We start from the raw sequence: 70294 nt of genomic DNA on the forward strand, positions 1-70294 counted from the left end.
GTTAAATTTAAATTTTTCACGAACTTCAGGACGATCAACGTTGAAACAACAAATACATTTAACAAGTTTAGTTTAGTAATAACACCGTTTAAAGATTTACTTACCAACTAATTTAAATCGTGTTGATCGCAGATCAAATAATGATCCAAGTTTGAGGATCGCGACAGAAAACTCTCATCATTATTCAATAAATCCAGCACCACGCAGTATCTGTCTGTACTAATGTGATTATTGAGCCTTTCTTGTATTAAATTAGTTTAAAACCATGATCATGAACATACAGACCTCTTGCTCTAAGGTCCTTCTATGAATGCGCACCTTTTGTGAATCAGATTCAGACTAGTTTATTGGATTTCTTAACATAATTTGTGTTGTTCTAAGATTGTACCGAGTTCTTTAATTTAGATTCATTCTCAAAACCTTATCAATTTTCAAGCAGGGAAGACTCTAAGAATACTTTTATTTGACTTCTTTATTCTCATTGTTATTACAAATGTGGTATTATTATTTAGTTCTGGACTTTTTATGATCACCAAATAATCTTGCTAAGTTTTATGACATTCTGCAATATTGCAGAACAATGAAACAGTATTTCTACCATTGACAATGTAATTGTATTTGAGCGGTCTGCTTTGACAGTCCTACATAGGAAATTTAAATATCTGGACATGGTGCAAGTCCTCTCATTACTATCAATTAATTATTTTCATGTAGGGGGTTTATTTTGTAAAAATATTAACTTGTTAACTACTTGGGAGAGAGCTCAGTTATATTGGTAATCAGGTTACCATAAGGTTTAAATGAGAAAAACAGACCAAGTTCTCAAATTCAAAACCAATTTAGAAGGCTTTTCAGTCTTAGTAAGCATATGCCAAATGAATGCATTTAAAGCGGACAATGATTGTCATGAAAAATATATAGCTTCATAAAGTTAATTTTTAAATTAGGTAATCACCATTTTATTACATGTGTCTGCTAACCGAGTATACTAGATGTGGAAATGTCAGCTACCTAACCACAGAAACCAAAAGCAGTGGTCATCCCAAAACAAATGGTATACTTTAAATTTAAGCCTATGTCACTTTTTCCTAAAGCAGCGTCTGATAGTGTTATTAGGGAAGAAGGGAGGCTAGAGAGTTAAAGCAGGGGAGGAGGAGTAACATAATATAAAGTCACTAAAGAGCTCAGGAGCCCAAAGCAATTAGTTATGACATGATTTTCAAACAAATACTGCAATGTTGGTGCTGCTAGGAATTAAAGGAGGAGAGGAAAGAGGATGACTGTGCACCCATGCAACATGCATCTGTGACGCATTTACTTTCGTTCATAAGCCGACACTCACTGGATCACGGCTAGATGTAATGATTGTGTCCCATTAAAAGTGTTTAGGGAAAGCACAGAGGAAGCTCGTAAATTCTGAGGGACTGTTTGTGAAAAAAAAAATACATGAGAGGCTACGTCAGGAAAGCAGTGAGAGCCAGAGAGAGAGGAACCTCAGTGGTGCAGTCCAAAAACAGCAAAATGGTTCTCTTGCGCTCCATGTTGTCAACAACTTCAGAGTACTTTAGCCCTACATAGCCCAGCCTTTCATGAGCCCAGTGTCACATTGTTCTACCGCAAATACAGCTCATGACAACTCAACTGTTCTTCAGGCAAACAGTCGTCTTGTTTTCAGCACACAAAAGGAAAAAGAAAGGAATGTCTGAAGAAATCTGTTAAACGGACATCCCAGTAGGACTGGATATCGATTACATTCTCATCACCGGGACTTATACCTTCATTTCGATATCGGTTCCTGAACAATACTTTTATTTTTTATACCAATTTTATGAGATCAGTTCTGACAAATCTTGAGTTGTGTCATTTTTTTTATCTTCGGTAAATTTCCACTGTTTTCTTACAGAAAAAATAAATAAGAAATAAAACGACACTTTCCAAAAAGTGACAATCCATTACATTTTCAATGCCAGCTTTTCTTCAGAAACAAAGTTGTGACTAAGTTAAAGAAATACCCCTTTATTGGTTTTGCTGCTTCACAAAATTAACTACCTTTATAAATGTTATTGTGGTTTCACAGTGAGAAGTAAGAAAGACATACCTCAGGGCTTAACCACAAGTCAAGGATCAAATGATGCTCTTTCAGATAGGTTTCTTTGTCTTCATGTTTACTTCTAGTCTTCATTGACGTTCAAATACATGATGTATAAATACGTTAATGTTTCTCCTATTTAGCCTAGCATCCAGGTTAGCTAGTTTACTGGACAACATTGCGGAAAATACAAGACATGGACTCCAACGTTGTCATATGTACTTCGAGAAATAAACATATTTAACACAAATCAATGTGTCAGATCATTGAATTCCTGTGTCTTTAACCATTTCACAAACTAACATTATAGCATCTAGTAGAACAGTCTTTGGAAACGGTTGTTGCAGCAGCCTGTGTATCACGACGGGCCACTCGGAGGTGGAAGACATGGAAAAGTTCGCTTCGTTCGTCAATATTCCAGGCTTTGGCTCGATATGCGTGACGTTATCGACCGCGAACAAGTCTTAAGTTCATCACTCACCCCCTGTGCGGCTCGTTCCGCTGCTGGCTGCTCTCTCCTCGGTGCTTCTCGTCCCTCTGTCCGTCTCTCGTCTTGTCCTCCCTCCCAGATGCTGACAAGAGACCGGGGGACGCTGCCCCGGAAGCGAACGCTCCTATCCGCTCTGGCGCTGCTGCTCGACCCCCGAGCTTTACGAGCGGCCATAAAGTCTGAGAAGAAACTGTAACACAACCGTGGCCTAATAAAAACACAAAATAATGCTCTTCTCGATTGTGATCACATGTGTCGCTGTGTATTTGAACAGCATTAATGCTGTGTTGTTATTGTTGCTGTAACTCATTTTATAGAACTATTCACTCGTGAAATTGTTGACCATCACAGATGTAATTTATTACAAAATGTATGTGAAATATTGCACAATAATGGTGATTTTGAAAATGTAAAGATGAAATTTGAAAAACTAATGAGTGTAGTAACTTGATATGAAGGTACTCCATAAGTGACATGGATTTGGTGACCATCAGAGTAGTAATTACAAAGTTATTACAAAATGTATGTGAAATATTGCACAATAATGGTGATTTTGAAAATGTAAAGATGAAATTTGAAAAACTAATGAGTGTAGTAACTTGATATGGAGCTACTCCATAAGTTACATGAATTTGGTGACCATCAGAGTTGTAATTACAAAGCTATTACAAATGTATGTAATATATTGAGCGAAAATTGTGATTTTGAAAATGTAAAGATGAAATTAAAAAAACTAATGAGTGTAGTAACTTGATATGAAGGTACTCCATAAGTGACATGAATTTGGTGACCATCAGAATTGTAATTACGAAGCTATTACAAATGTATGTAATATATTGCGCGAAAATTGTGATTTTTAACATTTAAAGATGAAATTTAAAAAAAACTAATGAGTGTAGTGACTTTATATAAGGTACTCCATAAGTGACATGAATTTGATGACCTTCAGAGTTGTAATTACAAAGTTATTACAAAATGTATGTAATATATTGCGCAAAAATGGGATTTTGAAAATGTAAAGATGAAATAAAACAAAACAACTAATGAGTGTAGTGACTTTATATAAGGTACCCCATAAGTGACATCAATTTGGTGACCATCAGAGTTGTAATTACAACGCTATTACAAAATGTATGTGAAATATTGCACAAAAATGGTGATTTTGAAAATTTAAAGATGAAATTTTAAAATCTAATGAGTGTAGTAACTTGATATGGAGGTACTCCATAAGTGACATGAATTTGGTGACCATCAGAGTTGTAATTACAAGGCCATTACAAATGTATGTAATATATTGCGCGAAAATTGTGATTTTGAAAATGTAAAGATGAAATTTGAAAAATCTTATGAGTGTAGTAACTTGATATGAAGGTACTCCATAAGTGACATTAATTTGGTGACCATCAGAGTTGTTATTTCAAAGTTGTTACACAATGTATCTGAAATATTGGACAAAAATTGTGATTTTGAAAATTCAAAGATGATATTTTAAAAACCAATGAGTGTAGTAACTTGATATGAAGGTACTCCATAAGTGACATGAACTTGGTGACCATCAGCGCTTTCAATACGTTTATATTACAACATGTTTATGAAAGATTCCATGTAAATATAGATATAAAAGAAGTTAGAGGGAAATTTTAAAACCTAAATCGTAAGAGCAACATGATAAGAATGTCTTGTGACACAAATGTGCTTCCCATAACACTTGTAACTCAGGGGTTATTATAAAATGGGTAATAAATAGTGCATGTAATAACTATAAAACTAATAACTAAAATAATACACTAAAATGTCGCTACTATTTTTGCTGTTTACGTGCGATCAACACATTTTTTCTTCAAAAATGAAGGTGTAATACATAGCTAGTGTAACAATGATCAAAAAACATTGGGATTTGTTATTTTTAAAAACTAGTATAACAAGGTATTAGAGTGCAAAGATCGAATCTGTCAATATCGAGCCAACTTTAATTAAGAGAAATACTATTATGGCAATTATAGATCAATACTATTTGTATTCTGTCTTCAAGAAACATATTTGATAAGCAATTCCCTTTATTTAAGACACACTTCACCTAGAAAATATTGTATATATCTTAAACCCGTCAGGAATAAATGTAATTAATTTAAAATTAAATTAATAAACTCTTCCCAAATAATATTGTGACCAGGAATCATATTAAATTGAGCAGATGAATTTATTGTTATCACCTCGCAATGTACAAAATCACAAGATGCACTTTATTTAATACATAAATGCATACATGTACAGGGAGTGCGGAAATATTAGGCAAGTTGTATTTTTGAGGATTAATTTTATTATTTAACAACAACCATGCTCTTAATTAACCCAAAACACTCATTAATATCAAAGGTGAATATTTTTGGAAGTTGGAGCAGGGCTTTTTTAGTTTTAGCTATTTTAGGAAGATATCTGTGTGTGCAGGTGACTTTTACTGTGCATAATTATTAGGCAACTTAACAAAAAACAAATATATACCCATTATAATTATTTATTTTCACCAGGGAAACCAATATAACAGTTCAACAATCACAAATATACATTTCTGACATTCAAAAACAAAACAAAAACAAATCAGTGACCAATATAGCCACCTTTCTTTGCAAGGACACTCAAAAGCCTGCCATCCATGGATTCTGTCAGTGTTTTGATCTGTTCACGATCAACATTGCGTGCAGCAGCAACCACAGCCTCCCAGACACGGTTCAGAGAGGTGTACTGTTTTCCCTTCTTGTAAATCTGACATTTGATGAGGGACCACAGGTTCTCTATGGGGTTCAGATCAGGTGAACAAGGAGGCCATGTCATTAGTTTTTCTTCTTTTAGACCCTTTCTTGCCAGCAATGATGGAGCATTGTCCTGCATGAAAATCATGTTTTTCTTGAAGGATGCCGACTTCTTCCTGTACCACTGCTTGAAGAAGGTGTCTTCCAGAAACTGGCAGTAGGACTGGGAGTTGAGCTTGACTCCATCCTCAACCCGAAAAGGCCCCACAAGCTCATCTTTGATGATACCAGCCCATACCAGTACCCCACCTCCACCTTGCTGGCGTCTGAGTCGGACTGGAGCTCTCTGCCCTTTACCGATCCAGCCACGGGCCCATCCATCTGGCCCATCAAGACTCACTCTCATTTCATCAGTCCATAAAACCTTAGAAAAATCAGTCTTGAGATATTTCTTGGCCCAGTCTACAAGTAGACGTTTCAGCTTGTGTGTCTTGTTCAGTGGTGGTCGTTTTTCAGCCTTTCTTACCTTGGCCATGTCTCTGAGTATTGCACACCTTGTGCTTTTTGGCACTCCAGTGATGTTGCAGCTCTGAAATATGGCAAAACTGGTGGCAAGTGGCATCTTGGCAGCTGCATGCTTGACTTTTCTCAGTTCATGGGCAGTTATTTTGCGCCTTGGTTTTTCCACACGCTTTTTGCGACCCTGTTGACTATTTTGAATGAAACGCTTGATTGTTCGATGATCACGCTTCAGAAGCGTGGCAATTTTAAGAGTGCTGCATCCCTCTGCAAGATATCTCACTATTTTTGACTTTTCGGAGCCTGTCAAGTCCCTCTTCTGACCCATTTTGCCAAAGGAAAGGAAGTTGCCTAATAATTATGCACACCTGATATAGGGTGTTGATGTCATTAGACCACACCCCTTCTCATTACAGAGATGCACATCACCTGATATGCGTAATTGGGAGTAGGCTTTCGAGCCTATACAACTTGGAGTAAGACAACATGCATAAAGAGCATGATGTGGTCAAAATACTAATTTGCCTAATAATTCTGCACTCCCTGTATTAAGTAAGTAATTTTTATTTGTATGGCGCTTTTCCAGACCAGGGTCACAAAGCGCCACCAAAACAATATTCAATTAAGTATATACTTTGAAGGATCAAAAGAAAACTGAGAACAACACAGGAGTTCCAGAAAATCAAGGAAAAGCCTGAACAAATAAAAACGTCTTAAGATGTTTCTTAAAGGAGTCAGTAGACTCCATCAAGCGCAAAGAGAGAGGAAGATCGTTCCAAAGCTTAGGAGCAACAGCCTGGAAGGATTTCTCTCCTCTGGTCCTGAATCGTGTGCGAGGAACCATCAGTAGATTCTGATCCACAGACCTCAGAGCCCGAGCTGAGGTGTAAGGCTGGATCAGATCACTGATGTAAGGAGGATCCTGACCATGAATAGATCTTAAAGTAAGAACCAGAATTTTAAAGTTGATCCTGAAAGAAACTGGAAGCCAGTGAAGAGTTTTAAAGATCGGAGAAATGTGAGTTCTTCTACTTGAGCGGTCATTGTCTGTGACGCCACATAAAGAAACAATTCCTGTGTAATTGCCTGAGCTTATAAAGAATATAGTATCAAGAGTATGGTTTAAATTCAATCCATTTTTGTGTGGGACTTACAGGAATTGAAGATTTTTTGTATTGCCGTGACTGGTGAGTTTACCGTATATTAACATTTAAACCTTAAGTATACAATGCAAAAACATTCAAATTAAAGGTTAGAATATTTAAAACTCATTTTTACATTTAATAAAATAAACATGAAGAAGCACTGGTTTGATGGAATGACCAACTATTGGTTTGATTTCCTCTCTGAATAATGTGGAGCAAAGAAGTAGATTTGTACAGTGTTTCTCTCATCTTCTGATGCTTATCTGTGATCGGGTTGTGGGGGCAGCAGCTTCAGCAGGGAGGCCCCAGACTTTCCTCTCCCAAGACATGATCAATCTTATCCCGGGGGACCCCTAGGCATTCCCCAGCCAGCTGAGATTCTAGTCTCTCAAGCCTATCCACTTACTCCTTCCTGGTCTCCTACCGATGGGACATTGCCCTGAAAACCTCACCAGCGAGGCTGAAAAGCTGCTCTGTGATGTCCGTTGACTGTTTATAAAATGTGTTTATAAATGTTTACTAGGGTTTTTCACATTGTTCCTTACATGAGGTGTGCACCTTGGTATAGAAGGGAGTAGCTCTATATACCTGGTGTCGGTTACTGGCATCCAAAGTAATTCATTCAACAGACCTATTGGCAGACTACAGACCAGTAGCGCTCATTCCAATCATCATGAAGTGTTTCGAGAGAGTGGTGCTGGCTCACATTCAGAGCAGCATCCCAGACTCACTGGACCCCCTGCAGTATGCTTATCGACCCAACAGGTCCACCACCGATGCCATCTCAGCTGTCCTCCACCATTCCCTTTCCCACCTGGAAAACAAAGAGTCCTACATCAGGATACTCTTTGTGGACTACAGCTCCGCCTTCAACACGGTGATCCCCTACAAACTGACCCACAAGCTGTCCACACTTGGCATCCACCCTACCCTCTGCGACTGGCTCCTTGACTTCCTGACTGGCAGACCCCAGACTGTAAGGATTGGCAAGAGAACATCAGCCAGCATCATCACAAACGTTGGCACTCCACAAGGATGTGTCCTCAGCCCCATCCTCTACACCCTGTTCACACATGACTGTGTCGCCTCCCACAAAGACAACACCGTCCTTAAGTTTGCTGACGACACCGCGGTGATAGGATGCATCACCGCGGCGAACGAAGCGGCCTACAGGACAGAGGTGGACAGTCTGGTTTCCTGGTGTGAGGACAACAACCTCACCCTCAACACAGACAAGACAAAGGAGATGATAGTGGACATGAGGAAGGAGAGGAGATCTCACCAACCACTGTTTATCCGGGATCTTGAAGTGGAGCGGGTGCGCAGCTTTAAGTACCTCGGGGTCCACATCACTGAGGACTTAACGTGGGCCACCAACACAACACAGCTGGTCAAGAAGGCACAGCAACGGCTTTACTTTCTGAGGAGGCTGAGGAAGTTTGGCATGTCGACAAAGATCCTCAGAAACTTCTACAGCTGTGTCGTGGAGAGCAGTCTGACCAACTGCATCACTGCGTGGTACGGCAGCTCTACGGCCATGGACCGCAAACGTCTGCCGAGAGTGGTTAAGACAGCGGAGAGGATCACCAGGTCTCCACTGCCCTCTCTGCACAGCATCTACCACCACAGAGTCCACAGGAGAGCTGCCACCATAATCAAGGACAGTTCCCACCCACAACATGGACTGTTTACACTCCTGCCCTCGGGACGCAGGTACAGGAGTGCAAAATGCAGGACCACACGCCTGAGAAACTCTTTCTACCCCACTGCAATAAGAATCATGAACAGCTGAACACTGCACTGTTGTCACATGTCACTTTAAATCCATCACATGTACAGTTCCCCTCCCTTTCTTATATTATTATTTTTTATTGTTATTTTATCTTGACTTTTTTTTGTTATGTATATTTATTTTTATTTTTTTGTTATGCCGATATTTGTGGAGGGACGGCAAAGAAAGAATTTCATTGCATAGGGAAACGTGTTTCTCGATGTATATGACAATAAACACTTTGAATTTGAATTGAATTGAATTGAATATACAAAACGTGCCACAAATGTGTAATTACAGAACATTTAGAACTGGACACAGGTCATCTTCCATGGACATCTTTATGCACTCTTCAGGTTATAATTAAAGGCATTTTAAAGATTATACAAATGTATATTTTTCAAAAGCCCAACAACTGTAATTGAATTAAAAAGAAAAGAAAAAAAGTAGAAATAGCATACTAAGCTCATCTTTGATTTCCAACCGTGTGAACAAGAGTTTTTCCCTGCTTATTAAAAAATAATTCAGGAATTTGACCATTGATGTTAAAACTATCAATTACAGCTCTTGTGTTTTAAATAGTTCAAAATTCAATGCTATATAAATTATGAAAGAGTTTGTTACGTTAAGGTTGGTTTTTTTATCATACAAATCCAATCCTATTTTCCATGTGATATGAAAACTGCATCCTCTGAACATGTCTGATATTGAAGGATCTGTGATGAATTACAAATACAGTATATAATAAGTGACGTATTCGTTGATCACAGTCTCTCTCTGGGTGTCGAGAGCTTAGGAAGTCAGGTGTCGGAATAATGTTTTACTCCCTGTCCCAAATGGGTTCCCTAAGTGTTGTAGGCATCTGTCTAAAGTCATCGTGGAAAGACATGCAACTACAGCCCTGCCTGCATAGACCTGAGACCTTCTAAATGGCGCCATCTTGTGGCGAAATTCTGCAGCGCGTATCCAAGACACAACAAGTATTGGATTTTGCTGTGCAGTAAAACCTCAGCAAGTAAGTAAGTATTTTTTATTTATATAGCGCTTTCCAAATGTCAGGATTTTAATGAAACAATAATACAACCATTTGCTGTTGGTAATAGAACAATAAAGTCTATCTGATCTTATCCACATCCACACCATTAATCTCACACGAACCAGAGGACATGAGCCAATATTTCTGAATATATTTTTACTCATTTAATCAAGTGCATCACTGCACTTGTAAATAAACTGGTCATTATTAAAAGGGAAATCCCATTTACATTATGTATATAGAAAGGAAGGGGTTTATATAAAGTATATATTTTCATGGCTAAAACTAAAAAAACAACAAGTTAACAAGTTTACAGTGTTATTAAAAACAGTTACATAGATTAATTGTAATTAAAAGGTGGGATGCCATTTACTATCATGCATATTACAAGTTAATATAATAAAGACGGATTAAATATGCAAAGTTAACACTACGGGCAAACAATGTGTAAACTCTTGAACACACAATTAAATTAAATGTTTTCTCTTGTAGAAAGAGAAAAGGTTATTTGATGTATGATTATGTTTCTTTGAATACCATACAAAACCATAGCAGAACTATTAATAAAACACCTAAACGCAATACACGTTGGGCACTAAGTGCTGTGAAAGGGTGAATAAAATAAACAATATTCACAGAGAGCAGAGGAATAACAAAACCATAATAATAAATATCAAACCATTAGATAAAACTCTAAAATGAATTATATAAAATAGCAGGAAGAAAACTGTGTGCTTGGATAGACGCGAAATACTGTATTATGTTTTTAACATTAATTTTATAAAATGTGATTAAATGATCATGTGATTTCGATGATCAACACAATTTGTGGAATCATTTTTGAAAAAAAAGTGGAAGATGTTTGATTCACAATTGTTATCTTTGGGAGAATAATTTGTATTTATTTTATGTTCACGATTTATCAATAACTTATTGACCAAAGGTTTCTGAAGCTTCATTTGTGATCTGAAGTCTCGACTTCGAACGACTATGAACTCCACACCACCAGGGGCGCTGCTCAGAAACACTGACTGTTTTTATTGACCAATAGATTCGGCGGGCGAGTCATTTGAAAGGCAGCGGTTTTTATACGACGGTGCCTATGGCGTGATCACCATTATTAGAATTCTTTAATCGTATTTATTTTTTATCATTCTTCTTGTTCGTGATTATTGTTTCCGAACGATTAGTTTGAATGTCCAGTTTCGTTTTGTTTTTTGAATCATGGAGCCCGGCAAGCCAGTGTTTTTAAAAACCTATGGCAAACAAAAACACAGAAAGATCTCAGCTTGGCTCTCCCCTGAATCCCACAAAAAGGCTTTCGACAGTTCAGACTCGGAAGACTCTTTATTCGACGATAAACCCATCGATATCAGGTATGTGATCGGAACAAGCTAGTGCTAAAAAAAGGGTTTATAAGATAAGGTGTTTTTTCAGATTTTTAATACATACTTATTTTAAACCTCCTGCCATAGCCACAATATGTATGTAAACATCTCGGGGATCTTAAAAAAAATAAAATAAAAGTAATGTACAGTTCGTAAACATCCGGTTTTTAGTTTAGTACTTTCCTCCTTTATTTGGTTATCCTTTGTGAAATACTTTATTAAAATGAAGTCTTGTGGAACAGCATCCAAGCTAAAATGTGTTTATGTTAAAATGTTTATTTCAATTAATATTAATAGTCCCTTTAAGAAATAAAATCAAAATATAATATGTGCCAACTTTACACAACTATGAGACAGTGAGTGAGACATCAACAAAACGGTGGCAACTAATAATCCATGCTTTTATTTTGAACAGAAGAAAGAAGATAAGTGTTGCAAGGCCTCCTGTTAAACCTCCCAAAAGGAAAAGGGCTCCTTTAAGAAAACTGGACATAAGCACAGATGAAGAAGGTCTTCCTCCCTCATCTGAACATGTGAAGAAAACCAGGTCAGTTTTGTTCGTGGCAAATGGCATTCTTCTACCATAGAACCAAGTCTTTCAATGATTTTATCTTACAATTGTTTTTTGTTTGTATACGGAATCAATGAGTTAATTTGTAAGTTGTAAGTTGTCCAAGTATAGCAAAAGAGTTCTAACTTTAACGCTAAATTTCAATTTGTTATGCGTTCCTCTATTTTACTCTGTAGATTTCCTCCTGTATCTTTGGACTGTTTTGTTACCCGAAGAAGACAACTCATCTTAGCCAAGCGTCCTGTTCTTGACTGTTTTGATGAATTTGTCTTTCGCAAAGAATCTTTGGAGAACAATAATGTTCACCGTCCAGCCAAGAAAAAAAGGAAAGCCTCATTGTTGACAGATTCTAGTGTTGAGATTGTGTCAACCAATGCCATAGGAGTTTTCAAAAGGCCCTTCCAAGAAATTTCCTTAAACCTGACAAATAATCAAAGCCCTGGATCATGCACCAAGAAACCCATCTTTTGCTCCACCCCGTCAGCAAGTGTATTCAGCACCTTGTCTCGCCCTGAACCATTTTCTACGCTTGAAAATCACAGCATGAATCTTCAGCGCCCGTTTGATGGAAACCTTGGGTCGCCTCCTCTGACACTGTCCCTTCCAACAGAGCAGAATCTTGAACAGGACAATCATCACCAGACCTCAAATCATAATGATGACAACACTTCTGACCGGTTTGAAGCTCCGAGCGTGGCCAAGATATCAAGTTCAGAATTGGAAAAACGTCAAATAGAGGATGCAAAGAAATCTGGACAAAGTCTCGATCTATGTACGGCTGACAGCGACAACAGTCGATTTTTGTCGGCAGAGGATGGGCTGGATTGGCTCACATATCATTTAAAGGAGCAGTGTTTGACAAAAACATGTAGCGTACAGCTTGAGAGAATTGAACTGGGTCTAGTTTCTACCTACTCATCATGTTTGGAGTATTCAAGCCCAATAATAATAAATCATAGTTCGCAACCCTCGTATGACACGAAGCTTCTGTTCGATAGTACCATGTCCACGACTGAAGATGAAGCAAGTCACTATGTCAAATCAGTGGTTTATGCAGAGACATGTGAAGACGGAGGGTCATGGATAAGATGTGAGACTGGAAACACGGTGATAACTGTTAACTCCTCAATAGATGAAGTGAAGGAGTCATTGCTTGCCAAGAGCCCCAACTGCAGTGGTAACATCAGTGCACAGTCACAAGTGAACATGGACATCACACCTCCAGTTGAAGACGTCTACATCAAAAGCTGCACCGTGAAACTACAGCAACTTGATTTGTCACTACTCAAGACTCCGTCAGAATTGTCTCATGTTCATAATTATAGTTGCGAGGAAAAGCAGGACACTGTGGATTTGACCGAGGCAGGGAACAGCACTACAGAAGAGGATGAGGCTGATCAGGCTAATGTGGTGGCAGTAAAGCGAAAAGACTGTAATGAATCACGGATTGAAAGTCTTGTGGATGACTTGAAGAAAAGATGTTTATCAGATAATGCTGCCGTCAAACTCAAAAGAGCATCATTGTCGCACCTTCAAGAGATGTTGAGGCGGAGAGTGTCGTCAACTGAGGACTCTGAGGACGTTGAGGAAGAAACTAGCTCCGGGAAAGTCAGTCTCGGGAAGAGAAGCTCGGCTATTTCTTTCAGCGACCATCACTTTGCTGCTAAAAGGAAAAAGGCCCCGATACATCCTAAAAAACTGAACAGAGGGAACACGTCCGTAAACCGATCAGGGGTGTCCAGGAAGGCGGGCATCAGTGGGATGAGTGTGAGTCGTTGGAAAAATACTGGCAAAAGAACATTGCAGAAGGATGGTGCGAAGGCACTTGACAACAGCGTCGTTGAGCTCATCTCTAAGCAGCGCAAGCAAACTCTGGTGAGAAAACCTTCATCTATTACACTTCATCTGCAGTACTAAGATGTAAAGCTGTTTGTACAAATCATGGCTTGTTGAGGTGGTGGTCATCTGTTTAATGTGTCTTTGGTGACCAGGATCTGTTCAAACCAGAAGTGGGTTTCTCGACCCCAGTGAAAGCCGGTTGCCTCATCCTGTCGCCGGGGTCTCACCCGCCATACGACACACAGACCTGGAGCCAGCTCAAAGCAGCCCTCTCTGTGCACCGCAAAGGCAAAGGTAACACAAATAGCCAAACTTTTGCCCTTTTTACAGAATATTTGACATGTGGTCCTTTTTCTACATTTCTTCCTTTAGTGCTGCGCACCCCAGGGGGGCTAAACAATCATATCTTATGTTCCCCTGATCAAAGAAGGCTGTTGGATTTCAGCAGAGATCTCTTCACCACACCCTTCCGTACTCCGCTTCCCAAACATCTTCGTTCACAACTGCAGAGTAACGAGTCTTTGGTAAATTAAACATATGAAATGCACAAGTCATTTCCTTTTTAACTTCATCTGCCAATTCCTGTGAACCCTTCACAGATAAAACCAGTTCTAATGGGTCCTCCCATCTTTCTTCACAGACGGAGGATGATCTGTCTGATGCAGAAAAAGTTCTTGCCGAGTGTAAGCAGCAGAGGCACCTCCGGTGGGAAGAGTGTATTCTACCTGAGCAGATGAAGAAAATTGTGAAGATCGGGGAAGGAACTTTTGGGGAGGTCTTCTCTATCATGGATGCTTCTGGAGAAAAGGTTGCTCTGAAGGTATGGCTGTTTCAAACAACTTGCTTTAAGGGTCTGCTAAATCTTATCTTGCCTTATTTTTTTATTTAAAAGATATTGACATTTAAAAATTCATAACGTAAACAGCAGAAAATTTAACCCAATGACGAGTTACAGGGAATTGAAACACTGAAGCAACTTATGTTGATTTATTGTATTGTTGTTTTCATCCTCAGGTGATTCCTGTGGAGGGCATAGAGAAGGTGAATAATGAAGACCAGAAGACCTTTGGAGAGATTCTTCACGAAATGATCATATCCAAGTAGGGGTTTCATTTTTGCTTTGGCTAAGAGTAGAAATGATATCAAAGATTTAAGAGTCTGTTAGAGAGAAGCTAAACTAAGCTCTATCAACTTTCTCTGTGTGTGACATCGATCTCTTAACCCAGCTGAGAGATTTGATCTTAATTCTATCCTGTTTGCTGATGACATCCAGCTCTACTGCTCTTTTGATCCAACTGAGCCCCAGAGGCTGAACAGCTTAGTCAATTGTTTGCTAGAAATCAAACATTGGCTGAGTGAAAACACTTTACAGCTAAATGTGGACAAAACTGAAACACTGGTGATTGCTCCTGATGATAAGATTTCAGGGTTGAGTCAGTACTTGGGTGACTTAGGTCAGTCTGTCAAACTGAGCCTGAGAAACCTGGGTGTTGTATTTGATAAAGACATGTCTCTTGTTCGACACTGCAGAAAACTGACCAGAAACTGTTTCCTTCAACTGAGAAAAATCTCTAAACTTAGGAAAATGTTGTCGGAACATGATCTGGAGCTTGTAATCCATGCGTTTGTTTCTTCTCGTCTGGACTATTGTAACAGTTTGTTTTCATGTCTTAACAAGAAGGAGCTGTCTCGTCTGCAGTTGATTCAGAACTCTGCAGCGAGAATTCTGACCCGCTCAAGTAGAAGAACTCACATTTCACATCAAACTGTTTCACCAACCACAGCAAAGGTGGTGTGATTATGGTAAACAGGATTTAATCTCCAGAAAAACAAAGTGGGCAGGGCTTAAGCACATTTTTTTAATGTAAATATTTCAATGACAATATAGTTGTGTACAAAGAGAAATACTGATGAGTACAATAGAGGTCCAAGATTAATTTAAGACGACACACTTAAATCAACACATTAGTTTCCCTCTAAGGTTGTCGAAAAAAAAATTCAAACACAAAGCAATGATAGGCAAATACAAACTGTAGACAAAAATAAGTTAAGTTAATATGAAATGAAAATCTCAAAGAAAGTTGGAATTAAAAATAGATATGAAAACAACACGAAAATTAGCAATTGTACAGCTTCATAAGCGTAAAGAAAAACTGTCCTCATACAAAAACCAAGATTAAGAAATCTAATGATTCACCTCATGGAACTCAATTGTCTGAGAACGGCAAACAACAAATGCAAGCTGATGACAAGCCGTTAAATACAAATCATTTTCATATTTGACTGTAGTTAAAATGATGCATGTGTTCCACAGAGAGCTCAGCAGCCTGAAAGATAAGCAGCAGAATCAGACTCACGGCTTCATTGGACTTCACAAGTGAGCATTTTCCTGCGTCCTGCTCTCTGTCTTCCAACTTCTTCAGGCATTGACATATTTCTTTTCTTTCAACCCAGTCTTCACTGCGTGCAGGGATGTTACCCGGCTCAATTTCTGAAAGCATGGGATGCTTTCCATCGAAAAAAAGGATCAGAAAACGATAGACCAGGTGAGAATAACGCCGGAAGAAGATTTGGTATTTTCAACTAGCTAGACAAAATCATCTAGTTTCTAGAGATTAGTAACTGTCATCATTTCTTTATTTGTATTTGTTTGCTGAACATTAAATATGAACAAAGGACATTCTTGGTTTCCTGAATGATCAGTAAATAATAAAAAAAAACGTTAAAAAAACTACACAAAAACAGGTGGTGGGTCTAAATAAATATTTTTACAGCTTAAATTTAATGTGGGAAGAAAAGGTCGGGTTTCAAGAAAAAGTAATATGTCATGAAATTAAGATGAACATTAATATGATTTTCTTTGTTTATTTAATATTTAATATCAGTGAAACAAATTTGTAAATGCACATACTGGTCTACAGAATGTCCACATACAACAAAAACTTTTTTTTTCTTCAGATTTCTTCGGAAAAGATCAGATATTCATAATATTGCAGTTTGAATTTGGAGGCGCTGACCTGGAGAACAGCAACGGAAAGGTATGGTGACCTCACATATACAGTGTCTGTTGACTTTATGAAGGAAATAAAATGACCTCAAGAGTAATTAGGGATGAACATATATTATATTACAGCCCATAACTCCTTAAGATTGTTACTGTTTTACAAGTTCATTTCACTGTCGTATAACATTTATACTCTTACAATTATCTTGAATCAATTTTGGAGACATGCCTTGATCTGAATTTTAGATAAAATGAACAATTAGGGCTTATAATTCACTCAGATGTGACTTTAGTAATCAACATATTGTCACTCTTCAGCAGGAACGAAGTTTAATAGAGCAAAATCTGAGAGGAATTGTTAAGGTAATGGCAATTAAGAAAAAGTTATTTGAATCCTTAATGTCTCCGGAGAATACAAATTGTTCTTCTATTTAATTAAGGGTAATATCTTTAAACTGTGAGCATCTCTCATTTTATGAAATCTTATAAAAATGGTTATGTTCCCCCCTCCCTCAAGCTCATGTCTCTCAATATGGCCAAGAGCATCCTTCATCAAGTCACTGCAGCTTTAGCTGTTGCCGAGCAGGAGCTCCGCTTCGAACACAGGTATGTCAAACGACCAAAACTTGTCCTTTTGTTGACGAGAATAAAAAGCTGAGCCCAATCATTAAAATGACTGTGAATGTAAAACTATATTGGCAGCTTTGTAAGAGTTAATTTAAAATGAAATCTTAAGATAATTCCCATTATGAATGAGTAGATGTTAGTAAGGAGACACATGTAATGCAACTCTAATGCAGGGATCTTCACTGGGGAAATGTCCTCGTCAAGACGACCAAACAGAAGAGTGAGAGTTTCCTCATCAATGGAGTGACACACACCCTGGAGACCCGAGGAGTTCTGGTCCGCATCATCGACTACTCGCTGTCCAGAATGGAAATTGGTGGGAATCCCGTCCTCAAGCACAGTACATATGCTTTTACTCATCAACAGGCTTGTTAAAAAAAAGTGTGGTCTTCATAGATGGTCTGACGGTGTCCTGTGATATTTCCAACGATGAGGAACTGTTCAAGGGCTGGGGAGACTATCAGTTCGACATATACAGAACGATGAGGCAGGAGAACGGGTGAGTGGAAATGTCTGATTCCAGAATGTAACTAGATTCAATCAGGAAACATTTTCCAAGTCCAAACTGAATTCAGCTGAGTTAGCTATTGAGTGCCAATATTAATCTAACAAGACATTAAAATAACTTTAACACAAGCATCCAAAACCTTCCCTGAAAGCAAGTTGAGCAGCTAGATTTAAATTCATTAAATGTACATTCAAAATGGATTAATAGTTAAATCAAACAGATGGACAGTTGGTGAATATATAAAATGTGTAAAATAAATGGATAAGTTACGGTTCACAGTTTTTATAACTTCATTTGACAAGTGATGAACAGATTGCTGTAGACCAGGGGTCCCCAACCTTTTTTGCACCACGGACCGGTTTAATGTCAGACAAGATTTCGCGGACCGGTAAAAGTACCATTTCAGTCCGGGCTCTTCCTACATGATGACAACACAGACACTAACGTCTCTTCAAAAGCTTTTTTATGAGTAAAAAAACATATAAAACGTTCAATATAAATGTAAAATATGTTGTAGAAAATGGTTGGGGACCCCTGCTGTAGACCACATCCAACACCAAAGCTGTACTTTGACCTCCATTATGGGCACTTGTCGTTTCCCACTTGTACTGATTGTGTCTTTGCTGCTCCTAGGAACGACTGGAGCGTCTATCACCCGCACACAAATGTGCTGTGGCTTCATTACTTGTGCACCAAACTTCTCACTATACAATACCGCACATCCGGGGGCCGAGTAACCAAGGACGCAAGGGCATTACTGACCCAGTTCCAGGAGGATGTGCTGCAGTACACATCTGCCACGGACGTGTTGAAGGCGTTTCCTTGAAACCATTGTTTCAGTTTTTTCAGAATCCAGTTTTTTTAACCTCAGATTTCGCTGTGGTTTTAACTAAATCTTATATTAAAATATTGTTTCTATGTATTTTCTTCACTATCCATACATTATGGACGGTGTTTTTAAAAATGTTATGTTTGGAAATGTCGCATCCAAGTAAAATTCTGGAACTGCTATTAGTTATTAATTAAGTACGTTTTATTTGTCTGTTTGAGGGCAACTTCAATTACAATTTGAGTCAAACATTTCCATTCAATTTTATTGAGCTAAATAAACCTCATCGGTCTTACTTGACATGTTGAAAGACATTTAAGTTCTTAAATAGATATTTTACCTCTTGTACTCAGTATTTTGGATGAAAACACTTGGTTTTTCAGGAGATATTTTTAGGAGATATTTTTACCACTCTGCTGTGATTGGTGTCATCTATCCCCATAATCTCCACCTTGTACGTAATGAAGGACTCAGCTCTCGTAGCCTCTCGTTCGCTGAGATTTCAGATGGGGGGGAAACTTAATAAAGTCTCCCCCTCCAAGCGACTCGTTGTATAAAACAAAGCGAGGTGTGTTTACAGTTGGCTGAATGAGAAGAGAAGTAAATTATTACATAATTGGGCTCCGCTCTCGTAACCTCTTGTTCGCCTAGAATTCAAACAGGGAGAAAGTAATAACTTCAAAACATTGTTATGATGAGAAACTTACTGAGAAAGACTTCAACATTTGAAAAATGTAAGTGAGTCAGGAGAGTTAGGTTTTCAGAATAGTTGCCCTGTAAACATGCATATCTGCTTAACACTTGGCTTCAACAAAAATCTATCACTTTCTCTGGGTTTCAGTAAAATAGTCTTGAAGACAGATCTTGCCTCAATCTTCAATTACTATGTAGTTCTGAGCATCACTGCAGCTCCTATCATATAAAGTTGCTAGTCTTGGTTGTCAGTAAAAGAGACTAAGCAAGATATTTGGTTGCATATTTTGAGTAGCACATAGTTTTTTTTATGTTCCACAAAAATGTATTTCGATACTGTCATTCTTCTGAGTTATTTTGTTTTTCAATAATGTTATATCTTATTATTGGAACGCCTGAAGAACAGTAGTCCTACACAAACCTTGTTTACGTCTTTGTGACGACATATTTGTGTCAGATGCGTTCAAGGACCCCGGGACCAACTGAAACCCGAGACGATCTGTGTCCTACACTGACCTTGAAGGCCTCCCACCACTCTCTGACAGTCAGGGTTAATGCCTGGCAGGCAAGACTGGTGTGGTCAGGACATCATGTATACTAAGGTTCTCAACCACAACTGTCTTGCAGCAATTTCTTTCTGATTACTTTGATCCAATTTTGATTAACTTCTGTAAATGATAAACTTATTTTTTAAAGGGCAACTGATGTAAAAACCAGAATCTCTTGACTCAAGATGTTTTAAAGATTGAAGTCTAACTCTCCTAGATGCAGTTAATCTATTATAAATGAAAATGTTTTAGAGTTATTACTTTATAAAGTTCTCCCTCGTCTTAAATCTCGGCAAACGAGAGGTTACGAGAGTGGACTCAGAGATAATGACTTCACTCCTCCCCCGTCCATCTGTAATTACGTCTATTTACATGGAGACTCTGGATTGATGACGCACGGTGACAAACCTCAATGTTTGACCAATCACAGCAGAGTGTGTGTGGTTATGGCAAACAAAATATTATGATTAAGATCATTTTTTAATGCAAATATTTCAGTGAAAAGAGAGTTTTGTATAAACAGACACATAATGATTAGTACAATAGAGGTCCAAGTTCAATTTAAGAGACACTTAAATCAACATTTTGTTACGGATTATCGACGTCATTCGTTCAATACACACCAAATCAAAAACATGTGACACTTACAAAAACAAAAATATTTATTAAATTATTTTCATCAACATCATCATACATTTTTGCATTGAGACAAGCTTTTTTTTGGTATGTTGAGTGGAGTGTGGTGATGAAAAAGATCTCAGTCTTCTTTCATAGAGACAAGAAATGTGTCCAAAACTGTCAGACAACTCAACCAACAATGCAGTAGAAAAGGAAGACATTTAAAAACACATATGACACATTCCAAAATGATAGTTCTCGTCCAGCAGATGATCCGAGGTCAGTTATGTGTTTGAGAAGCACTTTCTGGTTGAGCTTTGAGGCAATGTTTGAGATGGCCTTGCTGGTGATGAGCTCGGACGTTGACGGTGTTTGCAGGGAGACATGTCGGCTGAGACCGGGGATGATCAGAGCAGAGCTTTCTTTCAGTTCAGCTCAGCCCTGTGGACGCAAAACCTGTCGGCAGCACAACCTGTTGATACTTGATACTTGTTGATACCTGTCAATACTTATCAACCAAAAACAATCTTCAAACTGCATCTGAAGTCAAGCCAGTTTGCTTCCACCTTGGGGCATTTTAAAATTAAAAAAAAATATTTGGAGGTGCTTTCTTTCAGCCAGTCATTCTTGATACATCTCATAAAGGACTGCAAAATTCAAGACAGGTTTGAATCAAAATTGTGGTCCTGATTTGATAAGCAATCGGGAAACTAGGAAAGCACAGGTTTAGTGCGTACTTCTGGCAAGGGCTTCGTTTTTACAGGTAAAGAATTGTTGCTCACGGCAAAATAAATAAATGAATAAATAAAATAAATCTGCTGACTACAGCTGGAGTCCAGATTGTGCCTTATGGTTCTCAACACATGCCCTTGACTGCTGTTCCACCACCAACATTAGCTCCACAACATTCAGGAATCCCCCTTATCTCTGTGTATAAGTAATTTAGACATGAATAAAAGGTCTTTACAGTGACATGAAGATTTATTTCAGTGATTAAATCATGTACCATGAAGTCAAGCTTTACATTTCTTAGTCAGTTTGCACTCGAGCCGGCCTGTAGACTATATAAGATATGGAGGTTGCAACCGTGATGTCACACTGATACAGTTTTGTGCGGCCAACTTGAAAATAAATGCAGTCTTCCTGTTTAGCCTGAATCATGACTGTGCCCCTTGAATTTAGGCCACGACTCACTTGTCAAACAGGTCAACTACGGCCCTTATTAGGCAAATTCTCAAAAGTTAAATAGTGTGTGTTGATATTGAAAATATTTTAGACCAAAGCAGGTTTTTAAAACCAGATTTTAATAGATGTTTAATTATTTTTTTCTTCTGTAAACAAACATGAATCCAGACTTAAAGGGCACCTAATGTTAAAACCCAACTCTCCTGACTTATTCACATGTTGTAAATGTTGAAGTCGTCCTTTTCAAAATGCAGGAGGTCATTCATCATGACGTTGCTCCGTTACTTAATAAAGTTCCCTTCCGTCTGAAATCTTGCCAAACGAATTACAGTTTAAATTATACATTCTGGTGGAAATGTCCTCCCCTAGAAGCCCTAAATCAGTTAAGTACCCACATGTTAATTGTGAAACAAAATAAATATTTATGTAAACATGGTGAGAGTTACTTCTGCCTTTAGGTGTTTTTGTAATGTGTACATTAAGTAGCAAACATTATTTTTATTATTCGTTTTCAATGTACAGAACGGGAGTTTTCTTCTCAGCTAAAACAGTGCATTGAAAGTGGGCGGGGCTTAATCTTATTTTGTAATGTAAATATCTTTATTAAATGAGAATTTTGTGCAAAAAGAAACATACTGATGAGTATACAGAGGTCCTAGAACACTTAAAAGAGACACTTAAATCAGCACATTAGGTGCCCTTTAAATACAAACCATCAATCTTTTCAAAGTGAGCCTGTTTATAACCGACCCGTTTCATTTTAAGTTATTTTACCTCACATGAATGAGCCAGTATTTTGTTTTCTTCTTGGGATTACAACACTCGTTCAATTTGAACTTTTAGCTCAACTCGTGTCGTCTGGAGAGAAATAGTTTTTCACTTGTAATCATCTTTTCTGATGCAACATTTTTGAAGGCAAAGACTGCAGCGTGCCCTTCCAAGAAAGGTTGCCAGATCTGAAGGATGTAATCATACCTGGGACCACCTTCACCAAGACTTTCCTGATCCCCTTGATTACTGTTATTGTCACAAAGCTCACTAAAGAGCTGCTCACATGTAGAGGTGACCAACATTTGTGCGACTATATGGGAGCAGGACGTGGAACACGTTTGCCGCGACGTGATTGCAGCGTAAAGGTGTATCTTATAACACAACATAAGAACAGATGTAAAGATTGAAAGAAAAAAGGATCACATCGACCAAAAGAAAGATTGTGCTTTTTTTATATATACTTCCACAATAAAGAGATGCAACACTCGTCAACCTTCAGATCCCAGCGCTGATCGTACGACAGTTTTGTTGCAAAAATAGCACCTTTACAATGAAACGCTTGAGTTGGTTGTCCTGTTTTGTGTGAACGTGACTTAAAAGGACACGGAGAGAAGATCTTGTGCTTACGGTTGCTGATCTGATCCCACACTGAGAGTTTCATATAGTTTTGATGTGTATGACAGAGTTCTTTAAATCATTCTATACGATTGTTTTTTTCTGTGTTGACAACAAATACTTTAAAATCCATGTTGGGATTTAAGAAGAAAGAATGAAAGAGAATCTGACTCTTTTTGTTAAAGACTGTTTTGTAAATATACTTTTGGTTTGGACCTCGAGCGTGTATCGACATCATGTCGTCTGACCATCATTTACGACCGAGGTGAGCTTGTCATTTTAAATGTTGATCTTAATCCGTCACTTCTTTCTCTTGCCGTCCTTTACCATTTTAAAAGGTAGAATCTGATCGAACCTTATTTATTGTATTGGATGGATTTCATTTCATATACCATGTTCACAGGATTATATTTGATTGAAGAAGCCAAATTCGTTGTTAAATGTAACTGTAGCGGTCGGGGAGAGTTCATGCACACATTCTTTTAATTTCAATCTTTCATTGCCAGCTTTCTCACACTTCTTTTTTTATTTCTTCACATAATAAGTGCTACTTGAGCAGAATTTTCGAGAGCCACTAATATAGCGGCTCTCCCGATAGACCTTAAGACGTTGATGTGCAAAATATGTTCGAGTTCATCTCATGATTGTTGCGTGTGCAGGTGTGTCCAGAACAAATGATGAAGAATGAAGGAGAAGCAAAAGGTCCAGGATCTGAATTTTTGCAGCTGCGGTTTGTGCTCAGAAAGAGAAGTATTTGGTAAACCACTCGTGCTTCAACCCTTCTGTGGCCCTCTGCTCCAGGTATGGACCCCTGAGGGAAAAAAAAGACACACGTGTGATTCAGCATTTATGAATTAATAAAAGTGTGCGGTTGAGTTGCACCTTATTGACTGGGCCTGGAGGTGTGCGTTGGGGCAGGAGGGCGACACGTAACGGATCCCCAGCTGTGGCGAAGGGCAGACCGGGAGCGGGGCAGTGGGCGCCGGCGTCGGAGGGATGCAGGAGGTCCGGGATCTGGCGGAGCGGAGGAGGGACGGCGACGAGTGTTGGCTGAGCGAGCTGTGCTTGTGAGGCAGCGACGACGTGCAGTAGTGAGTGGAGCTCTGGTGCTGCGAGCTGGACTGGTGCGGAAGAGTCGAGGACGAGTGGAGATGGACGGAGGAGCTCGAGGAAGACGAGGAGGAAGAGTGGGTGAGGAGGAAATTCCTGTCACGAGACTCTGTGCTGGGAATGCTGGTGACGCAAGGAGGCGTCTCTGCACACTTTCTCTGAGAGGAAAAATACATGTACATATCTCTGTCATTATCAATAAGGCAGCTTTAGTTATAGTTAGGACTTATTTTAAAATAACATTTTGATATCATTCTAATTTGCTAATATAAAGCACATTCTCTGCAGGACCTAAAGACGATTCTCTGACTAAAGTCTGTCGTCTGTTCAGTAATGAGCAGCTGCTCTACCTCGTGTCACACTGCTTTCAAATCAACGAAAAGAGAAGACAGACTGGTATATTTTAAGTGCTTGTGCAGAGTATCTAGGTCTCTTCAGCGTGAACAGATGGTCTTCAAAAACAGAGCACGCCAACCTGAAATAGCCCGAAAATGAACACACTGTTGTCACTGATGAATGATTTTACAAAGCTGGGGGTCTTCATGTGTTGACCCTTAAATCTGTTTAAATGGCAGCAATGACATATTGGAGAGGATTCATGTTATTTTAGTTGTTGAGAAAAAACAAGAGCGTGGACTATCTCTAGCATGGGTACCAGCATTTAAAAAAAAAATGTAATTCACCCTGACAGTTGGCGTTACACTCCCAGGAAGGGTCTTGCTGTCCTGAGGTCTGAGGGTGCTGTTGTCCCCAGCGACAGGAGGGTGAAGTTGAAGTTGATGTCTCTCTTCCTGACGGAGGGAAAAGAAGGAGGATCAGTCCAGGCTCACTCTCTCGTCACTCCTCTCACGCTCATGATCAGATGGGATTCATGGAAAATGACCGTAGTCTGGAGCTCTTTATAGATTCATGCACTTCCTCAAGTGATGATCGAGCAAGTCTCGAGTCCCTGTCAGGCCAGATTTCATGGAGCCTTCGAGCAAATCCACGGTGTCCTGATCTACGTCTCATCAAGATTTTTAGGAAGTCATTTTAAACTTTCAAAGTATCACTTTACTACTGCATTGGCGTGACTTGCGTTCTCTTAACACTTATTTTGTCACTTCCTGTCGCTGGTCGTTGTTTATTATTACAGATGTAAGTAGATGGATTTTCTTTATTAGTCACACAGGGGGACATATCAGGTTGATCGCAGAATGAAACCCAATAAAAAAAAACAACAAAAACACAGTTAAACAAATAGCTTTTAAGAATTTAAAGTAAGGAATTATAGTAACGTTAGTCAATAATGACACCACACAAATGATATTACACTTTTAAGAACAATAGTTAACTGTAGTGTGTATGTGAGATGCCCTGGATACCTTTAATTATTTTGTTTATCTCTTACAATCTGCTTCCATTTTGTCACTACCTTGGATAGATCAATTGGTAGAGCACATTGGATTGTGAAGATGTGGGTTGTATCCCATCACTTGGTCATTTTATGTTGTTATTTACAGTTATTTATTGTGTCGTGGCTGTGGTTGTAGACCTGCATTCATTCTGGTTACACAAGCTTTTCATACTGCATTATGCATCCTAGGATTACTGTATTTTGTAAGCCACTGCAAAACATAACGTCACTTTTTTAGCAAAGAATTTCTCCTTAAGAACAATATGGACTGTAATTGTTCTGAATCAATGTTCCGAATTGTAACAAAATACATTGTTATATAGTGCAAAGCAGATGTTTCGCTTCATAGAAAAGCCACGAGAAATATTCCTGTCCATGTGTGAGTTCCCACCACTAGTCGTTTAATGAGGGCGTCTCTCTCCGTGATCCTCTCCTGGAGTTTCCCCAACTGTGGGTCGTCACCCGGCGGCTCTCGCCTCCTGCATCGCTCCTCACGCTCGCGCAACCTGCCGGTGAAGAGAAGAACCCACAACAAAAAACTCTCCTCCAGATCAGGGTCGGCACTCACTCGTTTTCCAGGGCCACAATGCGAGCCTGCAGGTGCGTCTGAGCGTTGCTGTACTCCGACACCAAACTCTGCATCTCCCGCTTGTGCTCCCTCCTGATCTCCTCCAGCTCCTCCCGTCGCTGTTCCTCCTCCCGCGTTTCCTTTTTCTCTTCATTCGGTTCTTCCTCTTTGTCTTCGTCCTCCTTTTTGTCCTCCCAGTTCTTCTGCGACTCCTCCAGCTTCTCCATCTCCACCCTCAGCTTCTCCACCTGCTCCTTCAGACGCTGAGCCTCTTCTTCTAGTTGGGAGTCTCTCCTCTCCTTTATTTCGGTTCTGTCCTCTTCTTTCTCTATTTTGGGGCTTTCCTGCATTAGTCTAGGAATTAAAGGAAAAAATGACAACTATGCCAAATCAACAATGAGGTTTGTGGGCCTCATGTGGCCCACATTGATCAGGCCTTAATTGAGTAACAACTAATTAATTGACCGAAAATGGTTACAATACAACGATGTGATTGTTTCTCTAACTCTTACACTTGCTGGAGCCAAGGTCTCAGGCAAGCAAGTTCCCATACATCTGTAAGATTCCCTGAATCAATATTAGATAAGGTCCATTAGACTCACACCCCTCTGAGGCATTATATACCGTATTATCCGCACTATTAGGGGCACGGGATTATAAGGCGCATAGAATAAAAGATACAGTCAAACGTTGGACTGTGGTTGCGTTATGCATCCACTAGATAAAGCTGCGCTAAAGGGAATGTCAACAAAACAGTCAGATAAAGTCAAACTTTATTAAGCGTTCTGACAACTCCCTTCACTCCCATGGTAACGATGTTCAGATGATGTTTAAAAGGCTTCAAGCAGCAGCTTGTGAGACTGTTGTTGTGAGCAGACAAATGTTGAGCGAGCAGTAGAGAAGTTGAGCGCATGTATGACAGCTAGAGCGCGCGTGTATGACATGTTGAACGCACGTGTATGACTGGTTGAGTGTACAACAACCAAGACACACTTGCTCAAACCGGTGGCAGTAATCTTACTCTTTAGCCGTCCGCCATGTTGTGACGTGCGTCATTAATCCAACCCTGTGATGATGCAATGACGTAATTCCACCCACGGCGTGTCGGCTCAGTCGGCGCAGAGTCAAGTGTTTGTAATCAAGTCACCCACTCGGTAATGTCCGGATTATGAGGCGCACTGTCGTTTTTTGAGAAATTTAAAGGCTTTTAAGTGCGCGTTATAGTGCGGAAAATACAGTACTTGCTAACATGCCCTTCATGAACCCTTTGAATCGTTTAATATTTTAAATATATTTAAATTCAGTAAATCTCCAATTCATAAACAAAATTCTGTAGCTATGTCAATAGTGATCAACAGCTGTAATTGGTTGACTGGGCGGCAAAGCATCGAGGAGCTGTTAAGATCACCTTCATCAGACTCATGTAAATGTTGAGTTTTCAAGTTCAAAATTAAAATAAACTCACTTGTCCTTTAGCTGTTTCCTCAGTGTCGTGTTTTCTCTCTGTAGCTCCAACAAGGCACAGCGGCTCTCATCCAACTGACGCTCAAACACCTGGTTCTGATTCTGCTGCTTTAGGTCCTTAGAACACAGACACACATACACTTCGATAAACCCACAATGTCTATACAAGAGGCTCATAGAAACTCGGGGAAACTGTCCCAGTCCAGGCCAGTGATCTCATCATGGTTGACCGGCTCTAAATAGAGGTGTGAATGTGCTGCAGACACATTGGCGATGCGCTGACATCTGATCGAGGTGGTGTGGAATGTCACGCTGCTTTTATGCTGCGTCAATGAGACTGCAGACTGGAAAAGGTGCCGCTCGTGTAATGTGTTGATATTTATGAGAGCATTTGAGATCAACTCAAAGACACTTTCTAAACAGTGACCAGTGTCAAAGCGCTTTGTCTAGAAAGACGCTTTAACAAATAACCTTTACTCACTAACTTATATTGAAGGGTCCATTAAAACGGTTTTTAGCATTTAAAGACAATAGTTATAATTAAAAAGAAATCATGGTTTGAATCTAGCATCTATATGAAGGTACGTTCACTTTCCAACCATAACTACTTATCTATAGATATAAACTAGTAAATCTATCTGTGTGTCTGCATGATCTTAACCCATTGTGCGGTCTCTGGGTCAAGGTGACCCGGAGGAAAAGAGATACCACAAATACATTTGTTTTTGGGCCTCCGGGTCAACATGAGCCTGAGATAACTCAAGGGTTCATGTCTTATAGACTCCCCAAAACTGTTTGAAAAACTGCGTAAATGTCAACAAAATTGGATCTATTAGAATTCTCATTGGCGTCTTTTCCCTTGACCGGATCCAGCCCTCCCTAAAAACAGTCATTGTGAGGTCATTTTGTAGAGCAGTACCTGACTCTAAGGGACTTTAAGATCAGGCGGACACACATGCACAAAAGGGGAACTACTATTATATACTAGGAGTTTTTATTGGCAAGAATCTGGGACAAGGGAGCTGATACGATATGTTGCCATATATAGCGTTACTGTAGGAATAAGAAAACATTTGTAGTTTTTTTCAGGTTCTTGACTATTGTTAAAACATTGTGGCGGCAGGACTGTATCCTCTCATCCTCAGTTCGCCGGGATCTTACGGGATTTCATTGTTCCTTTAGAATGGGCGTAATGACTGCTGCCATGTAGCGTGAATATCTGCTTATGAATTGTAAATCTAATAAATGTATACTACACTGACTTGAAATATAAACCAAAAGAACTATGGCAAATCTGGGCAAGACGCCTCCCCCCCGGTGCTGGTCACCTGTTGCAGAGCCATCATCTGTGTGTGCGCCTGCAGCTGGGCCTGCAGGTCTTCGATCTGCTGCATGTGTCTCTGGGTCATCTGCCGGCTCCACTCCGTGTGTTGCTGGTTCAACTCTGCACGCTGCTTATCTGACGCCACATACACACAGAAAAATCTAAATCAATTGGGCCCACAATGCCAGAACCCTTCCTCTGTTGCCATGGTGAAGTGTATCCATGGCAATAGGAACTTCAGTGTGGAATTTATTATCTGAACGTGCGCATCTCTGAGCGTGTTGTCTTGTGTGTGTGAAACATGTTTGTTTGTCATTGGAGCTGTCAATATGTCTGTGTGTACTTGTGTTGAGGATGTGTGTGTCTGTTTGTGTTACCTAACTCCAGGTGCTGCATCGTCTGCAGTCGGTTCCTCTCAGACAGCAGATCTTCTCTCGCTTGTCTTTCTAACGCCTGCAGCTCTAAGGTGTGTTTGTGTCTTTCTTCCGCTAAAGTCTGGCCCTGGGGGTCCTGACAAAACACACACATTTTAAGCACGGATCAAGAGCATAATTATATAACCCTTCCCTCACTAAAATAACAAGCGTCTTCTGAAATACCTGCAATAGATCCTTCAATTTTTTGTTTATCTCTTTGGTCTCCTGGACCTCTCTCTTGAGCCTGTCAATTTCAGGGCTGCCATGGTAACCGTCTCCCAAGTCCGATTTCTTTTTTTCTTCCTGTAAAACAGATGTACAGTACATATTAGAAACAAACATCTTTTGCATGACACACTATAAACACCTTATTTCGCTTCTTATTTCGGCTGGAACCAAACTTCTTATCCGGAATGACACTCAAACCATCTGGCCTTTCTCACAGCCTCAGGTCACATGCTTGCCTGACATCTCAGCACCTACATGGTCTTCCATTAGACCAGCATCCCTGAAGTACTAGAACAGGTTTCCCCTCTGACCAAATGTGCTTGACAATGTTCAAAAACCAATTGGACACAGAGGCATTAACGAAAAAAGCTTAAAATCCAATGACCTAGATTCTGAAAACTACTTTCCTTATATTAAGCTGAACCGACTGGTATTTATCTTACACCAAATAAACTTGTCTCTCATTCCCTTGTGTGAGTTTAAAATCTGACTGTGAATTGTATTCAGATCTATCTATCTATCCATCCATCCATCCATCCATCCATCCATCCATCCATCCATCCATCCATCTATCTATCTATCAAGTTAGGGCACTTTTTATAGATGGTTGGATCATAACTTTCTTTGGTTTTCAGTCCATCAGTTTAACTGGAGTTTGAAATTCTTAGATCTCAGTGGGGAACAAATGGAATGCTTAATCAACTGTCTCATGTTGATAATGACTCTATTGTGTTCTCAACTGGGTTTCGAAAATAATTACTCTCCTCCAAAATAAGTTCACTCCAGCCTTTTTAGTGCAGGATCTGCTGACATTTCAGTTAAATGGAATCATTTGTCAGCATGAACCCAAATCCTCGCTTCTGCTTCATCAGTCTTTTATTGGACTCCTCTGCCTCGTCAACGCACACTTTTTTTTTCTCCTGACCGCATTATCAGCGTTTATGTTTCTCGTGCAGTCGTGAGCGTGAGACGAACACGGCCTGTGGAGGACGACACGAGAATCATTTTCACACCCTGAGGACCATCCGTGACTCATGGTGTTGAGACTGACACACAACATCTTGATCTTTTAACCCAGTTAAACTGCTACCGGCGTCACTGTTTATTCTAAACAGCATCTTTCACCTGATAGACTTAATAGATGGAAATGGATTTATTAACGCGAATCCAAGCACAGCAAGATAAAATGAATTTCAAGTATTGTTGCGGTTTAGTTTGATTTAAGAACAAATTTACGTTTGCAAAAACAGGAAAGTTTCACAGGGAACAGAGCAAGTGAAAATCTTAATTTCTCCCGTTTATGGGAATGGAAGTGAATGAGCTGGCTTTTGGCGAAAGAGTGTGTCTGGGCTAAACAATGTGAGACAACCCAAGCATGTGATTGTCAAAGATACATTTTTCCAAGAGGTTCAGCTCTCGCCCGCGACAGACGGGAGGCTATTTTCCCTGCCACATGAGTGCTAGGCCTGCGACATTGGAGAAAAAACATAACAATGTTACATGACTCACATTTCACCGGAGTTAATGGAAGTTTGTGAACCAGCAAGTTATGTTTCTATGCGATTTAGCCTTGTATTTCATGAATAAATGAACGAATTTGTAAACCGTGCTGGTGTTTTACTGCTGTGTTCTTGATCTTCGGAATTATTGATCAAACATCAATTTTTTTATTTTTTTTTTACACATAATTGATGAAAATAAATGTCAAATCACAAATGTCACAACTTGACTATGGCCCTCACAATTAGATTGTTTAACCCTGTCAATAAACCCATAAACAGTGGCTGTATATGAACAACACAGCAACAGGTCTCACCTGCAGCTCGGCCAGTTGACTCTGAAGCTCACTGATCTGAGTCTGCAGCTCCTGCTCTTGGTTCTGCCAGCGCTGCTCGCTCTCCGCGACCGCGGCATTCATCTCTATCCTGAACTCTGCTCGGAGTCGCTCTTCACACTCGGACCTGAAGGAGTTAGAACAGGAATATTCACTTTTTTCAAATATATTTTTCAAAGATTTTCGATTACGAATGTAATAAATATTGTAACAAAGGTAAAACAATGTAAGAGAAGAATAATCATAAACATTTATTACATTAAAAAAAGCAACACATATAAGAATCATTTAAAGCTCCTGTGAGAAACACAAAGCTTAAAGCTTAAATTTGAAATAAAATCCTGTACACGAAAGTAAGGATGAATACTTATACTACACCATAATGGCAAAGGTTCTGACATAAACACAGAAACTAAACTGCAAAGCAGAAGAGATTTGATTTCTTCAGCTCAGTGCATAGTGTACTTAACAATAGAGTCACATCAGAGTCACAACACCCACCCTTTACCTCAAATAAACCTGCCCAAAAATTACAGTCTGTTACAAAAAAATCAAATCAAATCAAAAAAAGAGAATGATAAAAAACCCCGTAAATATGAAGTATGAAATGATCTCCTGTCGTCCACAAAGTTGTTTCCATTCAATTAAATGCTTTTTAATGCTCTTATCTGGACTAAAAAATAAATAGATGGAATTTTATTTGTCCTTCGATTTACGTTCAATTTATGTTTTGCAGATTTATGTATGTCCTAAAAAATTAAAACAATTATTTTAAAATAGAAAAATGGTTTCACTGTGTACAGCTCTGTTGTGTTAAGAGAGAAAGTTGAGTGTGAAGTTGTGACAAAAAGAAAACTTATGGTAGAGTTGCGTTTTTGGGCTTTGACTCAGATTATTGTTTACACTTAAACTGTTCCGTCCACCTGAGTTTCCAAGATGGTGTGAGGGACCATTTACTCACACTTTCTGGCAGCGTTTAAGCAACACCCCTGGTTTTCAAAGAACCATAAATATTGTGTAAAAAAAAAAAGGCATTTTTTAATTTTCTGCTACCTGATCCGTTCCTCTGTGCTCCTCTGACTGAGGAGGTTCCTCTCGGCATTGACTCTGCTCTGCTCCAGGACCTTCTGCTCCAGTCGCTGTTTGTCTGCCCTCAGAGAACTGATCTCTCTCTGCTGCCGCTGCCTCTTCTGCTCGCTCTCCTCCTGCACCTGAGCCTGGCGAGCCTGGATCTCGCGGAGCTCCTCCTCCAAGCGAGAACAATTGGGTCCACACGAGGGAGCCGCGTCAGAGGCCTCCTTGTCCTCCTGAACCGACTTGAGCCGGCCGATCTAAGGAAAAGAAAAACAAGTGCCTGGTTATTCACACTTTTATCTGTAGGTGTCCTGCGGCTGTGAGGAAAAGTCTCACCTCGCTGGCGAGATCCGTCAGTTTTGCCTCGCGCTCCTCTCGTAGTTTCTTCATGCCGTTACGGAGCTCCAGGCTCGTCCTCCTCTCCTCTTCTAGATGCGCACATACCTTTTAGAGTTGAGAGGTAATGCCAGCACTTTAATCACATTCACCGAAAATCTCCTATAAGCGCTTGAAGATTACAATTCACCGCCTCTATCATCCAGTCTACAACTGAGCTCAAGGACCAGCTTCTCCTCGACCTAAGTGGGTGAGCCGTCGCTCTGCCTCCGGCTAGCCGGGCGACAAATAACGCAACAGGTATGAGATGCAAAGGTGCTGACCTCTTGGTTGGTCTTCCTTTCTGAGCTCAGAGCTTCCTGGACACTCTGCAGTTCTGCCGCGTGTCTCCTCATCACCTCCTCGATGGCCTTGCGCACCTGCTCCTTCAGTCTCTTGCGGTCCTCCTCGGCCTTCTCCACCAGCCTCCTCTTCTCCTCCTCCAGCTTCTGCTGGACGCAGACTCTCTCGGCGTCGATGTGCTCCATGTGCTTGTCCAGTTGGGACCGGACCCGGACCCTCTCCACCTCCAGCTCCTTCCGTAGACACTCCACCTCGTCCTCCTTCTCCCTCCTCAGTTTGTTTTTGACTCCTTCCACTTCTTTCTGCAACACGTTCTTCTCCTCGTCCCTCTCTCGGCGAAGCCGGTTCCTCTCCTTGTCCAGGTGCTCCTTCTCTTTATCCCTCTCTCTCTGCAGGTTTTCCTTCTCTCGCTCCATCTCCCTCTGAAGTTTCTCTCGCTCCTCGTCCGCATGCTTCTGGATGCGACGCAGCTCCTCGGTCTGGGCTCGAACCATCTCCGAGCGCAGGCTGGACAAAGCCTCCGCGTGCTGAAGAACATGTGCACGTGTCAAGTTGAGGGACACGCCTGAGTCCATTCACTCTATTCACCTGTCTGATCTGCCGGACGTGGTCGTTGTTTCTGCCGCTATTCTGGAGCTCCAGCTCTCTGTTCCTGTTCTGTAGACGGTTCACCTCTCTCTTCAGCTCCTCCACCTCCACACACGCCTCATGGCTCTGAAAGTCTTCTGACACACAAACACAAGATCGATCGATAAATCCATAGATTGTCAAAAGGTTTTTGTACGTTTTCCATTGGCTTCTAATGACACAAAGATCCACCTGCTTTGCTCTGCAGCTCGTCCTCCTGCAGCAGCAGCCGCTCCTTCGCCACGGCAAGCTCCTCCTCCGCCCGCTTGGCCACGCCCTCCGCCTCCGAGACACGCCTCCGGTCCAGCTCCAGCTCCTCCTCCAGATCCTGAAGGAGGTTTGTAAAGATTTTTAAAAAGTAGAGAAACCGAAACAACGGAAACAACATTGTACAGTGTATTGGCCTCCAAACCAAAACATTAACAGGTTCCTACAGCTAAAGATAAGTTAAGACTTTTGAAGACTTTTTTAATACCATTTGTAATTACATTTAAGACCAGCTCGACAATTGAATAAAGTAAAAAATAAAACGGTTTTAACATAAAAAATAAACATTTTTTTCCACCAATCCCATAATACCATCATGCTGAATTAAAATGTTGGATTTAAAACGAATCGAAACTAAAATAAAATATTACTTGTGTTTTTATGTAAGACTTTCAATAGACTGATAATTAAGGCCTTGTTCTTATATTCATGAATTAAATGCCAAGTTTGTCAAGACTCTTTAAGGTTCTGCCTGATTAAAATGGAGCTAAGAACATACATCAAATTAGTTACATTATAAAAGTTAGTATTAGACTGAGTATTATATAATTTTTATTTTTATTTAATTACTCTCAATAGTTATCATAAAAACAATGGACTTAACGTGTTAGTATGTTATAAAAGCAAACAATAATTTCTATGTTCTCCCTCCTCTTTAGTTGTACAAAAATACATACAATTTTGAGAAAATCAATTTACTATTAGTTTCTTACAAGCAGGTCTAAACTGAATGCACAATAAAGCACAATAAAAAGTGATCTCAGATGTCATGATAACTTGTTCTCACTTTATAAGAGAAGATCACAGCAACACGATTTAATTTCCTACAGATATGTAGACATTTGAGCGTTTTCCAGACCAAGAATCTTAGCATTACATTTACTTTTATTATGATACAATGTAAAAAATATGTGCAAACGTTTTGGCACCCTTTTAATCCCATTCATTTCAAGAGCTGTAGGGATTTATAGTTGACAGGTTGCTGCTTATGAGACACCTTGTTGGACCAATAAAAATGACTACTGAGATGTTTCTGTTTCCATTTGGTATAACATATGTTAAAATAAAGTTGCTAATTCAAAAGCAAGTGACAAACTACATACTATATACTGTACATATGCTTATTATAATTCTTATTCAACTTGCATTCAACTTGTTTACTCTTCTTACCTCTTACCTTCCTTCTTCTCACCTCCCAATCATTAGCTTGCAGCAGAAGCAACTGTTCAATTCTGAATCTGAATTCCGAGTGCGTGTGTGTGTGTGTGTGTGTATGTGTGTGTGTGTGTATGAGTGTGTGTGTGTATGAGTGTGTGTGTGTGTGTGTGTGTGTGTGTGGGGGGGTGTGTGCGCGCGCGCGTGGGGGTGTGTGTGTGTGTGTGTTTGTATGTGTGTGTGTGTGTATGAGTGTGTGTGTGTGTGTGTGGGGGGGGGTGTGTGCGCGCGTGTGTGTGTGTGTGTATGTGTGTATGTGTGTGTGTGTGTGTGTGTACCTGTATCCTCTCCTGCAGCTTCACCGTGTTCCTCTTGTTCTCCGCGAGTCTCTGCAGGTGACCTTCCGCCTCGGCCTCTGCTCTTTTCACTCGTTCTCGTAAGGCGCTGTGCATTCCTTTCTTCTCCTCTTCCTCTCGCTCTTCCCATCTCTGCCGCTCATCCCTCCACTCCGCCTCCATCTTCTTTCTCATTTGATCGCTCTCTTCCTTGACATCGTTGAGCTTCACCTCCCATCGCTCCCTCTCCTCTCGGACCTCGGCCCTTCTCTTCTCCTCCACCTCACGCCTCTCCTCCGTCAGGATGTGGATCTCCTCTAGCAGCCTCTCCAAGTCCGCCTGCGCTCGGATCTCCTCCTCATTTTCCCTCTGTCTCCTCTGCTCAGTCTTCCTCCGCTTATCGTCGTCTTCCTTCTGTAGTTCCTCACATTTCACATCCAGCTCCTGGATCTTCTCCTCAGCCTTCTTCAGCTCGGCACCGAGTCTCAGGCTCTCCTCTTGGGACGCACTGATCTGGGATCTGGAGTTCCGCAGCATCTCCTCCGCGGCCTGAAGTCTTTCACTGAACTCTTTCCTCAGCTCCGACTCCGTCTCTCGCTCACGCTCCTCTGCTTGGACCCGGAAACAATCGAAGTCTGCCTGAGCCTGTAGACGAATGTGAGACCTGAGGTCAGAACGGGTGTTCGGTACAAGTCATAGAACTCAAGAGTTAATTGATGAAATAGTCTTTTGATGTTTTTTTTTCTGAGAAAAGCTACATTTTTAGCATTGGCCACTACATTATAGTTTCTGGTGAAATAACAATATCATGAAAAACAACAGGATTTTTCAAAAACATATTACATGATAATAAATCTTAAAAAACTGGATCAAACAAACTGAGATGATTTATTGTCTTTATTATTATTTTATTGGCATTTTACAAGTGCATTGTGGGTGTTTGGATGGTGCAGTAGAAACTGAGCAGCCTGGTCATACCTACTAGTGTTGTTGACTGGCAACTGTTAACCGCTACTAAAATATAATTACTTTCCCTCCTGTTTTCAAACTTAAAAAACATTTGCAGACATGCAATACAGTGATCCAAACACATTGCACTGACCGTTCAAGAGTCATTGTATTGTACTCCCAGATGGTGATCGGTCTTGATATTATAAATAATAGTAAAAATAATAGTCATGTTAAAGGGCAAGTTAAAGACAGTGAAGGACATTTCTTCCCTGCGACACTAATGTTTACAATCCCATTCACACCCAAATTACAGTTATAACACAAAAACTAATCATTTTAGTCATGTTTGGAACGTAACAGTCGAAACATCATTCAATTATTTTTAAGGGTTTGAAATCTGTTTTAAGCAGCTTTGGAGGTTTGATTTGATAGCCTGTGCTGCTGTAAACAAGCTTTAAATTGGGTAGAAATGCATGAATGGCGGAAAACATAAATTTGAATATTATTAAGTAGTAATTTGAAAAGCCATGTTGAATGTTTCAGGGTTTCACAAGGGAAGAAGTAGTTCTGAGTAAAACATTTGGTCATTGCAGTTGTTTATCTCCATCAGGGTCTTTTCTAGGATGACCTACTGCTGGAGATGGATTGTTGAGTTCAAGGACAATGGTATGCAGATACCTGAGCTCTGATTCGTTGCTGCTCGTCCAGGGTCTCCTGCAGCTCCAGGAGTCTCATCCTCAGGACTGAGCCCTCCCCCTCGTGACACGTCTCCATCAGGATGCGGTGCAGCTCCTCGTCATGGGCGTAGTTCAAGGCCTGCAGGGCCGCCTCCTGCTCCTCGTTCTTCATGTTCAGGGAATAAATCACCTGGGAAGCATCAAGGACAAGCGGCTCACGTTGCTGTTGTCGGGATTTACACTAAAGATAAGGATGTTCTGTGGAAGCGACTGATCAATCGTTTTTTATGACAAACGTCATCCAACGTTGACAAGTGTTGCAACTGGCTTGTGTGCTGTGTTGGAACACATTATGCGGAAAACCTACCTTGTATTACTGTAGTACTACTATCCACATTACACTCAGTTCCTCAAGCCTTTTCTCGGACGTGACTTGGAATTTAAGGTTAAAACATCTGTGTCCACCGTTAGATTCTATATCTAAATACAGTGAAGTAAAAAGAAATGAAGTGAAATGTATTATTTAGGATAGAGCTTTCATTAAATGTGTACCTAACTTAGCTGACGTTACATGAGAAGTCTTTCTCAAGCAAAAGAATATCTTAAGTTTTATTCAATGTCTGCCTCATGCTTAGTTCTTAGCATCATACACAAAAAATGCATATCATGAAATGTGAAGCTAATATGTTTCTGTTGCATCAATGCACAGTGAGTCATTTTAGATTTAATTAACAGTTGAACGAGGACAACATGAAAGGGCAACTTATGTGCTGATCTAAGTGTGACTTAAATTTTTCTAGGACCTCTATATACTCATCAGTATGTTTCTTTTTGCACAAAACTCTCATTTAATAAAGATATTTATTAGAAAATATGCGTAAGCCCCGCCCACTTAAAATGCGCTGTTTTGGCTGAGAAGAAATATCGTCCAAGCAACCACGCCCACTCTGCTCTGATTGGTCACCAAAACACGAGTTGCATTCAAGGACTCACGTAAATTTCGACTCAGCCCTGAAACTCCCTTTTTGTACATTAAAAACAAATAATAAAAATAAGGTTTACTGCTTAATGTATGCATGACAAAAACACCTAAAGGCAGAAATAACTCTCACCATGTTTACATAAATATTTATTTTGTTTCACAATTAACATGTAGGTACTTGACTGATTTAGGGCTTCTAGGGGAAAAACCTCCACTAGAATGTATAATTTAAAAATTGAAGACGACGACTTCAACACTTCCAACATGTGAATAAGTCAGGAGAGTTGGGTTTTCACATTAGGTGCCCTTTAAATACATCTTTGACCTCTATTGTACTCATCAGTATGTGTGTGTTGTCTTGTTTCACATCCTGCCCAACCAAACGCACTCTGCTGTGACTGGTTATAGAGGGTTGTCACGTTGCGTCACCAATCCTGGAAGTTGTCTTCTGGAAGGGTCTGGTTGTATAAACAAAGTTCACGTAGTGAAGAGATCCCAATAGACTTGTGAAAAATTACTTTTATGACAAAACTCATCAGATAAAGAACCTCGTGTAGTCAGTGAAGCTAAACTGGAGGACTGATTTCATTTTTACCAAAGAAATATAAACCTTCCTTTTGTCTTGACACATTTTATAGAGCTAAAAGTTAATGACTATTAATAATACACTCATGTCTATTGCATTCTTGAGAAGCCAAGATTTCAGACGGGGGAGAACTTTATAAAGTAATAATTGCAAAACATGGTCATGATGAGGGACTTAGTGCATCCTGAAGAGGAAGACTTTGAAATTTGAAACACGTGAGTAAGTCAGAAAAGTTGGATTTGGACATAAGAGGACCTTTAAATTAACTTTATGCCAAATAGAATGTACAAATTAAAGCATATCACAATTATGTAACCTAATGATTATTATTAAAATTGTGGGTCCTGCAGCAAATCATCTATTGTCCAACAGTGGTTCTGTTTGAAGGTATGTTTCGGCATTTATCTAGTTGTTAACCTACAAAGTATTTATACCTGACAATACTGGAGACATTTGTTTTAGCTCAAAATATTTAGATGTAATCTCTGTAAATGAATCCCTTAATATTTAACTCTTTACATGTATTTGTGTACCCCACAAACAGCAAGTGATATCATCCTATGATACATGAAATAATGAAGAGCTTTCGCAGGCAGAAAACCAAAGACAACCAGGCTCTTGGCAGGCTAAACACATGTGTACATGCAAGTGTATAAGCTATGTGATTTACATTTATGTGGTGGCTCCGGGGCAGATTTCAAACCTGAGAAAGATACAACAGGACACATGCAGCCTTCTATTGTAGATAAAAGCAACCTTTCAATTGTCTAACAGGTTCCACCTTGAACATTCTGCTTATGGTAACATAGCGTTAAGAAGGACGTTTTTTCCTTGCCACTTTCCCTTATTTGATTGGCTGTAATGAATTGTATGTCGATTAAGAACAAAAAATAAATTACTTAATTTCTATCCCAACAGTCTTCAGCAAGCTAAACCCATTCTTGTTCTCTCTCTCACAAGAACCTTTTAGACATTGTCGACGCCACTAACTTCCCTGCTTCGCAGATCTGTAGTAACTAAATGACCTCTGTGTGTGACATATCAACCATATTCCAATTAACAATTATTTCTAAAACAACCAGTCTAAACTTGTAAAATGAAACTTTTCCTAGCTCATCCCATCGTGCTCATAAATAACCAAAGATCACTCTGGTTTGGTTTACAGGAGGTAAGTTGAAGTTATCAGCCAGTATTAATCAGGACGATGGCAATAAACCCGAACCCAGATGAACAACGAAGATGAACTGTTTGTAAATATTCTCAGTAAACACCAAGAGACATCTGGCACCAGCATTCTGCCGCCTACTGGATCCCTTTTCATTCTTCCACATATAGACCCTGACTAATACCTGAACCGTCCTGTTTGACTACAGCGTCACTGTGACTCACCCTGACATCTTTACTGATCCCCTTAACTCAAGAGTGGCTGGAGCTCATCCAGGCGAGTGTGTGTGTGTGTGTGTGTGTATGTTGGGGGGTGGTTAGCTGCACCCCGTCGCCTCTTCGTCTGCAGCAGCTGCCCCCACACGGGCAGACATTCCCAACATGCTGCAAGTGCACAACACCGGTTCTCTTCACTGAATCCATCCACACTTTTAACTTTGTCACGTCATTTACAAAGATGTTCCTTCAGGTCTCCTTAGATTTATTTAGATTTAGATTTATTTATTTATTGCCGGTAATTTAAGAACAAAACAGGATTTTTTCGTGGTATCACAGCCATCTCTGTGGTGCCAAACAAATATGGACCCATTTATATTTTCTGAGGGGTCTCCTGACATGCATTTTCCCCCCTACAACGGACTGAAATCTTTGGAAATGTGACTATTGTCATTAAAATTGAAATAGCGCTCCCTCTAACCGCAATTGACACAGGGTTTTATTGTGGTCCAAATTTTGCATTTTACAGAACTGTTTTAATCTTGTTGATGCCATGCGTTTAGTTAGTCAGCGAAATCTGGAAGTAGCTTAGCATGCAGACATAGTGGTTTTTTCATTGACATTTCTTTTGCTGTGTGTTTAAAATGTCCTGTGGTAAAGTGACATCAACTTATATCTCCCAGTAAACAAATCAAATAGTGCCCATTTACTAAATTTAATTCAATTGTCATTCATCAGATTTGGCAATGACGGAGCCTATTCCAGCTACTTTGGGACAGAAAGGTAAGGTTTTAAAGTCGGTCTAGACCCTGGAAATGCTATCATTTGTACATATAAATGTCTCCATTTGGTCAGACAGGACCACCAGCTTGGGTTGTTTTCAATTTCCAGTATTCCACACTTATCCTCCAAAGGTGGACACAATCCTAGCATCAATGTGTCTATGGTAGGAACATATAGATCTGGACACCGTTCCGTCAATCAGTTGCCAGTGCTTTTCAAAAACAGGAATTATAAGGACCCTTCTGAAAACATGATGGTGATCTTGGCACCAGAGGGTATGATGGTGAAAGGGAGAAAGAGTCTGTGGGCTAGGCGGTGGTGGCTCTTCCGTTTAGCCCCTCAAAGTTTGGCTGATGACAGGTCCAGGCCGAGTGGCTGAAGGCCACTATCCATTTATAGTGCCAGAGCTATTGTCTGAACGTAGGTTTGAGACCAGGGATGTGAGCAATGTTAAGCCACATACATACACACCAGGGTTAGATCGTCTTTGTGGGGGTCCAGCTGGAAGTTTATACATTACACTGGGCTTCCATACTGCACATAGAAATACAGGGTTACCTTGGTAACTCCAGTTCTATGACTTTGTGTGACGCCTACAAAATGCGTTAACCTCTACTAGGCTAAGTACTTTGATAGAGGATGGCCTTATCTGCCACCTGCTGGGCAGCTACTTAATGGTCCTTTCTTAGTTCCAAAGCAAGGCATTATGGTCAGTGATCCAGCAGCAAAAGTCCTGATAGAGTTTGCCACACATGGTCATAGAAGGGTTTTTTACCCCCAAATAACTTTAATGTCACTATTTGTAAATGTTCTCAAATTCAGCAATTTCTATGGTGGTGCTCCTTAGCTCTGTTACACGGGCGAAGACGGAGGAGGTAAGGTTCAGACTGGTTAACAGTTCAAGGCGCTTTAATCGAAATCTTCAAACAAAATAGTTTGCAATCAAAAGCAGCAATAAAGTTGAAATCTATTTCAGTTTGTCCCCATGGGTCTTCGACTGGAGGCTGTCAGAATTGCGTGTTATTTCACGTTGTGTTAAGAAGAGGATTATTACTTTTTGGCTTGGGAATTATGCAAATCTTCAGGCTTTCAAGCACATCATAGTCGAGTTTGAAAGCTCAAGTCAATCATCTGATATTTTGACAAACACATTTCAATTTGCCTGAACTCACTGACCTCAGAAAGTTGATTTTTAAGCACATTCTATGTGTGTGTCTTTTCAGGGCTTTGTGGTAACAGATTTTTAAAAACATCTCCACGCCTGTGGGAATCCAGCTTTAGGTAGATCATGATATTGATTCAGCTGTCCATGTGTAATTCATATCAAGGTTAACGCAGACACGCGACTACTATTCTGCAAAGGATCGCTTCCTGAGACTTTTCAGGTGAAGGGTGGAATGAATAAAAGTTTGAATAAAGTGCAGGATGCCTCATCCCTATTTGAAGACACTTTTTTTCACTACGTTCTTTCATTTGTCCATTATCATTTGGTCACTGACGCTATTGTCTCCACCTCATATCAGTGTGATTGAATAGAGAATAAGGGGCGGGGCCTAAAATAAAGTGGGGGCGTAAATCAAGCATACGGCATGGTTGTATGAGTTCTGGAATATTGGAGTACGAAGAGATGAGAAGGTGTGTGTGTGTGTGTGTTAAAATAACCGACTGCTGACCCACTTCCTGCACGGTGGCTACTCCACTTGTCTCTAAACACTCGCATAAACCAGGCGTCACATTCTCTGCATCCCAGAGCTCCAACAGCAAAGATCAAGTTATGTGACGTGTGATATTTCATCAGGTCTCCCGGGTTCCGATGCGTTCAACATGAGCTCCGGAGCTAAATAGAGATGACGGTCCTGACGTCAAATGAGAACCAAAACAAGTCCTGCTCTGGCAAACATTGCCACGGCATCTGACCCTTTTACTCCGTGTCACCTCTGCTTGTGTGTGCTGCACATGCAACCACGCATTAATCCGCCCGTCCACACGTGTCCACAGAGGTGAAGCATCAGGAGGAAGTGCACAGTCATCAGGAACAGTCATGGCTCAACAAGCTACAGGTCATGCGATGCCTCTGTAAGCATTATCGTGGAGAGAGAATCCTCATATAGACGTCGCTGCGGCAGCTGCCCTTGGTGTGCCTGGATGAGCAGGAACCGTTTTTACCTCAATATATATTCTCATTAACGGCCCAAATTATAGTCTCCTATGTGATATTATGAGCCAACATTTGATCTATATAATTCAATATTGAAACATTGCTTAAAGTATTGCTTCCCCTGCCTATTTCATTTTTGTTCACACACCAGAATCACTCTGCAAATACTTTGTACTACTATTCATTATTGGACGTTAAAATGGTTGCCTAAGCATGTTCTCTAAATCAATAGAAAAGTGCAAAAGGAGGTACAAGCCTGATTATGATCATGTCTTTTCGGTCTCATTCTTATTGGACTGTTAAAATCCACTATATCTGTTCCTTAAACACCAACAACCTTAACAAGTCAGCATCTCAACATGAACTTTAATCTTCTCTGCTCTTGAGCTCATCACTGGACCACGTAAAATAACTTGGCAGATTTCGCCTCCAGGCCTTGAGTTTGACACACATGATTAAGATCATCGCAGACATCTGTCTAAGCAGCTGAGCCCGTAACCCTGAAGGATCCAGATGGTCATTCAGAACAACAACACCTAAAATGAGTCTTCTGTTCCCCTTCCAAAGTTATTTTACCAGCAATAATTGAATGACTCCTTGCGAGAGGTTCAGTTTAGATGAAATAAATTCAATGTATTTCTTGCTGTCCAGAATGTGGCTTCAATAGTTAACAGATAATAGTTAAGGGCCTAATCTAAGCACCGTAGTAATACACATCGTTTAGATTGAATACATGTAACCGATCCAGATCACATAAAACCAATCAAACATGGAACACTAATCCACTTCATCTGTGATGGCTTCTCTTCGAGCTGCGTTGAATACATCATATTAGATGGCCGTGTTTTTATAATCATATCATTGAATTAATGAAAACAGCTTATGTTCTGCACTGACACCATCATTTAAACACATCTGGCACGTATGACACTAATACAAACTCACACACTACATGTTGCCTTCCCCGGTGTTTTCCTTTTTTTCTCAGGTCACAGGAGCTCGAACCAATAAAAACTCTAGGCGAGGGATGTCATAACTGCCCGGACCAGCATGGAAATATGATCTGCCCATCATCAGAAACGCTATTCTTCTCCCATATCTGTGTTGAAAGAACTTATCATCACATGTTGAGCAAAGTTCCGTAACTGGGACGAAACATCACTACATGTTGGTTTTGTTCTGCTGGATTTAGAAACAACGTTTTTAAGGCGTGATGTAGCTTTTGTTTGCTGCGTCTACTGTCGTAAGATTGACAGTATTTTTGGTGGGTCACCAGTGGGGTGATCGTGAGTTTACTCTTATGGGGGGGACAGCTCCTGTCCATTGAAGGGCACACTAAAGCCACTAAAAAACACACAGTTCAAAGTTCAAAGTTCACCATCCCAACCATGGACATGACACAGTTTTTATTATCTCGAGTTCACTTCTTCCAAAACCCATATAGCCAAAGCCAGGAAGTGTGAGTGAGTCCCTGACAGCCTGATGCCTCCTAAGCTGAGAGGGATCTCCAGATCACCCTGTCAGTCAGGGATGTGGTGAGGGATCTTGTCAGGGATCCTGTCAGGGATCGATGACAATCCCTTCCTCCAGAGGAACTTTAAACATGTGGTTCATCTGATCTGACTCCTACCTTGGTTAGCTGGGCGATCTTCTTGCACATCTTGTTGTGCAGCTGGTTGTCAAACAGGTCCTGATCGATGCTCTGGAACTCTGCCGCAGTCCCGTTGACGGCGGAACCGGACCCCGCCGCCGCCGGCGCAGCCTTACCGGCGCCCGAAGCCATGATGGCCGCCCCTCCTCCTCCTCCTCCTGCCTCCCCGGGACAACTTCCAGCGCTCGAAGGCTCCTCTCAGGCCAGAATCCGCACCTAGATCGGGGGAAGTGATCTCTCGTGCATCTCATTCCCTCCTCCTCCGGTGCTCGTGCGCGGCAGCACCAGCGGGGCTGTGTTCGTCTGCTGCCCCGCGCGCCTGCCGCTGTCCGAGGGCGCGCGCTGCAAGTCCATCGGGGACGCGCTCGCGAACAAAACCGACACTTGGCCCCGGATGCCAGCGGATGTTTTTCTACTCTACGGAATAATGCATAAAGTCCGCGCACCTGCCTAGCAGCAGGAGTGGAGAGGGGCGTGCGTGGATGTGTGCGTGGAACGTTACCCGGAGAGGCGCACTGCTGCAGTGCTGCCCCGCCCCTACCCGAGCCCTCAGTGAGGGAGGGGGGTCTCCGGGGGGCCAGCCGTGTTATTTTACTCCATCAGTCATCGTGTTTACATCCAGCCGGTGTGCTAACTCTTAGACCCCCCCTGCTGTCCACTGACATTAGCGGTGTGTGCAAACACAACACGTACTGGAGGGTGAACGACAAACATTATTTATAAAAAAAAAATAGAAATGAAATAGAAAATAAAGACCCTTGCAGGAGCCAAGGTCTGAATAGGAAAATCCACAAGATTGATTTCATTATGAGGTGATATTGAACACCATGTCCTATATTATAATATTAAAATATGTTCATTGGCAAATGAACTGAAACCTTCATCTCTGGTGTCAAATTACATTTCTCTGAATGTTCTAAAATAAATGTATGGATTGAATGTGTTAATAAATTGCAACATGTCCACAACAAAGTGATTAGGATAAATAAATTAAATATATTATTGTTATCTATTATCATCTGTAAGTCTTAAGTTGATCTGATCCAGCCTTACACCCCAGCTCGGGCTCTGAGGTCTGTGGATCAGAATCTATCTGGTTCCACGCACATGGTTCAGGACCAGAGGAGAGAAATCGTTCCAGGCTGACGCTTTGGAACGATCTTCCTCTCTCTTTGTGTTTGATGGATCTACTGTCTCCTTCAAGAAACATCTTAAGACATTTCTATTTGTTCAGGATTTTTCTTGATTTTTCTGGAACTCCTGTTGTGTTATCAGTTTTATCTTGACCTTTAAAGTATATACTTTATTGAATATTGTTTTGATTGTTTAAGCGCTTTGTGACCCTGGTCTGGAAAAGCGCTATACAAATAAAAATTACTTACTTGCTTACTTACTTAAGCTGCTATATGGGATTCGGGAAGGGTTGTTGGTTCGCTTCCAGGTCGAGAGGGAGCCAACTTGTGACCTTTCCGTGTGGAGTTTGTATGTTCTCCCCCTTGACGCGTGGGTTTACTCCGGCACTCCGGTTTCCTAGCACAGTCCAGAAACATACAGAGGTGGATTGGGAAGTAGTTTGGGAAATTGTCCGTATATGAGTGTTTGTAAGTAAGTCATTTATATTTGTGAATGCTTGTGTGTCTTTGTGTGACAGACTGGCGTCCCGTCCAGGGTGTCCCCCGCCCCCCACACGAACCCCATAATTGAATAAGCGGTACTGCAAATGAGTGAATGAAGGATTCGGGAGGAGAAAACAAAGATAAGTGGAAATGGAACAGGTGTCATAGGGTGACCTACAGTATATATAAATAACCTATAAAATATATAAACGTCATTTAAACTTGTGTTTTAGGAATGGCATTTACACTTTACCAATGCCAGTTCGTGCCATATTTAATTTATTTGTTTACCTATGTGAAGCATACAGAATAGTTAAGCAGAGAATATTTATGCATTATACGTTAGATCATTAAAATGAAATAAATGTATTCTATTTGTTTAAATGTATGTTTCTCTTCACTGTCATTGTTGAGGGGATTTCACATGACAGCATATTGCATGTTTTAAACTTATGGTGCAACTTTATCCTCTCCACATTTACTTTCATACATAATTAATCGCTGCAATACACTATGTAGATCCCCAAGTGAAGTAAACAACACAGAGAGTGAGAGAGTGCTTTTCATCATTAATAAGTTTTCAGTGCTTCTCTCTTGCCAATAATATTCAAACCACTTTCCCGTTGTCAAATGTACCTGCATGACTCAATAATGCTTTTAGCTGTCTGATTCAAAGTGCTAAAGAACAACAGCAAAACCATTAAATATTGACCTTTGAACTAGAGGAAAATATTCTCTTTTGGGGATTTATTTAGACTGTAGACTAAGCAAAAGAAAAAATGGTGTGTGTGTATAAATATATATATATATATATATATATATATATATATATACAATATAATATATATAATATTATAATACAATACTAAATACCCCACAGAAAACACAGATTAATGCGAGATTAAATGTTCCTATACAATTCCTAAATCAATAATTTTCTTTCTTACTTTTAATCAGTTTAATATTTCCAGTGTACTTTTTAAGTTCACAATTATTATTATTTAATTATTTTTAGTTTTTTGTGTTTAATATTTTATGGGAATTCTGAAAATATGTATACGATGAAATGCGTCTTGATTAACATTAAGTGCATAAAAAAAGGATTGACACAGAAGACGTTTTTGCGGTGACGTCACAATAAAGCGTCATATTTCCGGTTCTCGCGAGAATACAAGAGAATTTGAAAATCAGGCGGCGTCAACGTCGAGGACTGTTACAAAAGGTAACGTTTGTCTCAAAAACGACATTTTAACTTAGTTTAAACTTGCGTAATGATATAGAATGTGGTTGAGAAATGTGTCATACAACTCTATTCGAACCGTTTATTCAAGCGTGTGTCGTGTGCGTTGGTTTAACATCGAGTTATAACCACGATAACAAATGAACCTAAACTCACTGGTCTTTTCAAAACGTTTTTTTGAACTGCATGTAAACTTGTTTTTGAGAACGCAATGTGTTATAACCATCCAGGCAAAATGACAGCAGACACCGAAATCGAATTGAAAGAGGCGTTTCAACGCGCCCAGAAGAGCCACAACAACAGGGCGAAGCTGGTGGCTGGTCTGAAGAGCCGCTACAACAAGGTACGAGCTTGACGGAAAAACAGAAAAGTGGCCCAAATTCCAACTTAAACATGCTTCAAATAATATATTTTTTTATTTGTTATTAAAGTGGCCCTTTTTATTCTCATTGTTGTTCTCATTATACTCCCTCAGCTTGAAGATAAAACCTTATTCCATGAGGAGTTTATCCACTACCTCAAGTATGCCATGATCGTCTACAAACGCGAACCGGCTGTCGAGCACGTCATTGAATTCGTGGCAAGATTTGCCACAAGTTTCCAGTCTCCACCAAAACCCGAGGAACAGGATGAGTCAGAGGACCAGGTGGAAGACGAAGAAGATGACGATCATCCGTTTTTAAGTTTCATCTTCAACTTTTTATTGGATGTACGTCAATACCCTTTAAGTGTTTCTGCAGATTCTGCAACATTCTCTGATTTTACCTTTTTAAAAAAAAATTTTGATTCCCTAGTCTCACAACGCAAGTAGTCATGCGGTTCGCTTCCGTGCCTGTCAGTTGATCAATAAGCTGCTTGGGAGTATGGCGGAGAATGCCCAGATTGATGACGACCTCTTCGATAGCATCCATCAAGCCATGTTGATCCGCGTCACTGACAAGTTTCCCAACGTTCGAATTCAAGCAGCTTTAGCGATGACACGCTTGCAGCAGCCCAGTGATCCTGACTGCCCGACTATTGATGGTTTGTATGTTTTGAATTAAGGTTCTCCCTTCTATTTTTTCTTGTATTTAAGTCACTGCACAAGGACTTGTATGCAGTGTTCCTTTATTTAATTTCTAATATTTTGATTTTGTCTTTTGTCCAGCATACATGTTAATCTTGGAGAATGACTCGAATGCAGAAGTGCGTCGTGCTGTTCTTTCCTGCATTGCCATGTCTCCTCGCACTCTTCCCAAAGTCATCAAACGCAGCAGGGATATCAAGGAGAATGTCCGCAAGTTGGCATACCAGGTTTGCATAGTTATCTTAAGCCTATCAAATCTCTGAGCTCTGGCTGTTGACCCTGAATATTGTTTTTGTGAAGGTTCTGTCTGACAAGGTCCACATCAAAGCTCTGACCATTGCACAAAGAGTGGGTCTTCTGCAGCATGGCCTCCATGACACATCAGGTAGGTTTCATTTTACTTCATACCTAACTGTAATCCCTGATTATTGTTTTTTTTAATTTATTTTTATTTTAGAAGCTGTGAGGGAAATTGTTTGCGCACGTCTGCTCCCAGCCTGGCTTCGGCATTTGGATGGCAACGTCATTGAGCTGCTTCACAGACTTGATGTGGAGAACTGTGCTGAAACGGCTTTGGACACACTCAAAGCTGTTTTCAAAGGAACAGATCAGCTGCTGGAGAAAAGACCGGAGCTCGATGACAGGTGATACATTCTACCTGGCTGCATACTGGTAAAAATGCCTAAACAATGAGTCAAGTAAACATTTGATTTATTAAATTAATAGTGTCATTTGTTAGGTATCAATGCAAAAGAGTGGATTGTACACAAAGTATTTTGTTGTTGCTAAAAAGCTACAAACCACAACTTTTGTTGCCTCGTGTTACAGACTCTCATTGGTTAAGAAAACATTATACACTTTAACTCTATAGTAAATTATAGTATTGCTTTTAGATATAACTTGATTATTTATCAAAAGTGAACTGCACCCACTGGTTAAATCATTTGTGGGAAAACATTTTCTGGGATATAATAGATAGATAAGATACTTTATTGATCCCTCAAGGAGAAATTCTGTAAAATGGTTGTTTATAAAACAATCTGGGTGGGATTTAGCAAAATACTACGACCTAAAGTAAATATTTTGATGAATCGGTGAACATGGATGGATTTCTTTTTTGTTAGGAAGCTGATCCCAACAGAGGCTCTCACCTGTGAAAATATTCTTCTGTGGCGGGCACTCTGTGAGTTCATCCAGGGTTTAGGCGATGAAGGCGAAGAAATGTTGGAGCAGGTGTTGCCAGACGCTGCCACCTATGCCGAGTATCTCTTTGGGTGAGTGCAGAGTGTTCTCTGAACGACAGCAATCATTAGTATCTCATTAAATTCCCTTTTGCTGTTTCATACTGCTGCTCTGAAGCGTACAAGTGTGTCAAAGAAAAAGATATACGTGTACAACTGTCTGACTGAATCTTTTGTAATGTTATTGATATTCAATGGGGCAGATTCTTGAAGACTGTGCCGGCGCTCACTGAAGAACAAAGGGCTGATTTCATCCAACTGGAATTGGTCATGACCAAAGAGTTCATCTCGCAGCAGCTCATCCAGCTCATCGGCTGCCTGGACACCAATGAGGAGGGTGGCAGGTAAACTCTCACTTCTGTCTATGTGAATGAGGGTTTGTTCTTTAATTAAAACTGGCTTGAGTCTGTCAATAAAATATTAACTCTAATATACATGAATATACACAGTATATATCTTATGCCGTAAATCTGTTCTTGGTGTATTTAGGAAACGTGTTTTGGCCGTGCTGCAGGAGATGCTCCTTCTGCCACAGACACCGTCTTCACTCGTTTTCCTCCTCACACAGAAACTAGTTTCACTTATTACGGATGACCAGAGACGAATACTGACGGTGAGTGATCCAGCACTATTATGTATACATACATACACACACACAAACTTGGATCATTTAAATACATTTGAAATGTTTTGCCTCTGTCTGAAAAAAACATTTGTTCTCCAGGTGGCTGAAATTATCTCGGACTTGAGGGAGCCCATGATGGAAGCTCCTCAGCCAGTAGATGAGAACGAAAGCCGTCGGCAGCAGGTTAAGGTAAGGAACACGCCACACAACGTCTTCCCAACTTTATCCTCTCGCATTCTATTGATCACGTTAACAAGCGTCTAAAAATTTCAATTCCCTTTTGTTATGTCTGGCTTCCTCCTGGAGGTCATACTGTTTGTCATGGAGCCTGCTGTGTTATTATTTTTTCTTGATAATAAGAAGAAAACATTTTACTTAAATGTGCCTTTCAAAACTCTCAATGTCACTACAAGTACTAAAGAAACAAGGAAATCACAATGAAAACAATAAAGAGAGAATGGGCTCACCTGCAGTGTCCTTGGATTTGTATGTTTTGAGGTGTATAACTTGGTGTGGCCAGTGAGGGAAGTACTGAGGAGGATGCAAAGGGAGGGAGCCACCGCTATTTGAAATGTTCTTTTCAAATCCTGTCCATGCCCTCTGGATCATCAATAAAGGGTTAATGGCTCAAGAAGAAGAAAATTAGTCAAGGTTTGCTCAAGTTTGCCTCAGACAGATAATGACTGACCCCCTCTTTTACTACAGCTGGCCGAGGTTAAAGTCCAGATAATGGAGGTGAAACAATCTCTTGAGGACTGCATCACAGCGCAGGACTTCAGCCGAGCTGCGGAGCTGAAGGACTCTCTCAGCGAGCTGGAAAACCGAAAGGACGAGATGATCAAGAAAATATCGGAGAGTTGCCAGCCTGTCAACACGGACGTGCGCACTGAGAAGGTTCGATTTAACTCAGTTTATTTAAAGTGACAGATCATAACAGCTATGAGGGAGAAGAGAGAACAGTGAAGAGCAAAGAAGGATTTTAAATTGTATTCTATATTCTAAATTCAACTAGAAGCCAATGTAATGAGGACCGCACACGAGAAAGGTGGTCACGGCTTCAGAGTTCTGAGATACTTTTGTGATCATCCTGACAGAAGAGTTACAGTAGTTCAGCCTGGAGAACAGAAGCTTGTCATGAGCTTCTCGGCATTGTGGTTGACATAATACAGGGGTGGGCAAACTTGATCCTCAAGGGCCGCAGTGGGTGCGGGTTTTTGTTCCAACCAATCAAGAGGACACCAAACAAAAACCTGCACCAACCCCGGCCCTTTATGGACCGGTTTGCCCAACCCTGGTCTAATGGGTAGGTCTAGTCTCTATACGAGAATCTAACCAGAGCAACCTCTTGGCTGTGGTGTTCCCTAAAACCAGACTAAAAACGTTCGAAATGATCGTTGTCATGGAGATAATCACAAAGCTGACTCGCAGCCACTTTCTCCAGAATTTTTGAAATGAAGACAAGATTTGAGATGGGCCTATAAGAAAGATTGACAAAAGAACCCCTGGATAAAGAGTGGGCTTTTTTCAAGCAAAGTAAGGGGAACACCTCTTTAAGCAGCCATGTGGGAATCTAATCTTTAGATTTAGAGGAGGAAATAATGGGGTTATTCTTATTATCTTCCATAAGTGATGAGTAATCGCTGTCTCTGGCTGATTTAACGTGTTTTACGATTGTATCATTGAACAGAACTTCTATTTAGTATTTTAAGTTAAAGGTGTGGACGTGAAGTTGACAGTCAAAAAGTTATCGATGTCATGGCAACTATGGTTATGATGGTCTTGTTCCCTTGAATTCTGCTATGGCCCTACAACGTTCTTATTTTTTAAGCACCAGTTTGACAAGAACTCTGGGAACTCTCATTAGAACTATAGAGTAGAACATAAAGAAGTATAGAATATGGAGCTGGAGGAATGGTACAGCAAATAATGATGATAGTTGAATAGCATCAGTTTTTTAAGGTCACTTTTTAAACCCCGTTCCACCTTAGAACGACCCAGAGACTCTGCTGAGGTGCCTCACCATGTGTGCCGAGCTGCTGAAGGAGATGAACATGAAGACTAGAATCGGACCGACCATCAGCGCCTTGATGTCCTCACTGGTATGTGGCTCTACTACTAAATCGTGGATTTATTCCTTTTCGACAATTCTGTTTGCTAAAGTGCTGATTTTGGTTTATCATGATAAGTATTTAAAATGGCTCCTGTGAAGTCACAGCACTTACTTTGCTCATGTCAAGATTTACGTGGTCGATTCTGATCTGCAGAGTCGAAGCAATGAGCTTTTGTGGATAACGTCTCTTTTCTTCTAGATCCTTCCTGGGATTGCTAATGCTCACCCTGCAGTCCGAAACATGGCAGTGGTGTGTTTGGGGACCTGCACTTTGCACAGCAAAGAACTGGCCAGCACTCACATGGTCCTCCTGCTGCAGGTGAGATGGAACATGTGACCCTCAAAGAAACAAACCCACTCTCGGCCACTACAAGATGAAAAGGGCTCTGAACCCGAGGTTGTGTGCAGATCGCTCAGCTGGACGAGGTGAAGATCCGCATCAGTGCTCTGCGAGCAGTCGTCGACCTGCTGCTCCTCTTCGGTTTCCAGCTGTTCTCCGAGAACTCGGCGGCTCAGAAAGCCCCGCTGCCTCAGTCGCCGGCTGCTCCGGAGGAGGATGTAACTCGAGGGGAGGAGAAGGGGGACACTGTCCAGGAGGACACTGTCCAGGAGGACACTGCCCAGAGCATCCTCGTCATGCTCTCAGAGTTCCTGGACGACGAGGTAGGCTGAGCTGACAGCTGGAATCTAACGCATGTCATTCATGTGACCGCACTCTTCCAGGTGTCCGACCTGCGCACGGAGACGGCCGAGGCTCTCGCCAAGCTCATGTACACGGGTCGCATATCCAGCGCCAAGATGGTGTCGCGTCTGGTGCTGCTCTGGTACAACCCGGTCACGGAGGACGACACCAGGCTGAGGCACTGCCTCGGCGTCTTCTTCCAGCTGTACGCACGCGCCAGCAGGTCAGACAAACACTTTGTCAACAAACTTTTGTCCGTTAGCAGCTGTTCATGTCTATTTAATCCATCCTGTGAAGAGACTTTATTTCAAAATGCCAGTTGTCTGAGCTAATGACGTGTCGGCATCACAGGGCTCACCAGGAGGTCGTGGAGGAAAGTTTTCTGCCCACGATCAGGACTCTGATGAATGCCCCGGCCACTTCTCCGCTGGCCGAGGTCGATGTGAACAACGTGCTGGAGCTGTTCGTGGAGCTGACGCGATCAAGTGCACTCATCAAGCCGCCGGAGAATGTCGAGGTTAGAAGCCTTCGCCCCAAACTACAAACCAATGCTTGTCAGCAACGACCAGACGATGGGACACTGTAACCGAAATGTCTTGTCTTCAGGAGTGTGTCCACGATTACTTGGCGGTTCGAATGTGCAGCGAGATGCTGAAGGATCCGACCGCCCCAGAGGTTCGTCTTTACGCCAAAACGTTGGGCAATCTGGAGCTGAGCCGAGACGAGAGGGTCAGGAAGGACTTGTACACGCTGCTGCAGGAGCTGGTTCAGGTGCAGAGGCGTCCCAGCCGTCAACACACACACACTCCACCACAGAACTGACTTTGCTCTCCCGACGCCTTCAGGTGGTGAAGGATCGTGTTTGTCTGCGCGCTCTGGAGAAGATCATCTTCAATCTGGTGGATTCTAGAGAACAAGCGGAGCTGCTCGGTGCGACCGCCCTGCAGCCACTCGACGTCAACACGGACGGTAGGTTGTTTTGAATGTTCTAAGCATCCCATAATCCATGTTCCATTTTTTAACTATTAGAGAGTTCTGTAACAAATAGTATATTTATCATTTATGTTTAGGGCTGTTTGTCCTAGTTGCCAGTAGCTTATTGACGGAGCCAAGGATGTGTTGAAAGGTCTGCTGTGCAAAGTTGACTTGATCATTTCTTTCACAGATGTCACAAATGAGGATTTGGTGAAATCTGCAAAAAAGGCTAAAAGAGGTAAGAGAATTTGACTCTTATTTTGTGGCTGAGTCATATTAATACCAACTTTTATTTGGATCTCAGGTCAGAAAAAACCCTGTGCAGTCAAAGGAGGACGAAAACCGAGCAGAAGGGCAGAATCTTCTGAGGAGAGGTGATTGCAGAGCTGAGCAGAAAAGAACTAAGACTTTTGGCTTTGTTTTAAGATCCACTTGTTTATCCACCAGTGATGGCGAGAACGTTCCAGAGGCAGCTCCCAGTGTACGTCCATCACGAAGAGCCAAGACTGCAGCTTTGGAGAAAACCAAACTGGATCTGAACCCACTCATCGACCAGGAAGCAAATTTGTCTTAGACACTTACAACCTTTTTATATTCTTCTGACCATCATTTCTGTTTTCTTTCTCCTCATGTGCTCTTTTTTACTGTGGTCTGCTGGAGATGAAATTAAATAAAGCCATAATCTATTACGACCGTGGTGTTGTTGAGTGACTCGAGTCTATCGAATATGAAACTATTACTTAAACATCCGTCTACATGTACGGAACTGATCTTCTGGCAAAAAAGGCTGTAACTGACGCATTTCATTTTAATTGATATGGAATCTTAAGATAAAGTTATTTTTAAGTAAAGGAACATTATACAGAACACCTGCTCCCTCGTGGTATTGCCGTCTTTTTGAGGTGAAATCAACAACCCTGGAGCATGGAGGGTAAAAAAGACGATGCACGAGTCGCATCAACTGATGGAGGCTTGAGATGGGGATCGGATTTGTGCAGGAGAATAACAAGGCTAAAGAAATCCTTGTCCTAGGTGACATTTGTTGAGGTAAAACAAAAAAAATTAAATTCGATTTTTGTTTCAAGGAAGACCGGACTCTTTCACCTCATTAAAGGTAGAAGCTTCTTACAATTGACATTGAGACAAAGACCCACGCAATTCATGTGCAACTGAGCCTGAGAAACCTGGGTGTTGTATTTAACAAAGATATGTCTGTAGTTCAACACTGCAGAAAAATAAACAGAAATTGTTTCCTTCAACTGAAAAAAAATCTCTAAATTTAGGAAAATGTTGTCACCTGACCTGGAGCTTATAATCCATGCGTTTGTGTCTTCTCGCCAGGACTATTGTAACAGTTTGTTTTCATGTCAAAGAGGGAAGGAGCTGTCTCACCTGCAGTTAATACAGAACTCTGCAGCGAGAATTCTAACCCGCTCAAGTAGAAGAACTCGCATTTCTCCGATCCTTAAAACTCTTTACTGGCTTCCAGTTTATTTCAGGATCAACTTTAAAATTCTGGTTCTTACTTTCAGAGCTATTCATGGTGAGACTCCTCCTTACATCAGTGATCTGATCCAGCTTTACACCCCAGCTCAGGCTCTGAGGTCTGTGGATCAGAATCTACTGATGGTTCCACGCACATGGTTCAGAGAAATCCTTCCAGGCTGTTGCTCCTAAGCTTTGGAACGATCTTCGTCTCTCTCTGTGTTGATGGATCTACTGACTCCTTCAAGAAACATCTTAAGACATTTTTAGTCATGCAAGCTTTTCCTTGATTCTCTGAGACTCCTGTGTTGTTCTCGGTGTTATCTTGATCTTTTAAGTACATATTTTATTGAGTTTTGTTTTGATTGTTTAAGCGCTTTGTGACCCTGGTCTGGAAAAGCGCTATATAAATATTAATTACTTACTATCTATTGTGATTTCCCCATCACAACACACAAACAAACCCACAATGCTTCGAAACTCTGCTGTTAAAAAAACATTAGACTTGCCTAGATTTATTGGAATTAATGATTACATGACATGATCTAAAGGTATTTTATTTGTTGTTCTAGTCACAGACAGCACAAAATGATCTGGTAAAAACAATAGATGTGTATATATATATATATTTAAAAAAAAAATGTTAGCACCAAGTTCTTCAGTCTTGTGTTCAGGAAAAACAAAAAAAAAACAGGTCACGCCGACCTACAAGCACATCAGTGTTTACAGCTCCATGGTTGTAGGCATCTCTGTTGCAACATTCAAAGACTTGAAAACTCAATCAAAATCCATTTAAAAAGTGGTAATGCTAAAAACATAAAAAGATTCACAAGTAATGGGAAAACATTGGTTCTTGTGTACATCCATTTGTCTGACAAACAAACTATAAATACATTGTGTCGAAACCTACAGCATTGTATTGCACCGTCTAATGAAAGGAGGGAAGGGTTGTGCAAAATAGGGGAAGGACACGCGAGTAGTTGGATTGATCTGCTCTTGATATTTATAAGAATTAACTTAACTACATAATGTCTGTTCAGCATATGTTCTTTTTTTTTATAATTCTAGATCTCACCAGGTAGAGCCAGGTGTGTGCTTACCGGGGGAAATACCTTTCATAGCAAGCATATGATTAAACATTATCAAGAAACAAAAAATACAATCAACTGCTACATACACATCATCTACTAAAGACAACACAGTGCACAGGTGAAAGAGACATAAAATATGTTACACACAAAATCAATAGCATCTAGACTGCGTGCCTAGAAATGCTGTAAAAATGATCTAGATTTTAAGAGGCTGGTGGACTTGGATGTTCCTTAGTTATTTGGCAACTTTAACCAAACTACCTATCAGAGTGAGATTCGTAAAAATATTGCAAAGGCTCTGGTTGAAAATTAAATCATCCATTAAATTAAATCCAAAATACATGAAATCGAGGGGCGTTTAACATGAGTCTAAAAACATAATCTGTGGCGGTTGTAACGGTCCTGTGTTCAAATAGTGCAAGAGTTAGAGTTGTACTGCTACATGACTGTGCAACTAGACCCACGAGGTCAAAGTCAAAAGGCACAAACTTAAACCGAAAACCCCTGTCCAGGAAAAAAGAGGCAGCATGGTGCTTCATAAACTTTCTGTTGGAAGAGAGAGAGAGAACACTTGTGACTTTCATCAGGCCTAACAACGAGTGGTCATCAAGAGTCTAGATAGTTCCCAAGGACATAGTCGCACCATCGGGGTCCAGTCAGGCCCCTCAGCCTTGATTGCCTGATGATTTTGGCTGGTGGTTCAGAAGAAACTGGACTTCTAGATTTGCACTTCTGCCGTGCTTCTGGCCTTTGGCCATGCTCCAGTGCAGATGTTGACGTGTTCCTGGTCCTCATCCGTTTCCTGTTCACAGCTTTGTTGTCCGTCAAAGGTCTTCTCTGCCTATGCTCGGCAGACCTCTCATCCTTTGTCACAGTCCCAGAGTGGTGCTTCTCTGGTGTTTGATGGTGAGCGGGATTGATCTTTTTCAGAAACACACGGCAGTCCTTCAGTGTCTCAGGACTCCAGGCTTTGTCAGTGCAGTATTTTGGCTCTTTGTTTGCATCTGAAGGCTCCTGCTCACATCTACCCCGTCTGTGCTTCAGTCTATCCGTCTTCACCAAGTTAGACGCCTTCTTGCTTTTTTTGTTTTGCCTCTTCTTAAGCCAGACTATCCTTTCTTTTATTGTTAGGAACAACGTCCTTGCCCTGGATAGAATCATCTGGTATTTCCATGTTCCCCATTCTCTATTGGCTACATCCGCCTGGCGTTTATGAGTAAAAAGTTTTCGCCTCACGCCGTGTTGCTTTCTACTGATTTTTAGTCTTCTTTGAGCATCACTGTGTTGCGACGGACTTTGTGGCACAGTCTTTGCGAACTTCTTGACATGCTTGCGCAGCCGCTCTGCTTGAGGACTGCTGCAAGTACGCTTTTTGTTAACAGGACGAGAAAAATGCATCTCTTCGTATGGATTACGAGAGCTAGTTTTCTTGGTAATGTTCAGCGACTTTGTCTCCGTTGTTTGCATAAACCAGGAGCGGAGCTGCTGCTTGCTACACGTCCATGGTGCGTCTGGTTGAGATTCAAAAAGTGTTCTTGCCAGAGGAGATGGCTTAACTTCACTTTCTTCATCGGAGCTCGCTTTGGTTTTCGGTCCTTTCCCTTCGTTCGTCGAGTTCACTGAGACCCAACTGCCAGACATGAGATGGATTTGTTGAACAAGCCGTTGGTTCAAGGCGTCCGCTTCTGTGGAGGCTGCCCACCACCGCATCGGATCTCTGCAGGTAAATATCGAGTCCACGGACACCTCATCCATTTTGTTAAAGTCCAGAGACGCCATTTTTTTCTGTCCACATATTTTCTCACTTTCATCTACACAACTCTGTTGTTGCACCTGCTTCACACCATTGCTGGGCTTGTTTAGTAAAAGCTGTTTGGAGCGCCGCAGCAAAGCGCTACTGTGTCTACAGGACTTAGCGCTGGAGGTCGCAACAGCGTGCAGGAAATAAATGGAGGGCTTTCGTACTCTAATCGAATGACGAATCGGTGCCGGTCGGATCTTCGGTATTTCTTTATTCTCCACAACTTCCTGGTGTTGAGCATTACTCTGCTCGGACCACCTCGTTGTTAAGTAAGTTGATTTAGTAAATTTTGTCGTTGTGGGTCGGTTCTGATTCACCTCTTCAGGAGATTCCACAGGCTCCTTCTTGAGCTTAATTTTACGCTGCTTGGGTGATGCAGTGGCAACGGTAACCGAGATCCCGGAGACTTTGATTTTCGCAGGTCTGCCTGGTTTTCTTGCAGGTTGAGCATCTGACTCTTTTGGGTTCCGCAGTAGAGGCACTTTGAGTACTTTCCTGTTGTTGATGTCCTCTAAAGAGTTTCTTGTGGCAGATTTGAAGTGGCTGGAACTTTGTGCAACACTCTTGACACCTTTATGACATGCATCTTTAAATTCAATTTTTAGAGGATCAAAGCTCTCCGACACAGTCCTTTTGTTCCTCCTGGAGCGGCCGTACACCACGGTTATCTTGAGGTTGTTGTTCAACAAATCGTTTACTTCAATGTTGGTTTTATCAGCCACTTTCGAATCCGTCTGCGATGAAATTTGCTTTCGTGGTCGACCAATAGGTCTCTTTATTTTGGTCTCTAGTTGTGGCCTGAGTTTCTTTGGTCTTCCAGGACGTCTTTTAGGAGTAGAGTCCTGGCAAGATCTCCCTGGTAAAGTTCGATTTGCTGGTGAAAAGTCACATGATGTTTTGGAACGTGGGTTGGGTGATGCAGACTTTGGTGAAATCGGCAACTTTGCTGGTGAAGCACTAGAGCTGACTGGTGTTAAGGGAGACTTGGCTGGTGAGGAGCGAGTCTTGGCTGGTGAAGAGCGAGTCTTGGCTGGGGAGGAGGGAGTCTTGGCTGGGGAGGAGGGAGTCTTGGCTGGTGAGGAGGGAGTCTTGGCTGGTGAGGAGGGAGACTTGGCTGGTGAGGAGGGAGACTTGGCTGGTGAAGAGCGAGTCTTGGCTGGTGAGGAGGGAGACTTGGCTGGTGAAGAGCGAGTCTTGGCTGGTGAGGAGGGAGTCTTGGCTAATGAGGAGGCGGTTTTGGCTGGTGAAGAGCGAGTCTTGGCTGGTAAGGAGGGAGTCTTGGCTGGTGAGGAGCGAGTCTTGGCTGGTGAGGAGGCGGTTTTGGCTGGTGAGGAGGGAGTCTTGGCTGGTGAGGAGCGAGTTTTGGTTGTCATTGAAAGTGGCGACTTTGACAGAGATGAAGAAGTTTCACACAAAGTAGTTGACCTCATCGATGAGGGAACAAGTTTCAAACGACGAGTACCGCATTGTTCGGTCCTTTCCGTCCCAGACCATGAAGATTCCACACAGGGATCAAATGGTTCTCTAAGATTTGCATCAGAAAGCGAAGGTGCCGTTTTTAGACTGTATATGACGCCTTTCTTGTCTTTCATAGGTGATACGAGCATGAGCTTGATTGGACTGGTGTACTGGACTGGAGAGGTTGAGTACTCACAAGCGGCGGCGCTCGAGTCCATGTCCAAGGACTTGTTCTTTTGTCTTCTTGGAGAGGTTCGAATCGTTTTAAAACTTCGGTTTTCAGACTCGGGGCTGTTCATGGAGGGCTTTATTTGACAATGTGACACTTCTGGATGTTTAGGCGATTGAAAACTTGATATACTAGAAAATGGGGGGTCAAGTGTGTTAAGTTGAGTTTCTGAGCTATTTTCCGATCCTGACAGTGTGACCGTAGAACTTGTGTCCTTGTCTTCAGAAACTGGAGGCAAAACTTTATCCTCTTGTGATCTCAGATTAAAGATGTTTTCGGAAAAACATGCAACAAAAAACATCTTTCTAGGTTCTGTGACATAAGAGGAGAACCTTTGTGGAGGAACGATATTTCTCCTGGATCGCCTCGACTCTGTTTCAGAGGCAACTCCCTTTTGAAAGTCTTCTTGATAGTCCGAATCAGATTCAGAATCCTTTCTTTCTGTTAACAGTGTCTCCTCCGCTTTGGAACATCGGTATCCTGAACCCGTAAAGTGAACATTGTTTCCTTGTGTAGACTCTCCTTTTTCAATCTTGTCTCTTGTACTAATCTTGGGCTCTTCCATTTTTTCTTTTGTTTCAGCTTCAATATGGGATCCATTTTTCCCCCATGTGCCCTTTGAAGCCTGCTTCCTGTTGTACAACTGTGCAAGCTCTCGTTTAATGTTTAATGTTTGCCTTCGGCTGGATGCATCATTCGGAGGCTTGGCTATAGCTGCGAGTACTTTTTGGCGACAACGGGCGCGGGTGTTGGGTGAAACAGCCTCTTTGTTATCCTGACGATTGAATAGTTCACTGAGATTGTAGTCACTTGCACTGCCCGTGTGCAGGACAGTTGTGATAATCTCAGTCAGATGCGTGTCAGCACGAAAGTGAGACTTCTGATTTAAAGGGACTGAAGATGCCCAGTTTTTGTCAGATGCAGGGGGTTGTTCTTTGTCCAAGGGGCTAATAGTATCAAGTTTCTCGCTGAAGCGAAACATTACATCTTGTAATGAAGTCCCACTGGGGATGTGTGCCGCCCATAATGGACACTCAGACTCTTCTTTTGTCGAGTCCAAACATTCTTTCTGATAACAAGAGTTCACAGGATCCTTCACCGACAGCCTAGCATCCTCATGGCGAAGACATGGGGCCTTTTCGTGGCTTTTCATACGAATATCAGAGGAGACTGGCGAAAGAGGTGGGGGTGAGGGACTCGGCTCTCTCTTGAGAATTGGACATTGAGAATCATCCAACACCACCTCCTCTTTTATTTTCTTCACCATCTGCGATTTGCAAGAATGGGTTGATCTAGAGTTGGGGTGTGGATTGGTGTTGTTACAGCAGACAGATGGAGCCATATTTAAACTATGAGGGTGATTGAACAATTCTGACGCTACCATTTGGCAGTTATGCTCTCTAGCCTCGCTTTTGCAGTGCAAGTACTGCCAGCTTTTTGGGCACATCTCCGTCCCACAGGTTTCCATGCAACAGTGAGTTGAAACAAATGGAGACTCGCTTTCACTGCGTTTCATAGGGAATTGGTGGGTAAGGCAATTACAGTCTCCTTGATCATCTTCAGTTAAAGGGAATGGCTGGCTGCAGTCATGGGCTCCACATTTACCTGTCACCAATGGCAGTTGGATGGTAACTTCAGGTAGATGTGCACAGCAGCAATACGGTTGAAATTCTGAGCGATTTGGATCAACATCCGACAGCAGTCCTTCCCGTTGTGCCAACTTTAACATCTGGTAGAGTAAGGACCCATGAGCTGGACAAAGAGAACTTAGAACGGCATTCAACGGAGAGTTCTTGTGATGATCCTTCTGTCGACGTCCGAGATCAGATGGTTGACAGCAGCTAGAGGCAAGAGGCAAAGTCATCAATTAGGTGGTTTTGTATAGTTTGCATTAAGTAACTATTGGTAGGATTCATTGAATTAAAACAATTGAACAAATAGTCACAAGCAAAATACCAGTGATTTAAATGTAATACATTTAAAAAAGCTTTTGATGGCAGTTTGTGATTAAATGCAATTTTTCTATCAAATTTTCTATGACCGATGTTTGGCTTGGGCCAGCTAGGTGCAAATGTTAATGAAAAAAAAAGAGACAATTGAATCAGAGAAGGGTTTTATTAGTCAAGCTACTAGAAGTCGAAACCCAAGACTTCTGCAACAGGTAGATTAGATTGTAGAAACGCTTGAACCCATTTGTTTGATTCAATACTCAACAACAAAACATAACCAAACACATTAATAGTAAATCATCAAGTTAGTGACACATTTCACTGGCATCATTTACAACTGCATGTATTTGATATGTTATAACTTTGTCTTACTCTAGACTTTGTCTTCTTGACCCAGTAATGGATAATCAGAGTCAGATGTTGTTTAAGTGTGAATCTTAATTTGAGATATTTTCATAAAGTGTCTTTAAATTACTCCATTTTCACAATAGCACTATACAACAAATAGTTAGGCAGTCATTTGAGAAATACACAGATGATTCACATTTAAAGCATTCATGCAATTAAGATACAAGTAAACTAGTAAATCACAGTTCCTTAGCAAATAAATAAATATAAAAACAGACAAGACATTTAACAGGTTTCTACAATACAATATAAATGCTTCTCATAAATTATAGTGCAGTAATCAGAGTATAAATAAATAGCAGATTTCTTTCAACACACTGCTGAATTCGTACAAAACGAGCCTAAGCATTCTCAAGTGTACATTTCCATTTTATCGATATTGGTTTATGAGGCATTATTTCATACTATTTACATGCAAATCCCAGAGTGTTGCTGTGTATAACATTCAAGCTGTGGAGGAAAGGAGATAATTTAAAGTATACTTAACTTGAGCTAGTTAAGTTAGCATTGACATCACAAAACACATTAAGTAACCTGCTGCGTAAACAACTTGGCACTTCTCAACTGAGTGCCACCGCCAACCATCAGTAAAAACCAGTCGGTCCAGAAAGACTACATACTTTCAACATGGAGCTGAAATTTCATTAATGGCAATGTATGCAATGTTCCTGATGAAGAAACAGTCAATAGGTCTCTAAGCATGTGAGAGCTTATGACCAAGCACATTCAGCATCATCAGTGAACATCAGGAGAAACCCGACACTGGGTGATTTAGTTTAGAGGTATATATGGTAATGAGGTCATAAGAGAACAGACAGAGACAAACAATCTGCCATCGCAGAAAAACGTGTCGAGCAGTTTTGTGTAGTCGACCCGAATTGCTACTTTGGCAGTAGCAGCCCTGGTACTTAAAAAGAATAAATCTCAGAGGCAAACAAGAGTACAAATTCACTAATCTCTAAGACACCTACGAAAAGGCTTTAACCCTCCAACAGGTCAGTCTTCCTACAAGAGAACAAAATGATCTCATTAATATAAACCTGTTTCCAAAGCTATGGCTTGACAGTGTCACAACCTTTCAGTAGGTTTAACCGTTTGTGCCCGAAATGAGCCCATTTAGTAAAAATACAATATCAAGCAGCAGTCATTAAATCATTTTTTCAATTCTGAGCTACGGCAGTACTAACTCTGGCTGTAAAAACAAGATTTTCACGAACAACATTAATAATATCAAGGCTTTACAGTGCACATCACAAATCATGCGGCATTCCAACTGCACTCGATACAAAGATCAGACTAGCAGGTACAAGAGAGAGGGAGCATCACAAGAACAAAATGGCTTCAAAAGCGAATCTCTTAAAAAAAACAGTTCGCCATACAATCTTCCATCTGTAGAGTGCTTTTAAAACAATAATGCAACTTCTTTTATCTGACTTTACCGGTTCTAAGTCACTTAAGTAGTTCAAGGAGGTCACGGATAGATAGAAAGCTAAAAATGACAATCATCAACGGCCCTTTTACACAGGGCTTTAAGAATCAAACCTGAATAACCTCATAAAGCAAACATATAAGTCACTTCAGTTCTACAGTTGTGTTTTTCAATCACTAGATGTTGCGCACTATAACGGAAGATTGATATTTAAGTGTTGTAGTTAGTTTCCTCACATTGGAAAATTTATCACAATGTGCTAGATACAAAACACATTTTTTGTCCTAACATAAGCAATATTTCTAGTAATTCAAATGAAGTGAATTTAAATGCATCTTTAAATCAAGATGTGATATATACCCCAGCATCAGTCAGAAAAACACAACCATAGAGAAAGTCTTTAAAAAACAAACCTGAATATTAATATTCATACATATTGAAGGCATGTGTTGTGTCTGTGAAAAGTACTCTGTAAGAGGTCATTAGTTCAAGTTTTGAGGTGGTTCTGGTCTAAAACCCATTTGCAGTAGAAGTTGAGGACAATGTTCCTGAGTTAGCCGAACTAGTGTTTGAACCAGAACTAGATGAGTTGGACAAACCAAAGTTGGCAGATTTCTTTTTGGGTGGGTTCTTCAGCGTTCCAGTACGCTCTTTAACTTTATATTCCAGTGTGCTGTGGGGAACTCCATACACATTCTGGGCCTTGGACACACTCATGCGCCCCCCCATCACCATAGAAATGGCCTCTTCCATCAGTTCATGGTCATACTGACGGTACCTTCCCCGCTTTTTTCTTGGTTGCTTGTCTTTATCCCCGCATTTCCCATCTTCTGAATCATCCAAAGAGAATATGCGTTGTCGCATGCGTTGAGGTGAGTAGTTGGCACTTTCTGTACAGCCATGTGTCAGGAAAGGAAGTCTGAGTTTGAATGGAGCTGAGGATTTGGCAGGATTGAAATCTCCCTCCAATGATGGGAATCGTTGGTTTTCTGCCTTGTTATCATCATCAGCTTGCCAAGATCTGGTCTGGTCTGGTGCGGTACGGACCTGAGGAATACGTAGGGGTGAGGGCTGCTCCAGACTAGGAGTGGGGCTTGGAGATTGTTGGAGTGCATCCCTGAGCTGGGCAAAGGTGTGGGGTTGTTTATTGGGAAAATCACTTGCCTGATAAAATTTAACAGATGGGTGTGAAAAAAACAGGTCCCTGTTTTCCTCTGAATCTCCACCAAGTTCTGCCTGCTCTGCCCATTCAGCCACTTTCTGCAGAACAAGGCATGCGTCACCGCCAAGCATTGATGGCATGGCACGATATGATTGCGAATCCTTCTGGAATTCTTTACGTCCAGGGACAACCTTTAGTAATGTCCCTGGTTTCGGCCCTTGTTGGCGGTCTAGGCCTTGCTTTAGTGTGGATAGAGGTATTCCATAAAGCAATGCAGCACGCTGCACCCGAAGTTTCCCTGAACGAATATCTTTCAAGGCCTTCGACTGCAGACTCTCAGACAGCTCCCAGCTTCTTTCAATGTAGTCCTTCTGCCTGCACTGCCTCCTGATGGGAGGACCAAACAGCAGGGTCAGGATGGAGATGGAGGGTTTTTTTTTCATTGGGATCAGGGATAAAGTCGAGGGTTCCACTCCTTTATTCCTTGTGTTGGTAACATCACTGTGACCATTATGTTTAGTCTGTAATCAGTCAGTTTATGGGCCGTTACACTCTTACAAGTTTGTAAAAACGCCTATTCACGTCAGTGGAAGACCGTGAATGGCAGAAAATATTTTGCGGATGAGCAAGACGGGTAGTTTTGTGAAATCCTTTTTATTGACACTTTTATTTTGAATATTAAACACAAAATGTCAGCGTTTCAAATCCTAAATGTATAATAACATCAGTTGTTATCCTAGGTGCAACTGTGACGTTACCGTTCAAGAGATAAAAGAGTCAACCCCCAATATATTAATCACGTACAGTGTCAAAATATTATCAACGACTTGTGATGACACACCTGGACATGCAAAATTAAGGACGCTGCATTGGATAAGGTAGTGTAGGTTGCGATAAGTCCCTAAAAACCAAATTCACGCATGCATATTATGGTTGCGACATTCAAATGGACTCTTATTTTAATATAAAGTGTGATATTCAAATGCATGATAACCCATATATCAGAAATGCTAAGTAATTACAAAGATCTAGTATACTGAACTATCTAACCAAATATATCACTGTCCATCAACAGTTATTCAATTTCATCTTTTATAGCAAAACTGTTTTCTTGTATCAGAATCCAGCTCAGAAAACGAAAAAATATATATAAATCGCCATTTTCAATGTATGTGTGAAAGAAAGAGAAGCAGATTAAAATATATATAATCAAATTTAACTAAGGTGAAAATGTGTAGGAAATATTAAGCATATTAAAGTGAAAGGAAAAAGTGTATGAAATCAAACTTTGTGTGAAATAAAGTAAATGTAAACAAAAAAGAAACAATTTAAAGTAAAAAATACTGCTTAGATAGGTTAGCAACATTATTACCACTTGAGTTTGTGTTTATGGGCTGGCATTTACAAAGCTAAAGCAAAAGCAGCAGAATACAAATAGTGAAGAGAGATGAGATCTTTTAAGAATTGTTTCCATTTATAAAAGCGAATAGCACTTAAAATATCACATCTAGTAACTCCCATAATTAGGTGGTGTTTCAATTAATATAAACTTCAATAATAACAAGAGCGAATTCTCTAAGCATTATTTTTTACAAGAGAAGTTTGGCCATATCTTACTTCACCTCTTCATTTTGTATAATTCATATTGTGAAGAATCAATGACAAAAAAATTAAGAAAATCCATCATAGCATGGCTTTTCCCCCTAACATAGTTTAGAGTATTAGCCAGGATTTTCGAAACCCATAATAAATCATGCTTTATAAAAGAGGTTGTTCCGAAACGCTCAGAAAACTTACCCTGAGCTTTTGTCATTAGATCCTCCTGTTGCTGATTGGGTTGGATTTCTTTTGGAAAGGTCAAGTATAGCATCTGCCACAAAAGAAGAATATTATATACGACTGAAATAAAAACAAGCATCTGTTAAATGTGTACAATAACAAAGTAATACTGCCATTTGGTTTCATTAGTTACATTTTTGTGAACTGTGAAATCAGATGAGAACATTTCGAACAAAGAATTTGAAACATTTTCAATTGATGTCAGCAAAGGTACTAAACTTATTAGAAATAAAATAAATAGTACATTACTGAGCGTTGTCACTTGTCAACATCAAGTACAGTTAACAACATTAAAATCAAATCAAAAATAATAATCTTCAACGTCATCTTTTTTAAAAGATAATTTTCCTACCTGGTTCAGGTTCATTCTCCTGAACCCCTTGAACTCGGCCCACTGTTAGATCTAGAGGTCCGTCAAATGTTTCAGGTGAAGGCGATGACTCCCCTGTTTTCAAACTTGCACTTGTGTCTAGCAGGCACTTTGTTGCATATTCCATAGCAAACTTGTGAATCATTTTCTTCATCAGTTCTTGGGCAATTAGAGGAATGCTGGGATCAGTGCCAGCGTTCACATCTGATAAAAACAAGAAAACAACATTAATATACAGGACAACAAACTGAACATTGGGAGAGGTACAGTATATTAATAAACAAAGGTATGTGCCTTTTATAAGGTTATGGAAACAAGGTAAGCTTTGTGATTTTCACTTTTTTATTGGAAACTAGGGATCGGCAATTTTGTCAATTTCTACTTCTACCTCGGAGAAAGTTTACAGGAATTGCAGGTAAAGTGATTACTTTTATCCGACTGATCAGGTGACTTATTGGTTCAAATAAATCTTTGAGAAAGACATAGTCGTGTAAAGTCAAAGTAAGTTTCTTATTAAGTCTTAAAAAAGTTGTTGAGCCAAAAGTGGATGTGCTACGTCTGCAAAACCTAGTTTGTAACAGTCATACATCGGGGTATTGGACTACTAACCACACATTCAACATACAAGGAAACTTTTAGGAGGTTTGTTTTCATACAACCATGTTCTGTGAAAGATTTTTACTAATCCATTATCCATTATACTGAGCCACATCTACTCAAAAGTTCCGGAAAAAGCCAGATGCTTGGGGCTTCCTCTAGTTGATTAAATCAGATTTTAAAAAAACATTGCTGAATCTTAAATTATGCAGCTAGCTCATAGATTTAAAATTTAAAAAACATTTTTTGCAGTATAAGAAAAAGGCTGACTCACCTTTCTTGAGGAACACGGACTGAAGAAACTTGTGTGCTCTTTGGCTACTTTCAGAGAGCGTTGGAAGTTGACAAGGAGAATAATCGGAGGGGGAGGAGAGGGGCGAGACAGCCGATGGAGCTGGATCCTGTAGAGAAAACACATTTTTATTCCACTTTAAAGAAGTTGTTACTAAAAATGCATCGGCAGACATTTAGAGGAGTGCTTGCATTTATTAAATTAGAATGAATTCACAAGTAGAGATACGGTTTACCATGGTGAAGAGCAAATCTATTATTCTTTTATACGGCACAAAAAAATATGAACATGAAACATAAGACCCACTTCTTTTTTTTGAAGAAATTGTAAAGGATAGATGAGCTTTTTCCACCAGGCGGTCAGAAGACTCAACTCCCTCCCTGTCCGAGCATCCATTTCAACTCTGCTTTAACTTTTATCTGTGCTTTAACGTTTTTTTGTTTATATTCTGTTTATAAGTTGATCATTTAAGTTTGTCGATTATTTATTATATTTTGCTGGTTATTTATTTTCTTAATTAATGTCTTTAATTGTTTTAAGTGTTGTTAAGTATTCATGTTTTGCATCGTGGGTCAGAGAGGACCTCAATTTCATTTATGCTGCATGTCCTAATACATGCATATTTGACATTCAAAGAACTTGACTTGACTTAAACAAGTAAACACTACGTACAATCATTTAAAAAAAATATAGGAACATTTTCGAATTGCAGAGTTTATATCCGTTCTTACCGTGAGCTTGTCAAGGGAAAGGTTGCAGAATGTGCAGAGAGAGACACTCGACCCTGGTGACCAGTCATCCAGTTCAGCAGGTTCACAGTCTAGAATATAAGAACAAGTCATGTGGAGTTCAACTGAAAATATTAATATTTATCGGTATTTACCATCAAATAAATTAAGATCCCTCATCAACATTGAGCCATAAATTCCCTCGAGAATACTTTCGAGCCCTGAAAAGCAGAAAAATATACGTCAGACATGATATTATAATAAACAACAGCATTTTCAAATGTCAGTTATCCATTCAAAACAACTCAAATCCCATTTCTATAATCCCATTATACGTATTTTATATCATTTCTTGGTTTGTTTTGTTTAGTGAGGATCAAACCCCTCCCCCATATAAAAGCAACATTAAAAACGTTTGTCACTATATAGTTCATAAACTCCACGACCTCTGCTCGAGGAATTCAGAAGGAGAAGAACAAGGACACATGGAAGTGTTGGAGTGAGATGTCACTCACGCAGTCGGTGGGGAAATAAAAAAAAGAGTAAAAGAGAAAGCTAGCTAGGACAAAGGAAGCCAGCCGGCTAACTCCTCCGATTAGCCGGCTTGTAAATACTATCACGACAGCCGTCCATGAAGGAAATATCGTTCAAAAAAAGGCCTTAAATATTGTTTTGACTCGATTATATTGTACGTCTTTGATATCTTACCAACGCAATGGATCAATTTGTATCGCCATGAGTCAAGTTTTTGCCGAAACCCTCTCCTTTCTGCCGTGCATCTGGAGCACTGCACGGCCGCCATTCTGCTTCCTCCCCTCGCTCGCTCTGCCACAGGAAGCGGCCTCTTTCTCCCGCAGCAAAACAGCTGCAGTGCCGCTGCTTCTCCACTAGGTCGCGCTGTTGTCTATGACTTTTCAACAGAGTTCCTGCTCTTAAAACCACGATGTACGTCAATTATTTTAACCCTAAAACGATTCAATTATAGAACACGAAATTAATTGTGTATTTATAAAAAAAAGAAGCAAAGTTAACTCTTTCAAAACTATTACTCTTTATATTGTTCTGATAAAACATTGGTTATTTGAAATTATCGAATATTACACATGACCATGTCAATGGACCGTTCATTCAATATTCATTTTTGAAAGGCAAATAAAAAAGAACATTTCGGGACATTTAGTTTTTAAACATGAATTCAAAATCAAATGTAACGGCATGTTAAAAAAAAAAAAAATCAATACATTTTCGGAAAAGGCCTCGA

General features: G+C 40.6%; 5 protein-coding genes across 8 annotated transcripts in view; 2 read left to right on the plus strand and 3 right to left on the minus strand.

The window, feature by feature from the left end:
• The window catches only part of apbb2b (amyloid beta precursor protein binding family B member 2b), a 36391-nt gene extending 33715 nt beyond the window's left edge, over nt 1-2676 (minus strand). For both annotated transcript variants that reach the window (XM_087799695.1, XM_087799688.1), the window contains exon 1: nt 2571-2676. The gene's annotated coding sequence lies outside the window, so the exon portion shown is untranslated. The remainder of the gene's footprint in view (nt 1-2570) is intronic.
• Nucleotides 2677-10894: 8218 nt separating this feature from the next.
• haspin (histone H3 associated protein kinase) lies at nt 10895-18697 on the plus strand. The gene is made up of 14 exons (XM_087779217.1): nt 10895-11176; nt 11604-11735; nt 11936-13634; nt 13751-13892; nt 13971-14122; nt 14239-14418; nt 14613-14698; nt 15913-15975; nt 16053-16144; nt 16557-16636; nt 17120-17208; nt 17403-17545; nt 17626-17728; nt 18371-18697. The coding sequence occupies exons 1-14, from the start codon at nt 11025-11027 to the stop codon at nt 18561-18563; spliced, it is 3306 nt and encodes a 1101-aa protein (XP_087635343.1). The 5' UTR covers nt 10895-11024; the 3' UTR covers nt 18564-18697.
• A 1097-nt stretch (nt 18698-19794) lies between these two features.
• fam184b (family with sequence similarity 184 member B) lies at nt 19795-45123 on the minus strand. 2 transcript variants are annotated; one of them, XM_087799540.1, is made up of 18 exons: nt 44620-45123; nt 37102-37290; nt 35476-36117; nt 33908-34043; nt 33677-33810; nt 33070-33615; nt 32747-32854; nt 32390-32667; nt 31319-31463; nt 29458-29577; nt 29236-29368; nt 28863-28993; nt 27536-27651; nt 26071-26424; nt 25894-26008; nt 24790-24897; nt 23879-24264; nt 19795-23807 (listed from the first exon to the last, which is right to left on the minus strand). In XM_087799540.1, the coding sequence occupies exons 1-18, from the start codon at nt 44770-44772 to the stop codon at nt 23735-23737; spliced, it is 3867 nt and encodes a 1288-aa protein (XP_087655666.1). In that variant the 5' UTR covers nt 44773-45123; the 3' UTR covers nt 19795-23734. The 2 variants fall into 2 exon arrangements, with proteins under 2 accessions (XP_087655666.1, XP_087655658.1); XM_087799532.1 differs by having other exon boundaries at nt 33677-33813.
• A 2313-nt stretch (nt 45124-47436) lies between these two features.
• Nucleotides 47437-54884, plus strand: ncapg (non-SMC condensin I complex, subunit G). Its single transcript, XM_087779218.1, has 22 exons — nt 47437-47478; nt 47727-47839; nt 47972-48205; nt 48291-48519; nt 48644-48789; nt 48863-48947; nt 49020-49206; nt 49687-49836; nt 50007-50147; nt 50293-50416; nt 50528-50617; nt 51134-51322; nt 52417-52527; nt 52738-52857; nt 52947-53201; nt 53262-53443; nt 53572-53737; nt 53827-53991; nt 54066-54189; nt 54386-54433; nt 54500-54569; nt 54643-54884. Exons 2-22 carry the CDS (start codon nt 47732-47734, stop codon nt 54767-54769), a joined length of 3051 nt encoding a protein of 1016 aa, XP_087635344.1. The 5' UTR covers nt 47437-47478; nt 47727-47731; the 3' UTR covers nt 54770-54884.
• Nucleotides 54885-56227: 1343 nt separating this feature from the next.
• Nucleotides 56228-69878, minus strand: lcorl (ligand dependent nuclear receptor corepressor-like). Of its 2 annotated transcripts, none has more exons than XM_087799550.1 (7): nt 69742-69878; nt 69189-69254; nt 69037-69125; nt 68288-68414; nt 67399-67620; nt 67005-67077; nt 56228-62100 (listed from the first exon to the last, which is right to left on the minus strand). In XM_087799550.1, exons 1-7 carry the CDS (start codon nt 69833-69835, stop codon nt 57378-57380), a joined length of 5394 nt encoding a protein of 1797 aa, XP_087655676.1. In that variant the 5' UTR covers nt 69836-69878; the 3' UTR covers nt 56228-57377. The 2 variants fall into 2 exon arrangements, with proteins under 2 accessions (XP_087655676.1, XP_087655684.1); XM_087799558.1 differs by lacking the exon at nt 56228-62100 and adding an exon at nt 62423-65594.
• Nucleotides 69879-70294: the final 416 nt, after the last annotated feature.

Source organism: Callionymus lyra, chromosome 1, assembly GCF_982586985.1.
Source record: "Callionymus lyra chromosome 1, fCalLyr1.hap1.1, whole genome shotgun sequence".
Taxonomy (NCBI): Eukaryota; Metazoa; Chordata; class Actinopteri; order Syngnathiformes; family Callionymidae; genus Callionymus; species Callionymus lyra.

What these genes read in the sequence shown, in the direction of transcription:
- haspin (XM_087779217.1), top strand. Translation starts at nt 11,025, where the DNA reads ATGGAGCCCGGCAAGCCAGTGTTTTTAAAAACCTATGGCAAACAAAAA. An exon ending in TGTGCACCGCAAAGGCAAAG is followed by an intron (nt 13,893 to 13,970) that starts GTAACACAAATA and finishes TTCTTCCTTTAG; the next exon opens with TGCTGCGCACCCCAGGGGGG. An exon ending in GAGCTCCGCTTCGAACACAG is followed by an intron (nt 17,209 to 17,402) that starts GTATGTCAAACG and finishes ACTCTAATGCAG; the next exon opens with GGATCTTCACTGGGGAAATG.
- fam184b (XM_087799532.1), bottom strand. Translation starts at nt 44,772, where the DNA reads ATGGCTTCGGGCGCCGGTAAGGCTGCGCCGGCGGCGGCGGGGTCCGGT. An exon ending in ACGTCCGGCAGATCAGACAG is followed by an intron (nt 33,616 to 33,676) that starts GTGAATAGAGTG and finishes CATGTTCTTCAG; the next exon opens with CACGCGGAGGCTTTGTCCAG. An exon ending in AGATGATGGCTCTGCAACAG is followed by an intron (nt 27,652 to 28,862) that starts GTGACCAGCACC and finishes CTGTGTTCTAAG; the next exon opens with GACCTAAAGCAGCAGAATCA.
- ncapg (XM_087779218.1), top strand. Translation starts at nt 47,732, where the DNA reads ATGACAGCAGACACCGAAATCGAATTGAAAGAGGCGTTTCAACGCGCC. An exon ending in TGGCCTCCATGACACATCAG is followed by an intron (nt 48,948 to 49,019) that starts GTAGGTTTCATT and finishes TTTTTATTTTAG; the next exon opens with AAGCTGTGAGGGAAATTGTT. An exon ending in ACCAGAGACGAATACTGACG is followed by an intron (nt 50,417 to 50,527) that starts GTGAGTGATCCA and finishes TTTGTTCTCCAG; the next exon opens with GTGGCTGAAATTATCTCGGA.
- lcorl (XM_087799550.1), bottom strand. Translation starts at nt 69,835, where the DNA reads ATGGCGGCCGTGCAGTGCTCCAGATGCACGGCAGAAAGGAGAGGGTTT. An exon ending in GTCCGTGTTCCTCAAGAAAG is followed by an intron (nt 67,621 to 68,287) that starts GTGAGTCAGCCT and finishes TGTTTTTATCAG; the next exon opens with ATGTGAACGCTGGCACTGAT. An exon ending in GGAGAATGAACCTGAACCAG is followed by an intron (nt 67,078 to 67,398) that starts GTAGGAAAATTA and finishes CTTTTGTGGCAG; the next exon opens with ATGCTATACTTGACCTTTCC.